General features: G+C 36.2%; 2 protein-coding genes across 4 annotated transcripts in view; both read right to left on the reverse strand.

The window, feature by feature from the left end:
- Positions 1 to 16,720: 16,720 nt before the first annotated feature.
- LOC135209621 (rho GDP-dissociation inhibitor 2-like) lies at positions 16,721 to 25,097 on the reverse strand. Of its 2 annotated transcripts, none has more exons than XM_064242326.1 (5): positions 24,962 to 25,097; positions 19,735 to 19,930; positions 19,112 to 19,233; positions 18,025 to 18,124; positions 16,721 to 17,302 (listed from the first exon to the last, which is right to left on the reverse strand). In XM_064242326.1, exons 2-5 carry the CDS (start codon positions 19,913 to 19,915, stop codon positions 17,106 to 17,108), a joined length of 600 nt encoding a protein of 199 aa, XP_064098396.1. In that variant the 5' UTR covers positions 19,916 to 19,930; positions 24,962 to 25,097; the 3' UTR covers positions 16,721 to 17,105. The 2 variants fall into 2 exon arrangements, with proteins under 2 accessions (XP_064098396.1, XP_064098395.1); XM_064242325.1 differs by having other exon boundaries at positions 16,906 to 17,302; positions 19,112 to 19,236.
- Positions 25,098 to 46,290: 21,193 nt separating this feature from the next.
- LOC135209622 (major facilitator superfamily domain-containing protein 8-like) overlaps positions 46,291 to 72,089 on the reverse strand; it is a 101,540-nt gene continuing 75,741 nt past the window's right edge. Inside the window, exons 7-12 of one of the 2 annotated variants that reach the window (XM_064242329.1) lie at positions 68,856 to 68,871; positions 66,129 to 66,223; positions 63,142 to 63,269; positions 62,483 to 62,596; positions 58,257 to 58,471; positions 46,291 to 51,257 (exon numbers count right to left, since the gene is read on the reverse strand). In XM_064242329.1, the coding sequence (XP_064098399.1) occupies positions 50,184 to 51,257; positions 58,257 to 58,471; positions 62,483 to 62,596; positions 63,142 to 63,269; positions 66,129 to 66,223; positions 68,856 to 68,871 (1,642 nt within the window). In that variant the 3' untranslated portion in view covers positions 46,291 to 50,183. Of the gene's footprint in view, positions 51,258 to 58,256; positions 58,472 to 60,449; positions 60,543 to 62,482; positions 62,597 to 63,141; positions 63,270 to 66,128; positions 66,243 to 68,855; positions 68,872 to 72,089 lie in introns of both variants that reach the window. The other variant, XM_064242328.1, reaches the window with a different exon arrangement.

Genomic DNA, 72,089 nt, shown 5'->3' on the forward strand with positions numbered 1-72,089 from the left:
GACTTACATAAGAAATATCCTGTCCCCGCAGATTCATGATAGCCATCCACTCGCTAAAAAAGTTAGATGTTATAATAAGTAGATCCGACAAAGACGGCAAAAATCGTAATAATGGACAAAGACTTCTACCTTGACAAAATCAACCAGCTCCTTAGCGACACAAACACATACGAAAAACTGACGAAAAATCCCTCCAAAACGTTCCCACAGAATTTTTTCGGAAAGTAAGCTTAATTGGCAAAGACAAAAAGAGTATTGAACTATTAGAGAAATTTAAAGTAATTAAATCCTAAATTACCCTATTTTATGGCCTTCCCAAAACTCACAAAGACAATCTTCCATTCAGACCCATCGTTTCATGTGCCGGTGCTTTCAATTACAAAATTTCTAAATGGTTAGCTGGCCTCCTTTCCCCTTTTTTAGGCACTTTTCTCCCTCCCAGTCACATTAAACATTCGGAAGATTTTTGTCACAATTCAGAGAAGCACATACCACTTCACAACATAAAACTTTTAAGCCTTGATGTAGATTCCTTGTTCACTAAAGTACCAGTACAGGACGTTCTTCAGTTTTTAAGGGTAAAATTATCCCCCTATTCAGATCATTTCCCATTGGCGCTTGACAAAATAATAAAAGCTAGTTGAATTATGTGCATCTAATAACGTATTTTCATTCGGGAATCATTCTACAAGCAAAAATTCGGGTGTAGTATGGGTAGTCCTTTAAGTCCTGTTCTGCCAATCTGTACATGGAATACTTTGAAACTACAGTAAATAAATGCAATAAAACCCAAAAACATGCTGTGGATGAGATACGTGGCATGATTATCCTAACATTTTTGGGATAATAGGTGGGGCAATTTCAATGAATTCCTCTTGAAATTAAACACATTAGTGCCCAGCATCAAATTTAAAGTTGAATGGGAACAGACAACAAAATTCCTTTTCTTGATGTTTTAATAATCAGAGATACGACAGAATACAAATTTACCATATACAGAAAACCAACGTTCTCACTTTCATACATTCACTACTTTAGCTATCATGACATTTCTATCAAAATAGGTGTAGCTAGTAACTTGTTCTTAAGAGCCTTACGAATTTGTTCCCCAGAATTCCTGGAAAAAGAATTTGAACTAATTCGCAAGCAACTTTCGTCTTTAAAATATCCTGACCATATAATTGAGAAAGCAATTCACAAAGCTAACGTAATTTTCTACCGACCCCTAAAAGACAAGACCAGAGATACACCCAACAATAAAATAATAATTCCCCACCTGGACACGATTAAGAGAATAACCAACCCCCCCTCGGAAAATCGAACCCTTTTGTATTTACTTACCCAAACACCTTAGCCAAATCCCTGATTAACGTCCAACAAAAGACATCTCCAAAGGACTCTGGGGTATACGAAATCCCATGCCAGGACTGTGACCAATCTTACATCGGATTTACAGGTAAATCCCTTCCCCAGAGATTAATACAACACAAACGGTCAGTTAGGTATGGACAACAGAACTCGGCTATTTTCAACCATATAAATGAACATAACCATAGAATAAACTGGAATTTGTCACGTGTAATTTATAGCAGCAACTGCCGGTACAAGAGTCAAATGATGGAATCGGCCTTAATAAAAGAGAGGCAGGTAATGAACACTCTCAAAAGGAGGATGGATTTCGGACACGATCGACAACGTCTTCATTCAACCAACCCTTAAGAAGATTAGAGGAAGATTATCAGCGGGGGTGACTTAAAATGGCTTGTTTGTGGATGGACCTCTTGGTATAAATACCACCTTTTCTGTGAACTTTTCTCATTCATCTACCTGAAGAGGAGACAGCATCTCTGAAATATAGTACTTTTTCTCTATTTTGGTGTTTTTATGGGCTCCTTTTATTAGATATATATATATATATATATATATATATATATATATATATATATATATATATATATATATATATATATAAGCAAATAAGCTATTTCATTTTAAGACTTACTATTTGGGAATTTTACCGCCTCCTGGAATACAAAATATATACATACATACATACATATATATGTATATATATATATTTATATTTATATGTGTGTGTATGTGTGTGCGTGTGTGTAAATATATTCTTCTGTTAAAACAGAATGCGTCTAATTCGTGGTCCCAAAATTCAGTTCTGGAACTAGTATATATAGAAATACTGACTCAATTGCTCCACACAGTTTTTGTGGAAAAGACCACTTATCCCTATTTGTTCCTATTCTAGTTTTATCATATATCTTTATTCTCTTTGTGTATCTGAACCTTAAATCTCTTATCCCCTTAGTAAGATGTGAGTGTTTGTTTCGATACCATATAAATATGAGTATTATATCATGTTAATAACTTGTCTGTCACTAATATATTGTTATGCGATATTTATAAAGCAGAAATGTTTCTATTTATACACCTGTGAAAAGGTGATTAGGAACTGCATTGCTTATAGAGTTTTCTATGTTGTGTTTTGGATAAAACAACCATATCATGGAGAGAAAAATCCCATTTCCTCCTAATTCAGATTCTACAGTTTAGGTTCCCTCCTTGGAAAAATAAACAGTTTAATTCCTCGTTTGGATAATATGCGTAATATCTTGCTTCTCTTCCACAACCCCAAATGGAGGTTGGGGTAATGATAATGATGTAAAGTAACTCCAATATACCCATACATTGAACAGTGTGAATAACGGTTCAGTTGAAATACTCGTAATTTAATAATGATTATGCGATTCCTGGCAACACCGTTATTTGAAATATCTGTGCCAGCATTTTTATGCCCATAAATCATTCAAATAAGGCGATGAATCAACTTGAATAGTTCTGTTAGGTGTGGAATATTCATAATGCGTCGTAATGGATGGAAATATGAATATTTCGTGGGAACAGTTGTGGTGTCTGTCTGGGATTAAGCGAATGTTTCCTGGAACGTGAGTTATAACCATCTGTCTGTCTGTCTCTCTCTCGCTCTCTCTCTCTCTCTCTCTCTCTCTCTCTCTATGATGGTTTTAAAATTGCTTAATTATGTAGGGTTTACATGGGACAGACAAAGTGCTGCTGAGACTGCTCTTTAGGGGCAAGACACTGCTAATGTTGTGAGCTTTTGAGTGAACCGGAAGATAATCTCTATTTCAATGAGCAGATACATAAAATCTAAGCAATTTGGAGCGCTACTGTCATCCGTAATTATTCTAATAAATGCTCTAGTTGATACATGAGGTAAGACTATTTCATGGGAAATTTACAACAGACACAAATAGTAGTAAATGGTAGTACAAATTTTGTAGCGAATGACAATTTAGTTCACAATGCTTAAGTTATTCCAGTGACTACACCTTTATATTTAATTGAGTGACAAATCAGCCTTGGATCATAAAACAAAAATCTTTATTACCCAAAGTAAACTATGGCTATTTTCATAACTTAGGAGATTTATATAAATAAAAAAAAAAAACACGAAGAAAGCAAGACCGGAAAGAGATAACAAAGTTTATATTTGCTGGAACATTTCCGTCATCAAACTAATTAAGATTAACGGGAAATTTTTAAAGGAACTTAAAGTAGAGACCCTGGGCATCTCTTTCTGTTAGTGAATTAAAATTATTAGGGTTTTCAAATAAAAGACTGGAAATCCATCCCATTTCGAGGGTTCGAAAGTTCATAAAAAAAGTTATTTACATAACCTTTCATTCCTCCATGAGGTCTATTTTGTGAACGGAACCTTCATTGCACAATATATAGTTATTTTGAAACCATGGTTTAAAGATAGTCTGATAATCCCATTATGTGCTCTATATCAAAATTATTTTGAGACTGGGTCCTTACTCATAGATTGATAATATAATCCTCTCAATTGCTTTGCATCAGAAAGGAAAACTCGTTTTCCTGGCATCGCAGCTTGGCGAATAATTGAACGGAATCTAGGAAACACCTGAACAGAGATGGATTTATTTGCCTTAGATATTGTGACATGTTCTTTCATTTCGGGCCTTCCTTCTTCCGGAATAAAAATTACAATTGGAGGCAAAAGACTGAAAGCGTTTCTGCAGTATAATTACAATGAGCGTATGCGTGTGTCTTTGTGGGTTTATGCCTAACAAAAGTGGCAAATAATTCCCCCTGGTATTGTCACTGTATTCTTAGAACTTTCACATATGCATTAGTATTTCTTGAACCAGGATTTTCTAAATCAGTGAGATTCTTTTCTGAATAGTTTTTTATACATATTTTTAATATTGTTATATTCAATGCAAATGAATAATTGTTATAATTAATATTTTAGTATGATTTATTAGTTATTAGATTTCTAATGATTGCTATATTCATTATCTTTATAGTTGATATATTCAATATTTTTTTATAATTATTAGTATTTAATGTTTTTTTTAATAACTGGTGTATTTATTATTTTTGATGATTGTTATATTTAATATTCTTTAACAATTAGTGTGCTTAATATTTCTGAATAATTATTATGGTTATTCTATAATAACTGTTGTATTTAATATTTTTTGTATATGTTATGATTAATATTTTTTTCTAATTTATCAATATTTAATTTTGAAAAATTATTCTAATTAATATTTTTCGAAGAATTGATAGAGTTATTATTTTTCAGCAAATGTTTGATTTATTTTTAATAATTGTTACATTCATTGTTGTATAGTAACATTTAATATTTTTTAACTCGTATGGTATTTATCTTTGAATAATTGTGACATTGAATATTTTTGAATAATTTTTATATTATATTTAATATGCTTGGATAAGTTCTATATGTGTTATTATTTAATATTGCCATATCTAATGTTTTATTAAAAAAATTTTATGCCTATTATTTTTAAAAAATAGAATCTAACAACTTTTAATCATTATTAGGTCCAATATTTTTCAATTATTGTTATTTTTATTATTTTCATTTAAATTGCAAAACTTGAATTCGACGTAATTACGTAAAACAGTCAAAAGTATATTTTTTCATGGCTATATATATATTATATGTATATATATATATATATATATATATATAATATATATTATATCTATATATATATATCCTATTGTATTAATAATTCATTTTTGCCCATTCTTTTTATAGTTTTCTGTATAGCAATAACAGCATTCATGTGATAAACCTCACTCTCGGATCTGAAAAATATTTTTTCTGTCGACCCTCTCCTATACTATCATTTCCTCAAGTGATTGTATTTCAATATGAAACTGTTCATCAAAGATTTTATGTTTATAATTGCTTATTGAAAGCATAAACGCCCATAATATGGCAACATCAAAGCAATTGAAAATCAATTATTCATCCCAGTGAATAGTTCATGTTTTCTTTAACTATTATTATTATTATTTTTTTTTTTATTTTTTTGCTATATCACAGTCCTCCAATCGACTGGGTGGTATTTATAGTGTGGGGTTCCGGGTTGCATCCTGCCTCCTTAGGAGTCCATCACTCTTCTTACTACGTGCGCCGTTTCTAGGATCCCACTCTTCTGCATGAGTCCTGGAGCTACTTCAGCCTCTAGTTTTTCTAGATTCCTTTTCAGGGATCTTGGGATCGTGCCTAGTGTTCATATGATTATGGGTACAATTTCCACTGGCATATCCCATATCCTTCTTATTTGTATTTTCAGATCTTGATACTTATCCATTTTTTCCCTCTCTTTCTCTTCAACTCTGGTGTCCCATGGTATTGCGACATCAATGAGTGATACTTTCTTCTTGATTTTTGTTCAATGACGTCACGTCTGGTCTATTTGCACGTATCACCCTATCTGTTCTGATACCATAGTCCCAGGGGATCTTTGCCTGATCGTTTTCTATCACTCCTTCAGGTTGGTGCTCGTACCACTTATTACTGCAAGGTAGCTGATGTTTCTTGCACAGGCTCCAGTGGAGGGCTTTTGCTACTGAATCATGCCTCTTCTTGTACTGGTTCTGTGCAAGTGCCGGACATTCGCTTGCTATGTGGTTTATGGTTTCATTTTTCGTATTGCACTTCCTACATATGGGAGAGATGTTATTTCCGTCTATCGTTCTTTGAACATATCTGGTTCTTAGAGCCTGATCTTGTGCCGCTGTTATCATTCCTTCAGTTTCCCTCTTTAGCTCTCCCCTCTGTAGCCATTGCCGCGTGTCATTGCTGGCTAGTTCTTTAATCTGTCTCATGTATTGTCCGTGCATTGGTTTGTTGTGCCAGTCCTCTGTTCTGTTTGTCATTCTCCTGTCTCTGTATATTTCTGGGTCTTCGTCTACTTTTATTAGTCCTTCTTCCCATGCACTCTTTAGTCACTCGTCTTCACTGGTTTTCAGAATTATGCCCTAGTGCTCTGTTCTCGATGTTGGAGCAGTCCTCTATACTTAGTAGTCCTCTCCCTCCTTCCTTTCGTGTTATGTATAGTCTGGGCCGTATTTGCTTGGGGTGTAGTGCTTTGTGTATTGTCATATGTTTCCTGGTTTTTCTGATCTATGCTGCGGAGTTATTACTGCTTCATCCATTTCCACTATTTCCTGCGCTGTATTTGATTGCTGGCACTGCCCATGTGTTTATGGCTTTTATCATATTTCCGGCATTGAGTTTTGACTTGAGTATCGCCTTGAGTCTCTGCATATATTCTTCCTTGATCATGTCCTTCATCTCTTGGTGTTTTATATCCCCTACTTCCATTATTCCCAGGTATTTGTATCCTGTCTCATCTATGTGTTTGATGTTGCTCCCATCTGGTAGCTTTATCCCTTCAGTTCTCGTTACTTTGCCTTTTTGTATGTTGACTAAGGCGCATTTTTCTATTCCAAACTCCATCCTGATGTCCCCAGATACAATCCTTACAGTCTGGATTAGGGTATCTATTTCCTTGATGCTCTTACCATACAGCTTGATGTTGTCCATGAACATCAGATGGTTGATTCTGTTACCTCTTTTCTTGAGTTGGTACCCGGCATCCATCTTCTGTAGTACTTTTGTCATGGGAATCATGGCTACCACGAAGAGTAGTGGGGACAGTGAGTCGCCCTGGAAGATCCCTCTCCTGATATTAACCTCTGCAAGTCTTATTCCAGAGCTTGTAAGTATTGTATTCCAGTTGCGCATTGTATTTTTGAGGAAACTGATGGTGTTTTCCTCTGCCCCATATATTTTCAGGCATTCTATTAGCCATGTGTGTGGTATCATGTCGAAGGCTTTCTTATAGTCTATCCATGCCATGTTTAAATTAATAAAAACTAAATAGGCCTAGTCTACTGAAGTACTTTTATACAGATAGCCTACTCTAGTGCTTTCTTATGAAATAGTTTAGTTTAACAGGCCTAGGCTTGCCTAAGCTTATTAGCAATCTTCGTCATGGCTGTTTCCAGTAGGCCTAATCTTGAAATGGGCCTATCACATTACCTTACCAATATAACAAGAAGCCTAAGGCATCTTGTAATGTCAAACTTACCATAGCCTAAGGATTTGTCACTTAGATCCTTAATATTAGCAACAAATGAACCTCACAAACTGTAACTGTCATTTTTAGTATCAGATTGAAGGTTTAATTATTAAGCTCGTCTTGCAAACTTATTTAAAAAGATCCAAGTATGTTTTACTCTCTTATGAGACTATTTCACGGGGCGACTTTTAACCAGTTGGAGGGCATCATGGCAGCCATTTTGAACAGACAGAACTACTCACAAATTTCACTGTGGCGGAATTGAGTGAACCCGAACGTACAAAAATGAACTTTTAGACAACGTATCTTAAATGCTAAAAATGAAAAAGTTATTAAAATAAACTTTACAATAAATTGACTGGTGGTATATAGGCTAAAGATCAACTTTTTTTTTATTAACATCGGACTAGGACTAGTAAGATTAAAACTAGGCCGAGTATCTGTTAAATTAAACTTCATCTTTAATAACATTTAGATAATTATTTACTCAATTAAATGCCTCTCCAAACACATTAATTCTATTTATCCTTAACTATTATCTACTGATAAATAGCAAAAGTCAATCTCAGTGCCTAACATTCTCAGGGTAACTACTGACAACCTTGTAGACTCGATAATTTACTATTTAAAAACATCAACATTACATCTTGGTCATTTACCTGGGCCCTGTCAAATATATTTTCGTCAGGTATATACTTTAAAAGTAAAATCCAAAATCCACCATGTACAAATACTACGTATATAATAAAACGAGATGAGCAATAATTGTATCCTACAGCTACGTTAAATGGGTTATAATGTGTTGTTATGATTCACCTTGATATAATGGGTGTTATATACGAATATATTTAGCTTTCAATTGGTTCAGCGTGCTTTGGTTGGGAAAGTCAGGCTGATAACGATGATATCACAATAATAAGGATAAAATAGACCCATTTTTGACGTATTAAATCTTGGTATAGGCCTAGTGTTAGAATCACAATATCATTAAACTTTACGAGGACCTAGCTGTCCTCAACGTTGGAAGGAATAATAAAACTATATCAAAATTACAATAGCATATTCTCTATATATCCAGGAAACTGCCGGAACTTCTAACTACTTAAACCATTATGGTTTGTAGTGGTTATATTGCCCATCTCACGTTCATTATGGGATTAATCCTGGGTCACCGAGGCAGTTACTCGGCATCCAAACGATGTAGGGAGTATTATTATTACTTTTTTTTAAATGAATAGTTGGTTTTTATCTTATCTAAATATCATTTGGTTTGTTCCCATTCATCTTGTTTATTTGTATGGTGTTTTTACGCTGCATGGAACCAGTGGTTATTCAGCAACGCGACCAACGGCTTTACGTGACTTCCGAACCACGTCGAGAGTGAACTTCTATCACCAGAAATACACATCTCTCACTCCTCAATGGAATGCTCGAGAATCGAACCCGCGACCACCGAGGTGACACTCAATCGCCATACCAACCACGCCACCGAGGCGCTCTGTTCCCATTCATCGTCGGTTAAGAGTTTTAAGCCAGTGGCGGTTTACAATTATATAGCTAGGTATAACTTGTATGCAAAAACGTACCAATTAAAAAAAATAATAGTTAGGGTAATTAAAAAAACTCTTGCTAATGGCACGTATAAAAGGTCTACGCGGTAAATAAAAAACCTCTTGGTATGGCAACGTTTCAAACTTTAGCAATTGATAATTAGAAGATTTATTGACCTGACCAAATGTCAAAATTAATGTCCTTAATGCACCGCCGGTACATGGAAATAAATGTAACATAAGGATTCACCTAAACTTTGGGCAAATGGTCTTCTCCCTAATAATTCTATAACGGTGTAAAAAAAAAATGATAACTCATTGTACACCAGTTCCGATATATTCATTACCATATATTACTCAGAATTTCCCTCAACATGGAATCACTTTCAATATCTGTACACAGTAGTACTTAGATGAAATCCTTACCTTCTTTGCATTCCTTGTAGCAGATTCCTATCAGCCGTTCTATAACACTGGTTAATCGCAAACCGTCATTTATGATATATATATATATATATATATATATATATATATTAATATATATATATATATATATATATATATATATATATATATATAAATATATTCATTTTTCCTTTGGGAAAACTGACGTAATCATCTTGGTAATTCACCGACAACCTTTCTGTAAAGATAACCCGTCAACATCGAGGTTCCTAGAGTTCCCTATGTAGAATACCCGAGTAACACCTCGTGACGTCATATGAAAACTAACCGGCTATAACAATTTTCAAGTGTATTTATAGTGTGGGGTTCCGGGTTGCATCCTGCCTCCTTAGGAGTCCATCACTCTTCTTACTACGTGCGCCGTTTCTAGGATCCCACTCTTCTGCATGAGTCCTGGAGCTACTTCAGCCTCTAGTTTTTCTAGATTCCTTTTCAGGGATCTTGGGATCGTGCCTAGTGTTCATATGATTATGGGTACAATTTCCACTGGCATATCCCATATCCTTCTTATTTGTATTTTCAGATCTTGATACTTATCCATTTTTTCCCTCTCTTTCTCTTCAACTCTGGTGTCCCATGGTATTGCGACATCAATGAGTGATACTTTCTTCTTGATTTTGTCAATGAACGTCACGTCTGGTCTATTTGCACGTATCACCCTATCTGTTCTGATACCATAGTCCCAGGGGATCTTTGCCTGATCGTTTTCTATCACTCCTTCAGGTTGGTGCTCGTACCACTTATTACTGCAAGGTAGCTGATGTTTCTTGCACAGGCTCCAGTGGAGGGCTTTTGCTACTGAATCATGCCTCTTCTTGTACTGGTTCTGTGCAAGTGCCGGACATTCGCTTGCTATGTGGTTTATGGTTTCATTTTTCGTATTGCACTTCCTACATATGGGAGAGATGTTATTTCCGTCTATCGTTCTTTGAACATATCTGGTTCTTAGAGCCTGATCTTGTGCCGCTGTTATCATTCCTTCAGTTTCCCTCTTTAGCTCTCCCCTCTGTAGCCATTGCCGCGTGTCATTGCTGGCTCGTTCTTTAATCTGTCTCATGTATTGTCCGTGCATTGGTTTGTTGTGCCAGTCCTCTGTTCTGTTTGTCATTCTCCTGTCTCTGTATATTTCTGGGTCTTCGTCTACTTTTATTAGTCCTTCTTCCCATGCACTCTTTAGTCACTCGTCTTCACTGGTTTTCAGATATTGCCCTAGTGCTCTGTTCTCGATGTTGACGCAGTCCTCTATACTTAGTAGTCCTCTCCCTCCTTCCTTTCGTGTTATGTATAGTCTGTCCGTATTTGCTCTTGGGTGTAGTGCTTTGTGTATTGTCATATGTTTCCTGGTTTTCTGATCTATGCTGCGGAGTACTGCCTTCATCCATTCCACTATTCCTGCGCTGTATTTGATTGCTGGCACTGCCCATGTGTTTATGGCTTTTATCATATTTCCGGCGTTGAGTTTTGACTTGAGTATCGCCTTGAGTCTCTGCATATATTCTTCCTTGATCATGTCCTTCATCTCTTGGTGTTTTATATCCCCTACTTCCATTATTCCCAGGTATTTGTATCCTGTCTCATCTATGTGTTTGATGTTGCTCCCATCTGGTAGCTTTATCCCTTCAGTTCTCGTTACTTTGCCTTTTTGTATGTTGACTAAGGCGCATTTTTCTATTCCAAACTCCATCCTGATGTCCCCAGATACAATCCTTACAGTCTGGATTAGGGTATCTATTTCCTTGATGCTCTTACCATACAGCTTGATGTTGTCCATGAACATCAGATGGTTGATTCTGTTACCTCTTTTCTTGAGTTGGTACCCGGCATCCATCTTCTGTAGTACTTTTGTCATGGGAATCATGGCTACCACGAAGAGTAGTGGGGACAGTGAGTCGCCCTGGAAGATCCCTCTCCTGATATTAACCTCTGCAAGTCTTATTCCAGAGCTTGTAAGTATTGTATTCCAGTTGCGCATTGTATTTTTGAGGAAACTGATGGTGTTTTCCTCTGCCCCATATATTTTCAGGCATTCTATTAGCCATGTGTGTGGTATCATGTCGAAGGCTTTCTTATAGTCTATCCATGCCATGTTTAAATTAATAAAAACTAAATAGGCCTAGTCTACTGAAGTACTTTTATACAGATAGCCTACTCTAGTGCTTTCTTATGAAATAGTTTAGTTTAACAGGCCTAGGCTTGCCTAAGCTTATTAGCAATCTTCGTCATGGCTGTTTCCAGTGAGCCTAATCTTGAAAAGGGCCTATTCACAATTACCTTACCAATATAACAAGAAGCCTAAGGCATCTTGTAATGTCAAACTTACCATAGCCTAAGGATTTGTCACTTAGATCCTTAATATTAGCAACAAATGAACCTCACAAACTGTAACTGTCATTTTTAGTATCAGATTGAAGGTTTAATTATTAAGCTCTTCTTGCAAACTTATTTAAAAAGATCCAAGTATGTTTTACTCTCTTATGAGACTATTTCACGGGGCGACTTTTAACCAGTTGGAGGGCATCATGGCAGCCATTTTGAACAGACAGAACTACTCACAAATTTCACTGTGGCGGAATTGAGTGAACCCGAACGTAAACAAAAATGAACTTTTTAGACAACGTATCTTAAATGCTAAAAATGAAAAAGTTATTAAAATAAACTTTACAATAAATTGACTGGTGGTATATAGGCTAAAGATCAACTTTTTTTTTTATTAACATCGGACTAGGACTAGTAAGATTAAAACTAGGCCGAGTATCTGTTAAATTAAACTTCATCTTTAATAACATTTAGATAATTATTTACTCAATTAAATGCCTCTCCAAACACATTAATTCTATTTATCCTTAACTATTATCTACTGATAAATAGCAAAAGTCAATCTCAGTGCCTAACATTCTCAGGGTAACTACTGACAACCTTGTAGACTCGATAATTTACTATTTAAAAACATCAACATTACATCTTGGTCATTTACCTGGGCCCTGTCAAATATATTTTCGTCAGGTATATACTTTAAAAGTAAAATCCAAAATCCACCATGTACAAATACGTATATAATAAACGAGATGAGCAATAATTGTATCCTACAGCTACGTTAAATGGGTTATAATGTGTTGTTATGATTCACCTTGATATAGTGGGTGTTATATACGAATATATTTAGCTTTCAATTGGTTCAGCGTGCTTTGGTTGGGAAAGTCAGGCTGATAACGATGATATCACAATAATAAGGATAAAATAGACCCATTTTTGACGTATTAAATCTTGGTATAGGCCTAGTGTTAGAATCACAATATCATTAAACTTTACGAGGACCTAGCTGTCCTCAACGTTGGAGGGAATAATAAAACTATATCAAAATTACAATAGCATATTCTCTATATATCCAGGAAACTGCCGGAACTTCTAACTACTTAAACCATTATGGTTTGTAGTGGTTATATTGCCCATCTCACGTTCATTATGGGATTAATCCTGGGTCACCGAGGCAGTTACTCGGCATCCAAACGATGTAGGGAGTATTATTATTACTTTTTTTTAAATGAATAGTTGGTTTTTATCTTATCTAAATATCATTTAGATATTGGTGTTTTTACGCTGCATGGAACCAGTGGTTATTCAGCAACGCGACCAACGGCTTTACGTGACTTCCGAACCACGTCGAGAGTGAACTTCTATCACCAGAAATACACATCTCTCACTCCTCAATGGAATGCTCGAGAATCGAACCCGCGACCACCGAGGTGACACTCAATCGCCATACCAACCACGCCACCGAGGCGCTCTGTTCCCATTCATCGTCGGTTAAGAGTTTTACGCCAGTGGCAGTTTACAATTATATAGGTCTAGGTATACCTCTTGTATGGCACGTTCAAACTTTAGCAATTGATAATTAGAAGATTTATTGACCTGACCAAATGTCAAAATTAATGTCCTTAATGCACCGCCGGTACATGGAAATAAATGTAACATAAGGATTCACCTAAACTTTGGGCAAATGGTCTTCTCCCTAATAATTCTATAACGGTGTAAAAAAAAAAAATGATAACTCATTGTACACCAGTTCCGATATATTCATTACCATATATTACTCAGAATTTCCCTCAACATGGAATCACTTTCAATATCTGTACACAGTAGTACTTAGATGAAATCCTTACCTTCTTTGCATTCCTTGTAGCAGATTCCTATCAGCCGTTCTATAACACTGGTTAATCGCAAACCGTCATATATATATATATATATATATATATATATATATATATATATATATATATATATATATATATATATATATATATATATATATATATATATATATATATATATATATATATATATATATATATATAATATATTCATTTTTCCTTTGGGAAAACTGACGTAATCATCTTGGTAATTCACCGACAACCTTTCTGTAAAGATAACCCGTCAACATCGAGGTTCCTAGAGTTCCCTGTGTAGAATACCCGAGTAACACCTCGTGACGTCATATGAAAACTAACCGGCTATAACAATTTTCAAGTGTATTTCAAATACAAAGTTCTTTGTATTGGAAGTTTAATCAATGAGTGGTTGTCAATTTTTTAAGAGACCCTAAGAATGCCGTCTAGAACTAGACAAGAGGGAAATTCTGTAAAAGGACTAGACCTAGGCCAACGTTATTAAAGCAAGACCAACAAAGATAGCACTGTACGAAACATGTGCTTTGATGCAAATCATCATTAAACGTCAAAAAGATGTTTTAATAAAACTAACTGTAATGCAATTAAGGCTGATAATAGCAGCAAGACATTTGTCAATAAAATTTAGTTTTGACCCAGTCAATGTATACTATCAGCTACTTGGCATGACGACATCTTTCAGCACAATTATGAGTAGGGATTACATTTGGAATATGCTAGTACTACACAACATTCGTACAAAGCATGTAATTCAAGCATTGATTACATCATTACCTTACTTTACATAGGCAGCCACAAATTTAAGCTGCAGCAACAGGTTTTTCACCAATTCAACAAGTGAACACCAACTTAACTGTCCAAATGCAATTATTCTAAAAATGGATTGATTTTGCAGAGCAAATTGCTTGGCCCTTGAAACACTGTAATGCTTCGATCACCACACCTAGATTCTGCTTCTAAATGCAAAGCCTACAGTGTTTATTTTTATAGTTAATTATGCTATTGCAAATTAATTAGCTTGTTTCTTAATCCACATTGACAAAAGAACATCTATATGAAATGAATGGCTCATCAGTGGTCAGAGTATTAGCTTTGATTATAAGCAGCTTAATTTGTTTTGAAAATTAAATCAAATTCTTAAAAACCAGAAACAATAGTATTACGTTATGCCGTGGGATCTTAATCGTAAGTTTTGCGAGTGACTTCTGAAGTCGCTCAATGTTATCCGACAACAGCGATTCCATACGACTCAGAGCCTAACCTATATTGCTGCATAATCCACTTGTCACTCAGTTCAGATGAACTAGCAAATTAAGTCTTTTTGAAAAAATTCAATTGAGAAAAACCCATCATGGGGCCATAATTTGACAAGTTACTTCATCACTTCAGTGTGTTCTTCATAGAAAAAAAAAATACCTCAGTCCAACTTTAATTTCTTTTGCTAGAAGATTCATCACATCACAAAGCCTGGCATCTTGTAATCACATCTGATTTTAAGAGCTATTAGGTAAATAATCACCAGGGGGAACATGTATAATTTGATCTAGTCATATATATCTCTGCAGCTTTAGCTGTTGTTGTATCAGCATCTTCATTCTTATTGCACCTCTATGATACTCATTTCATATAATTAACAGAATTAAAACATAAGTTTCTATTTTACATTGCTCCAACACATGCAAAAACAAAATGTTAAAAAAAGGTTAACCACAGAAAAAAAAAATTTCTGCTCACATGGCTGGAAGGCAGGGTTTGTTATTGTACAATAGTCAACTGGCTTTTAATCTAAAACTTTAAGAAAAGTCAACTGGCTTTTTATCTAAAACTTTAAGGAGCAAAGGTTAAATCATCTACAGCAACTTCAATTCAAGCAAGTGAAAACTCCAGTAAAAATTAGAAATGTTTATTGCCCCCAATAACATTCTTTTACATTAAGTTGGTGGTTTAAATATAGTATAATCATGCTTTTACCATGCTGACTGCCATATTGATCAGTTACATGAATACTACATGGGAATAATTTGATAGAACTTTATAAATACTTCTCATAAATTAGATTTCAACTTTTTATAGACTACTGAGTAAATTCATACGTCTGGCTAAAACTGTTTCTAGTGGTGGCTTCCACATGCCAAGAAAAGATTTACTAGAGTACTTTAGTCCTCACTACCTGGTATCACCTTGCACACAGCTACTGGTTACATGTGTCTAGAGTTCTATCACAGAACCACGAATGAAGTTTGTACAGTATCCTTGTCGTCGAAAGTACAAAATGTTGTACAAAGTTACAAAACCAAATAATTACATGTATAAAGTCATAGTGGTTGTTAGTGGCATGTCGAATGTTGCCAGTTCTCTCAGCACCAAGTTGGAAATGAAACCAATTAAGTACAAATACAATTCACCAACTTTCAATTATACAACAGACATAACATTCACTAAATATGATCTTCAATGACTAGTTTACACTAACTTATACACAATGGAAGATTTTCTTAACCCATGCAGCAACCGTTGAACCGCCACTTTCTTTGTGCGATATTCCCGGAGTTAGAAAACCATATGGATTCCTTACAGACTACCAATGGCACTAGTGAGTAAAATGGGAAACCAAAATTTTCATCTTTTTATAAGCAAAAATATATTTCAAAACCACGAAATTTACAAAATAAGATTCAAATTTCTCGCAATCAGTATGCCACTCCAATCCCTAGCAGTAAGGAATGCTAGAAGTAGAGAATACAATTCTACCTACCCTTCTACCTAAACAATACAAAAACCTGTTGAGCATTTTACAAAGTAATATGGGTAAAAAAACATCAAAGTTATTACTGACTCATACATGAAAAAGTTAAGGGAAAGGAAAGAGAGACCTTGCACAATGTAAAATGAAGGTGGCAGCTCTGTCATATCTGAGGACAAGTGAACAAAGAGAGGGCACACTACTCATATCAAATAAATCGCCAAAGAAAAAAAAAAGCATGTCTTACAGGAGAGGTCTCTAACACTATGGCAAAACCCTACATATAAATACAGAACATTTTTGTTAGAAGTGGTTATCAAACAGCATGGAGAGCGCAAAACCAGAAATACCATGCCTTGGAATGCCTACATGGACTAAATTAAAACTTGTAAACAAGCATTTTGACAGGCTAACATATGTAGATTGATGTTTTTTCCTATTGTCTGGCAATGCCCCATATCCTTCAACTCTGCCAGCTCTTAGAATCTTTAGAATCTTTAGAATCTTGCCTGCATACTGAGCCACTCTCTAAAAGAAAAGAGTACAACTGAACTGAAGGACCGACCTAGGGCACCAAATGTCTGTCATAATAAATTCACATCCACTCTGAATAGTGAAACCAATTTATGCACGGACATGAACTATTTACCAAAAGCTCTTCTTCCTGTACAATCTCCTTTACTTTTCAAACTTTCATTTAGTTCCAGTCCTTCTTTATCTGGAAGGACCACTCCCACTTCAGGTGTTCGTTTCCATCATCGTCAGTGAAGAGGGATTTGATGGTGTAATTTCCTCGAGCAAGTAACCCAGAAGGAGCATCTTCCATGGGGGTTGTATAGGACTGAATCTCTGTTTTGGGTGCATAAGAACCAACCATCTGTGTCATCTTGTCAACTGAAAAAATAAAACCACGGGTAAGGCAACTGATCAAGAAGGAGGAAAACAGATTTCAATTTACTTCTATTATTTTAAGTAATAAAGTCAAACTTGATTGCTGATAAAGATTATAAGTAAAATGTAGGAAAACGATGTGATCAGAATTGTCATGCCCTTTAAAACTGAAAAAAAAACTAAATGACATTTTCTATTCATCAATTGTTCATGACTACTTAAAATATACTCCACTCCTAAGCAGCATTTCTCCTTTCTTTTCATGGTCCAATTCATTTAATACCTCCATGAACAAGGTACAGACACAATCTCAAATACATCATCAGTGGCCTGGTTAACCACTAAACAGTGACCAAGGGCACAGTTACTTGCCACATTTTGCATTATACTAAATATATGCTCCTCTTAATTTCGAGTCACAGATATCAGAAGCATCATTCAATGTGTGATGTAAAGGATGCTGAGAAAAATGGAGGAAAGCAGTGGAGTGGAGCATAACCAAGAATGATTTTTACTTTAACAAAATTTTCTTGAATCACACAGAAAAAACAAGATCATTCTGCCACTGACTACAAGATTCTACTTGGAATAGCACAAAAAATAACTAAGATTTGCAGCCCCCTTCAAATACTTCAAAAGCTTCTATAAAATCTTTGTTTCTGTAAGCTTTAGGTTACAAGGATATTACAATATCAAACTCAATGCTTGCAGATGATGCAACATACCTAAGATACCCTTCCTGAAGGTGCGTTGGACGTACTTTAATCCGGTCACGATTTCCCTTTGAACGTGGAATTCAATTCGGATCTTGTAAGATATGCCTTCCTGAAAAGTGTAAATATCGAATCAGCAAAATGCTGTACAGTACATAAGAATATTTACATCACATCACATGCATACTACCAATCTAATCATTTCTATGGATAATGGTTCAGTTTGAAATGCATCAAATTCTTGCATTTATTCATACTCTCCAAACAACTGCAGTCCCCTCTCCCTGCTTGTAAGAATCCTTGATGTGACCATCTTAAACTAATTTGGCAAGCTCTCATGATATTTACAGTACACAATTTTCTCCACTCTTTTATGACAATTTTTTGGGCGCTACATAAAATTTGGGTTCTTATCTAGCATTGTATTTACTTTGTTCTTAGAGAAGCATTCAAGTTCCTGCCATGATGCCAAGCATAGTTCAAAACTGACCCTAATATTAGAAGTGATAATCACACCGTCACATCAACACACAGGCCAAGTCTAAGATTCAAACTGTACCGTTCTAATCGTAGCTTTGTCCACTAGCCCACATCCATCATTATACAAGTACTGCTTCCACTTTGCAAGTTACATTAATTTTTTGGGACTAATACATAAACCATTAAGCCACACAATTTCACCCAAAATGTAGCATTCAACTTCGTTTCCCCTTTACATTGCTGAAGTCCGTACATTAGCATGGCAATGATTGGTTTATTTGTGGACATATTAAGCTTACCATTAATTTCTAACACACTTTTACAAGCAATATTTTTGGGATATTCTACCCATTAATCAATGCAAATTTAGGGTACTCCTTGTATACTAGTGTAATCCAATCATTCAGTCCCATGATTTTACTTTATTTGGAAGGCAAAGCTTTCTTTACTTGAAGCATTAGTAGGAAATTGTTTTACCTAAGAGCACACAAAATGAATTAGTCTCCATCCTCCAGGTTCCCATGTGAACAAAGAATCAATATACTAAATTTTAAGAAGTAATTTTAGTCTACTGTCTGGACCCTTGAGATGGTCAATGGCCCTTTCAAAAACTACTCACTTTTATAGTGAATGCCTCATCCTTCAGTTTATCCAAGTCTCCCGTTAAATCCAGTTCCATCTCGGGGCGCTCTTCTGCAACCAGTACTAACTTCCGCACAAGAACTCTTTTAGGATTCGCGGCTTCTGTCAAAAGCATGCAAGACTGGTTTTAGCATAAGGGAGAAATTTTCCTCTAGTCTAGTCAAGCAAACTTTGGTACAATAATAGTGTATGATAGAAAACACTAGAAAAGATCTACCATTTTACGCCTTAAAAATTACAAAGCAGAGCTTTATTGCTTATACATAATAACTAAACATTTATTCTTACACAATGACAGGGAAACAACTTGTGCCTCTGATATCTTCAACACTTAGAATATTAAACCCTACACAATGCCAATGATAATGAATTTAAGCCAGATTTTCTTTCCCATGTTCTGTTGTGCACTTTCCACCAGATTCTACAAGTAAAAGAACTGATTATGAACAATATGGGCGTCTCTTACACAATCCTGAATTTTGAAATATATTTCACCATTCCAACTCATAAAATAACTAGCAAGAAAAGCTATCAGTATGGGGCAGCTGAATTCCATGATTTTCGACCACAGGAGGTCCAAAGTTGCGTAGTGCTACTCACCTAAGACGACAGCACCCGATGCAGAGTTGCCTAGCAGGGTTTCTTTGTATTTGATCAGACTCGGATCATCTGTGTCTTGCTGAATCATCTCCTCCAACGATTTCTGTGGCGGGGGTTTGTAAGCGGATTCTTCGTCAACATCAGGGACTGGCTCAATGTGGACTTCTTCCTCTTCGGCCATTGTGAATTAAGATTTCTGTGAATTCAATATTTTGCTTAGTTATATGTGCTTCAAAATTTCAGTACTATAAGGAAAACAAAAAGCAACTGAAAAATAAAGTAACTGTTTCAGCCATAATGGTAAAACGTGTACACTACTATTAGGTATATCACCGACTTGAAATTCAAGCTTCTGAAGAACATGGTGTTCATTAGGAGAAGTAAGAGGAAGAAAAGGGTAATAAATAAAAGATAATTATTGTACCACATTAAAAGCCAGCAATTTAAGCTAGTCCAGAACAAAGAGGTTAACTAATTTGGACTTACAGATAATGCTATATCGCATGATACAAGCTGCAGTAATTACTGTACCTGTTGATCTATTCTATATTCTGCCAGCACAGTTTTTAGGCATATGACAACTTCCTTGAGTATTATGTAGTCTGTGGTGGTCCCAACACTACTGTAAATAGCTACTGATTTTTCCTATGCACATTCCAAGTACCTTACTGTATACCATCCTAGGTTATTCTTTTTACTGAAAGTATATACGTACTATGTATTATATATATATATATATATATATATATATATATATATATATATATATATATATATATATATATATATATATATATATATATAATATATATATATATATATATATATATATATATATATATATATATATATATATATATATATATATATATATATATATATATATATATATATATATATATATATATATATATATATATATATATATATATATATATATATATATATATATATCTTATATATACGTATATATAAAAAATAAATATATATTACACACACAGCACACTTTCTCCAGAAGACTGTAGTCAAGACAGCATGTTTTCTTAACCACGACTGCTGGAGCCCCATTCACTTCAAAACCACTCATCAACGTCCTCATGCTCTCTAGGAACAACAAACATTTTTGTGGAGAAATCACCATCTCATGAGTTACATACTGAATGGCTTTGCCCAGCTGGGATATTTTCAGCCTTTTCCAGTTAAAAAGAACCTTTGAAGTCATTGACAATGCATCAAAGCAAAATGCCACTTTCAGAATCAAAACATTGGCAATAGTACTGGTTACAGGCCCAACTAAAAAAACAATGTCATTACTAGGTTATGTAATAATAGGAACCACTATCTTAGAGAGGAGGAACTAAAGGAGTCTTTAATTACTTGCAATATACTGTACTTAGGTCATAAATTACTGAAGAATACATTACAAAGCTTACAAAAAGGGCAAGAGGTAATCCCAAGGGACTGAGTTTTGTCTGTATTGTACAACAACGAACATAACACACAGCACTTTCATTAAGTCAACCAAATACAACCAAGGAAGACTTTCGAGAGAAAAAATAAGTTAATTTAATTTCCCAAATTGATAAGGAAAACATATTGTGAAGACATTCTTCTGTATTTCACACACTGCTGCTGGTTGAGAAAGAGTGAGAGAGAGAGAGAGGAGAGAGCCCTTAATAAAATTCATGTGTCGGTCAATCACTTTATTTAATGTACGTATTCTTGAATTGGCCAGTGGTGGTATTACCCAAGTCGGTAATGTAAATCCTAAAGGAGGCAATTTTTATATAAAGGCACTCCCTAAGTAGCTGGTGGGGAACCATTTTTTGTGTTATGTTATCCACCTGTTTGTTCTGGTTGGAAAAAATAGAAAAAAATAGAATAAACAATTTAGGCCAAAGGCTGGAACCTATGAGGCAATTCTGCGCCGAAAGGAAAATTGAGAGTAAAATGTTACAAAATGTAACAGGAAGAAAACCTCACAGTTGCGCTATGAAATAATTGTTAGAAGAGGGTGGAAAGTAAGATGGGAGAGAATATGAATGGAGGTACAGTTAAAAAAAAAAAAAAAAAAAAAACAGAGGTTGCAGTTAGGGGGGCCAAAGGATTCTACAGAGAACCTTGAGTAATAACTACAGTGCACACATGCCAGGTTCACCGATTGCTCCATTTTGGTTAGGTTGCCACTAGGTAAATGGATGCATGTAGACTTTGTTATTTACACATTTGAGTACGTATACCTTAAATATTTCTACAGATTAAGAGGGATGGAGGAGGCAAGATTGAGTTCAATGAAACTCCTGATCAATTTGAATATATATCAACCAAACTAGATACCCTATAGTGTATACAGATGTACAGAACAGAATCATGAGTAACCTTATTCATTTCTTCAGAAAATTAGGAGTACCAATACTGCCATACACTTATGAAAAAATAAGAATGCTATCAAATGGACAATTCTTTTCAGATTTTGACACATGCTGTACTACCAATACAAACATCAAGAAGGGACCATTTTGTCAGAAATGCAATCATTCAAAGCAGTGCGGGCTTTTTATAACTTCAAAAAAGTCTTTGAACTTTATGTTCAGAAGGATAATTCCCTATTTTCTTCAAAAAAAAAAGGAAGAAAAACAGGCCTACATGCCATAAGCCGTGTCGCTGATAAAACTAATGAAACCGAACATCACATAAAGCTTTTAAAGGAATAACATTATCCATTTTAGGAAATTCATATGATAAGAGTGCTGTATGATTGTCAACTATTCTTCCCATACATACCAAGACGCCAAAATTTGGATGCAACATGACCAATATATACAAAGAATTTGAGTCACTCTCACCATAAACTATGAATCTGTCATGTCGTGTTTACCAAGCTTGTGTTGTATTCCATTTAGACCATTATTTCTGTTTTAAACAACACTTTTGGAATGGTCACTTTACTAGTACATTTAATCAATGGATCAATTGTTCATTATTCAAGCGGACCCCAAAGGGCTGCACACGGTTTCAAATTCTCACCACCCTCTGCATGTTAAAGCAGTGTGTGACTCATGGCCATTTTATTTTCCCTTGGGAACACTGATGTATAAAAGGAAATTCCTTTTATACTCTATAGCTGTTTAACTGTGAACATGTGCACATACGTATACGTAAGCTATAGTACATTATTCACGCACTCATATATCTGTATATTTATGATAAACGCATGTGGCGAAAACATGTTGATGAATTTATCCAGCAATTAAATCCCATGGGAATTAAGGAATAAACACAAGACAAATTATCAAAAGACAAAACCAAATACATACTCGAGTCAAAAGGAACCTTTTACATCATGATAAAACAATATATGTAAACAAGTTGATATATTCTGGAGCAAAGAATATATGTAGAATACTGTATATTGAATAATATAAATATCTTTTTTATTTTCCTACAGTATATTGAATTAATGCATCTCAGCCCACCCACAAGCCCTTACACCAAATATACTTATACATGGAATATACTGCATTTTCTACACCTTGTAAATCCACCCTACACTTTTCAAGAATTTACAGCCTGTAATTCATGATCTGCTTTGCAATGTACTACAAGCAATGCAAGTCATTACTTTACTAAATTTAACATCCTTAGAGTGCAATTTCTTGTACAAATGGCAAACACTGAATATATAAAATATGATCACATTTTTGCTAAGTCAACTTCACTATCCGGACACTCTTTGACTGGGAGTTAAGTACTTGTATACTAAGTATTCTTCATTTCTATAAGTAAAATTTAAAAACAAAATGAAGAATGGAAGGCATAAAAACTGAAGATGATGAAAAAAAATTTAACAGCAAATGCCTAGCATGATGAGATAATGCAGGACAGGTGCACACTTGAGAAGTTGTATAGTGGAAAAGGGAGTTAGACAGCAGGTAAAAAAAAGCTTGCAGGACCTATTCAACCTAGTAAAAAAAAAAAAAAAAAAAAAAAAAAAAAAGTAAGTAGCCTAAATTTGGCCAAGGTCTAACACACCACAGGCCACAATCGCAAAATGTGCATTTAACAAACTAGTAGAAAAATGACTCGTCAAAAGCTAGAACAAGTTATCTGTATGAATTAAATAAATATAATCAGTAAGAACTTTTGATATGAAAATTCTGACATATATCTTACAACATACAAGACCTTTAAAATGAGTTAACACCAAGAATAGGCCTATTCAGGAAAATTATAAAAACTGACAAATTAGCAGAGACAACCTGACTAACCAAATGGAGGTTTTTTTTAAGGCCCACCCTATGTAAGGATGATGATGAAAGAGGAGGACATGGTACAGAATGATAAAAATTAATATGAGAATGTACAGTTACAGCAGACATTTTTAGGTTTAGTCGACAGAATACAAAAAATATAGGAGAGAGAGAGAGAGAGAGAGAGAGAGAGAGAGAGAGAGACCACATACCGGTAGCTTGAATGGCCTGGCTTGCAGCTCAACGAGAAACCGCACGCTTTTATACACGTCAATTTATATTTTGCAAAAAAAATGCCTCCGGTAACCTGTGCAAAACGTCTTTAGATATTTAAAAACGTTAAATTATTTTTTAAAAAGTGTTTCGTAGGAATAAGTCTGCTAAATTAAAAAGTTATTTAGTAAAATAACTTTATAAACGATCGCTGTTACCGGGTTGAAAAAAAAATAAATACTCCCTGGGGGTCTATGCGAATTATATAAGCAATATAGAAGCAAGAGAGAAAAATGCTTGTTTTTTTTAAATGAATAAAACACGGTTAAAACGACTTCCCACGTCATTATTATAGAGAAATAGAGCTCACGCTACTTTGAACCAACCAAGTTACCTTAAAACAACGCGAGTGCGAGAAACGTCGAAGTTACACTTTCCCATTAAATCTTTAATTTAAATCTACCTCAGGGGTCAAGCGGCGACCGTCGTAAAGGTCAAGTCGAAAGCGACCCCAAAACTGGGAATTTATCGCCAGGAGAAAGAAGCGTTCGAAAATATGGCTTCGAAATTCATCGTTATCAGCTGACACTATAACCAAATCCATCCCCCCATTAGCTGCCGGGGGAGGAGGAGAACCCAATAATGGGTGGGGCCCACTTTATTTCGCTCGTCGCGGGCTTATCTCGCCTCGTAGAATACGTCTAACAGTTTATAAAGATCCTCTAGGCATTGAAGAATCTTATGACGGAGGGAAGGGGGCTTACCTAATACACTAATCCGCTGAGAAATAAGGGCAAAATCCGACCACTTCGCCGTACACACTCTCCTGAGCTTTTTACCTTTAGGGATGAGTAGCGCCTCTCGCGGCAACTTTCGGAACTATGGGCTGCTGCTGCTGACGTTCCGGAGAGAGGTAGGAAGCCAAACATGTAGCCGTTGGTTGCGTTTTTTTGTTCAAAATACCTTCTCTGGCTACAATATTTGAAAGAAAATCGAGTTTGTAAATAAATTACATATCAAATATTTTTATTTTTATTTTATAAAATTATATTCATTCTGAAAATTGATCTTGAAGATGATTTTATTAGGATTTTCTTGCCATAATACAAATCAGTTTTGACTGAACGAGTTCGCAAGCCTTACACACCTCTTAACATCTATTCGCTAAGCCGCAGGTCATTAAACGCACGTTTAAAACTAATGACGATATACCAGTTTTGATTTGGCATTGATCAGCGTTTACGTGCATACAATATAGAGCTCAGCGATGCCATATTCAATTCCCATGACGTCTGATCTGGTCGCTACACGGCGTAATCTTCGCGCTCTAGCGATTCTGACCCTTATGTAACCTTAGCATATAGATCACACAGGCATCTAATTTTACTCGACACTTCAACCACTATATCGCCGTCAGTCAGCATATTAGCCGTGGCAAAGACGCTTTTTTTAGGACGTGTGGCGTTAAGATGTCCGTGCACGGAATTCATTCCGCTATGACGTATCATTTGAAAGTTTTTTTTAATTTAATCTCGTATTTAAAAACGTCGGCTGGAGTAGTATTACTACTACTACTACAACCGTCGCCATAAACGTAACGTTGGTGGGACAAGCTTTATATGAACAAACAAGGGTTTCCCAATGAATCATCATAACCTCGGCTTGATTGTCACTGTAGCAGACTGAGTAAAGGGTTTGGCGCTGAACACGTGAACCGCTTCCCTTTTCTATTATCGTCAATGTTATTTTTTAGCTTTTTATTCTATTTTACTCCGATTTCTATTACCTCCAAGACTTTCAAAAGCAGAAAACTGGCATTGTTCCAGACACGACCCAGAGAGGTTGTTCACGAAAAAGTTTCAACTTGAAATACATTTTGATTATTAAAGAAAGCTTGATTTAACGACGAATTTCAATATATTTTACTCGACAGTCGCTTCTAACCTCTGATTTGTGTTGATTATGAGTGACGGTGAGTAATTGCGTAGGTAATAGGCCTACCTTGTACTGAATAATTAAACGTTTAAAAGAATACGTTATTCGTTTATTCAGAACTTGCATAAAAAGCAAAGCCATTATGCCGTTATTATCTGCAATTAGATAGTAGACTGAGATGTTACATCGAATTTTCGCCTTTTTTTTATTAAAAAACAATAAAAATGTCTGTGCAGGCATAGACCTGACACGACGTCAAACCATTTACCTAATGTTCCACGGCAGACGAGGAGAGAATAAATTGTGAAACGGTTTTTTTTTTCTTTTTTCTAAAAATAAACACCGATAAAAAAAAATCTTCCTTTTGAATTTCTCATAACTTTTACACATTGCTAGGGTGATCTCCATAACACTCTTTCTTTTAGAAAGCGGCATGCTTTCATTCTTTGTGGTTAGACCGCACACTTTCTGATATTTTTTCTTTTCCTTATATAACTCACGCAAGCTGTCTCCCCAGTCTAGATAAATTTTGCAAAAGTTTTTTATTTATCTATCTTGAGAGAGAGAGAGAGAGAGAGAGAGAGAGAGCCTTACCTTACCTTACAGACCTTACATCTTGTTCGGGTTGCCCCAGGTCCCTCAGTGTGAGGCACCTCTAATGTCTACCAGAGAGTTGCTAGTGCATCTTCCGGTATATTTGGCATCTTCCAATCTTCGATGGTCTGAGATGAAGCTTAGATATTTGTCGAGGTTATTCTTAAACACCTCTACGTTCACTCCTGATATATTCCTCAGATGGGCTGGCAACGCACTGAATAGACGCTGCATTGTCGATGCTGGTGCGTAGTGGATTAATGTCCTGTATGCTTTCCTCATTTTTCCTGGTATAGTTTTAGGCACTATTAATCTACCTCTGCTTGCTCTTTCTGATATTTTTAGGTCCATGATGTTTTCGGCATTGCCTTCTATCTGTTTCCATGCCTGAATTATAGGTCCATGATGTTTTCGGCATAGCCTTCTATCTGTTTCCATGCCTGAATTATCATGTAGCGTTCTCTTCTCCTTTCTAGACTATATAATTTTAAAGATTGTAGTCTTTCCCAGTAGTCAGGATCCTTAATTTCCTCTATTCTAGCTGTAAAGGACCTTTGTACACTCTCTATTTGTGCAATATCCTTTTAATAGTGTGGGTACCATACCATATTGCAATATTCAAGTGGACTACGAACATACGTTCTATAAAGCATAATCATGTGTTCAGCTTTTCTTGTTTTGAAGTGCCGTAACAGTATTCCCATTTTTGCTTTACATTTTGCCAATAGAATTGCTATTTGATCATTGCATAACATGTTCCTATTCATCATCACACCAAGGTCTTTTAACTGCTTCCTTATTTGTGATTGTCTCATTATTAGGTCCCCTATATGCATATAGCTTTCCTTCTCTATCTCCATAATTTATTGATTCAGATTTATTAGAGTTAAATACCATCCTATTTACCTCTGAGAGAGAGAGAGAGAGAGAGAGAGAGAGAGAGAGAGAGAGAGAGAGAGAGAGTCTCCATTTACACATCATATCCGTGCCGTGTTAAGCTTCAGTTTTCCGTCAAAATTGTGAAATCCTCACCATTGCCATTACCATATTTGCAGTCTGTGTGTTCTGCGCCCTAGAATTATTCTTCTTTTTAAACTTCTACAATATTTTTTTTTTCTCAAAGATGACGTCTATTAATTTTAAGGATAAATCCAATGACACAGACTCTTTCTTAGAAAGTACGACAGACGGCACAAGGATTTAAAGGAGATGAACAGAAGGAATTTAGACCAGGAGAGAGTATTAAGATTTGTTTGAAAATGAGAACGTTGTAGGCCTATGTGGCATATATTTTACACCATTAGAAGGCTAATGGTAAAATTGATAGCGGAAATGTGGAGGGTGGTGGATTAGAAGTTTGTCTGATGGAAAAGTATCTTCATAGAATTGCTGCGAAAAAAAAAAAACAAAGAAAGTATGCTAGACGCATATTCAAAATTATAGGATACGAAAGTGAATAACGTAGAGAAACTGCGAAAACTATCGACGATAAAGATGAAAATATATGAGGCAAGTTTTTTTATAATGAGAAATATGTATAAAAAGACTGACTGCATGGCAGAGCATTCCTGAACACCCACCTTTATTCAGCCCCTTCTCGGGCCAAGCCAAGGTTAATGTACATTGACTGCGCTCACAAAACTGGTTTTTTTCTTTTATTTTGTTAAATCCTTGGTGTAGTCAAAACAGTACATTCATTTGTATGCTAGAGTCATGTTGTTATAGATCTATAAGCCTACACGTGGCTGGTGTTCAAATTTATCTTACTCACCTCTTCATCAGAGAGCAAAACTGCAAGTCACTCGGAAAAGAAACTCATGTTTTGGCAACGCATTATTCTTTACTATTAAAGATTATCATAATGGTCAAAGTCATCCATGAACGGAATATTAAATACGTTATTCTTGATGGCGAACATTTAGACGTCATGACAGAAAATCAGCAGTTTTCTTTGTTTTCTAGGTTTGCGATGTGTGAATAGGCCTAGTCTAGGATATTAAAGTGCTTAGGTCATCTTTTTCCATACACGTAGAATATCAAAGTGCTTAAGTTATCTTTTTGCATATGTCTATGATATCAACGCCCTTGAGATATCTTTTTGGATAGGCCTAGGATATCAAAGCGCTTAGATCATCTCTTAGCATAGGCCTAGGATATCAAAGTCCTTGAGCTATCTCTTTGCATTAACCTAGGATATCAAAGTGCTTAGATTATCTCTTTGCAAGGCTTAGGATACCAAAGTCCTTGAGAATTATTAATATGTGTCTGCATAGGCCTAGGGTATCAAACTGTTATCATCTTTTTGCATAGGACTAGAATATGAAAGTGCTCATATTATCTTTCTCCACAGAACTTTTAAAATAAAATGAAGTCTTGTACGTACGTCGGTACTACGTACATGCTGTAATTAAGATTGGACTGTCGTGTGTAAACACGGAATTCACGTGTTGGGTGTGTCAGCAAATAGATAAAAAAAATAAAGAAAAAAGTCTAGTGAAAGGCAAGGCGAGGGAGACAGTGTGCTGGAGAGAGAGAGAGAGAGAGAGAGAGAGAGAGAGAGAGAGAGAGAGAGAGAGAGAAGAAGAAGAAGGCGCGGGAGCAGACGAGAGGAAAGTGAGGAACGTGAGGAAAAGGGAAGAAGGAAGGAAGGAGGCCGTGAGGATGAGAAGCAACTGTCATTATGAGAGAGTACACTAGCTTTAATATGAACCGATTCCCAGGGCAGGGAGGTGAAAAAAAGGAAAAAAAAAAAAAGAGAGAAATAAAAAAAGTCCGAGCCTCGGTTCGTCGATATTAAAATGTGCGCATTCGACCGTTTCCCCTGAAGTCCACCACCACCTTTAATTTCAAAACCGAAAAAAGACGTATAATAACAAATATGAAAATAACACCCATTATTTCGATCCCGGGAGAGCGAGCCGTTCTAATTTTATCGCTTTGTTTTTAGAAATAAACTAACTTACATTAAAGAGAACGCGATTTCGTTGTCCATTTTTAACACACTAGACCGATTCATTGTATAAAGTATATACAACAGACTTGTTATTCGTGACGGCGAAGAGATATGACATTTGAAACACAATGGTATGCAACAGTGCTTTTAGATGTTGCCGTCATGTGTGTTTTTTTTCTTTAGGAGCATTAATAATAATAAAAAAAAACCCTGCTTGTTTGTAATCTATCGAGACGGATGTTTACTTCCGTCAAGAGAGACGAAGTATATAATATATTACTCTGTCTGGGAAAAGGTCTTGTCCGTCTCGATTACCACTTCGAATTCGATTTATGGAAGCTTTTCAACGATTTTAATTAACCTGCCACCTCACAAGCGAGAGAGAGAGAGAGAGAGAGAGAGAGAGGAGAGAGTCTGTTATCAGCGTGCCGTTGAGAGAGAGAGAGAGAGAGAGAGAGAGAGAGAGAGAGAGAGTAAGCTCACATACGTCATACAGCCTGCCTGGTGACGTGACATTCCTATCGTGGACGAAGTAAATGAACAAATCGAATCGAGTGTTTTCAATTCTCGAGCGACCGGGCTCCATTTTTTTTATTGTTTTTTTTTTCGTCCTCTTCATTTGCTATCCAGCGAAGTGGTTCGAAATATAGGGTTAAAAATATAAATAGAGAGAGAATGGTTGATTCGCACTTTATAGAAGAACGTAAATATTTTTTCCTTTTTTCACGGGGTAAGCGGAGGTCGGCGGATACGGCAAAGGTATTTTCGTATCAGACTCGAGTCCCTAGCCCCGCCACCCGCCCCCCCCCCCCCGAGCCCTAGCAACTTTAAAAAAAAATAAGAAGAGGATAAAGGTGCTGGAGTAGGGGTTATAGAAAGGCTCTCCCAGCTGCGAAGAAATCGATAGACCTATGATGAATCTCTCTCTCTCTCTCTCTCTCTCTCTCTCTTCTCTCTCTCTCTATAGTAATCCATTTCAAGCAGTGTTAGTCATTTTTCTTAATAGTAACTAACACATCTTGCAGGTAACGATATCGCCGCTCTGATCAACAGAGGCACAAAGAATTTTTTTTTTTTCAGACAAAGACTTCATCACTATATCAGCTTAAAACTACTTATCCATATACGTCTATATGCTTGGACGTGACGTACATGAAAAAGACGGGCTTATACTCCAAATGCTCGCATACGATTCGAGACGAGACAGTAACAGCAGTATTTTAAAAAGAACGGGGAAAAAACTTCTTAGCCATCGGCTGTTTAAGCTTCCAAACAAATAGGTGACGAGCGATCTGGAGGTCTAGGCCGAGCGAGCGAAATTTATTTATTACGAAACGGCCAAAGATCAAACGCGGTTTTGGACATTTGCCTTTGAAAACAACGCCAACGGCCACTCTCAAAGGATATATCTCCTGAAATGACATTTAAACGTGGCGGTACCCAACGCGGGATGTTGTGTTTCAGGGTAGATTAGGCGATTGTTTATATAGTCCACTCGTGTGCGTGTGTGTGTGAAGCTAATAAGGCATATATAGCGAGATTATTCTAGTACTGCTTTTTCGATCTGCTTCGCCATGTTTGTGTATAGTACAGGAAGCTGATACACAACTCATATTTTACTGTTTGATAGACTTGCTTCACTATATGTTTCGTCTCTCTCTCTCTCTCTCTCTCTCTCTCTCTCTCTCTCTCTCTCTCTCTCTCTCTCTCTCTCTCTCTCGGTGTGTGTGTTGTGAGTAGCACAGGAAGCTGATACACAACTCATATTCTATTGTGTTGATAGACTTGTTTCACTATTATGTTTGGTCATATGCTCTCTCTCTCTCTCTCTCTCTCTCTCTCTCTTGTTGTGTGTGTGGTTCCTCACAGAAGTCTTGATAGGCTGAAACAAAACTCATGTCGTATGGTTTGATCGACGTTGTTTCACTCTGCCTGTGGTCAAATGATGTCTCTCTCTCTCTCTCTCTCTCTCTCTCTCTCTCTCTCTCTCTCTCTCAGAAGTCTTCACAAGGCAGACCTGCAGGTGAAGCCTACACGATGGCGAGGGGAACCTCGTACTAATGCATTGTGACGCGCTCTCAGTTATTTCAGACCATCTGGGTCAACCTAAAGATCCGGTTTCCTTTTAAAACTTGCGCCTCAATCTTGAAAACACACTCAGATAAAATGTGAATAAAAATTCGTTTGACTTTGATTCTTCAGCGTGTACACAGAGCGTGTGGGAGGCCAGGAGATTGATGCTATGTGTGGGGGGAAATGGTATTCTAATTAGACTTATGTTCCTCTTGGGAGTTTGGATATCAATTCCTAAGAGCATGTTGGACTCCAAACAACATATTGACGGATTTGTGTCTATCAAAACTTTAAAGGGAATTAATTCAGCTGATTTTGGTTAGCAGTTAATGGTAAACGCTGTTAAAACTTCGCATGCAAGCACTCAAAAAACATCTACTTCTTGTAGGGATGTAGATTAAAACAAGTACTATGTGTAAAGCTTATAAATGCAAGAACTTATAAACTGGCAGGATTCTTTATGGTCTAGATTGTCAAGTAAACTTTATAGACGGATGAGCAAACAAAATCAAGTGCTGTGGCCATCTCAATCGCCGGCCTCTTATCAACAAGCAAACACCACCACGCAGTACTACGCCGCCGAACCTGAGAATGGTGAATTGCTTGAAAACCATTAATTCAGAGAGAGACGGCACTTTCCCATATCTCGAAACGCATTCGTAACTAAATAATGAATGGGTAAATCATAAGATATTCATATAAATAAAAACAAATAAAAGGGCCACTTATCTACCCACTAGATTTCATTGACAATTTGCAGGTCTGAGCTGTGAAATGGAAACACGAATTTCGTCTACCAACTGATACGCCCAGTGTAATTATTAGTATCTGAATACCTTTGAAGAATTTATGCCAAATACTTTATAGATCACACATAAAGGAATTAATCTTTCGAAGTGTGGGCGTTATGAAGGCTCGAAGAACTGTGAAATTATGATGAACGGTTCACGCGGGAATATTCAAGTTCATGACCTAAATGTCAAGCGGGTGGGGGGGAAAAATGCGTTAAAGCAATTTCCCCATGAGTTGCAAAGCGCGACAATTTCGCATTTGGGGAAAAGCAACCCCAGTTTAAAGTCAATATCATTTCGCGTCGTCTCCCATCTCATATAGAAGTAGGAGGAGGAGGAGGAGGAGGAGGAGAAGAAGGTGCAGAAACCGACCAGTCTCTCCCAATCAGACGCGAGTAGTCAGTCTCTTTCATAAATGCCACCTCTCTCTCTCTCGCGAGTAGGAGGAGGAAGAGGAGAAGAGGAGGAGGAGGAGGAGGCTCTCGCAAAGAGGTTATGAGGTTGCAGGACTTAAAGAGGATGTGGAGACTTATGTTGTTTGCTGGCTAAAAGGCGAGTGAACCCCTCCCTCCCCTCCTCCTTTTTTGAAAAGCTCGAAATAAACTTGCCCTGTTAGCGTGCTGACTGAATGGTGCATCCGTTACGCGTGCATTTTTAGACCTATAACCGAATGGAAAAAAAAAATCCCCTAAAAAAAAGGAAAGAATTTAACTCTGGGTTCTTCCATGACTCTGCAGTCTGAAGTCGTTACGCTTTTCATTAAATGGCGAATGTTGGATTAGATGAAGATGGCTCTGGGGAGACTAAAAAGAAGGATCCTGGTATAGACAAGCCAGCCATTCTCTCCAGAGTTTAAACGAGTTATTGCGTATTGTGGGAAAGACCTACAAAAGTGTTCTACCTAAACACGTTTAATAGACACAAGATACAGCTAAGATACCGGGGAAAAAATGCCTAAATACACAGTGCACAGGTTCCAGTAAGTTGTCCCAAAACTGCAAATATGTCAAAACTTACAGAGCCACAGGGGTTGTAACTTGAGACACGGCTCTTCAACAACATTTATGAACCAGTAGCTCTTCCAAAAATAAACAAGAGTAATGATAATGATGATGAATAGACGAAGGAAACTATATACTCATCAGTGTATATAACTTAGAGTAAATATGCGAAATCCAGGGGTTTCCCGAAATCCCTAGGGAATATGTGAAATGACCAATTCGCTTAGGAATATTTGATCCCCAGGGCCTAGTACTAAACACGGCGAAACTGATTTATCTACAATGCTTCGCTGTGTTTAGTACTAAACCCTACTGGGGGGCGTGAGTGTTTAGTGCTAACCCCTGGGGGGCGTGAGGGTTAAGTACTAACCCCTGGGGGAATCAAATGCACTTAGGGATATTTGATCTTCAGGGGCTAGTACTAAACACGGGGAAACAGTGATTCATCTACACTGTTTCGCCGTGCTTAGAACTTTTTTTTTATCTTTATGAAAATATAAAAAAAAATGTCTACATTATTTACATTGTAATTATCTCATCATAAATACAGAAGAATAAAATAAAATAAAAAATTAAAGTACAATGTTAAATATACCTTTGTTACAAAATGATATTGCGTGTAATCTATATTTTCTAAAAATTCTCAGTAATTCAAGTGTTCCTAAGCGAATTGATAATTTCACATAATTCCCTAGGGATCTCGTGAAATCCCTGATTTCACATATGTAACATACTCGAAACAAATTCTTAACCTAGACCTACCACCCCGAGGCAGCGAAATCAGAAACAAGCAAACGCTATACCGCTGCGGTGACTCATATAACGAAGCGCAAGTGCGCTATTATTTAGAGTCATCTTTCGATGGAGATTTCAAGAGTCACTTTGTGCTGAATAGCTGTCTCGGAGATTCTGTCTTCGGGAGGCCATTACCTTTCGCGTGATTATCTCTCGAACGGTTACACGTACTCAAATGGCGCTAGACCGATGTTGTTTTTGTTCTCCTTTCTGTGTCGTCATGTTAAGTATTTTGCTGTTGCATCCTACTATATATTCAGTGCATTATGTTGCTCGGCATCTTATATATAGATTTTTAAAGCCGTCAATATTATATATATAGATTTTAATGCCGTCAATCTTCTCCAAAAGGGAAATGCTTCGAAAAGCCTAGTCCTATAGTTTCACTTCTTGAGACGGGATTGTCCTTACCTAAACAATACCGTCATTAATAACATCTAAACAATAGCTGAAACGTTATAATTATCATTAATCTTTAACGAAACTGACAAAACAGCGTCGGATAACAGGTGTCATGAGCAGTAACGCACAAGTGTGCGATGCATCGACTACGTCTATTTGCAGCACATGACGTAAACGATTGTGAGTTTGTGACGTCACGGATGAGCCATTTCAAAGGAAAGGTCCGAAAAACAGGTCACTCATTTTAACCAGGGGGCGATTTCTGCCCCAATTGGCCGATGATGATAACCATTTGTTCGGCTTCATTTGGCGTCTGTAATGATATTTCCCCACGACTCAAATGCGGAGGCCGCTGGAATGGGCAACTCATTGGTCTAATGTAACACTGTGTTACGGGAGTTAATCAATAGAGTTATAACAATAGGTGTTTGCTTTCATATGCAAACTACACCCATTTACTATTACTGCCTCACTATGATAAACTTCGGTAAACAATTATGACAGTAACACAATCTCAAAGAGAGAGAGAGAGAGAGAGAGAGAGAGAGAGAGAGAGAGAGAGAGAGAGGAGGGGTAGAGGTTTAAGCCTTTTTTTTATTAAGGGTAAAATAATCTCTATAAACTTGAGTAGACCTCAGAATTCTCTCTCTCTCTCTCTCTCTCTCTCTCTCTCTCTCTCTCTCTCTCTCTCTCTATATATATATATATATATATATATATATATATATATATATATATATATAGTAAACCGCTTTGAAAATACGTAGTCACATGGTACTAATTATTCTGCCGTATCATACCTGTTCAGTGCCTACCGAGTCCAACTAAAACGAATTTCATATTAACATACAAGTATTAGACGCTTTCCAGCGGTGGGGAGAGGGGGGGTGGTTTAGACCGACGCAAAGGTCACGATAAGGTCAACCAAAGGGCAGAGACGCAAATTTAGGCTGAAATAAAAAAAAAATATTTACTGGAACTAGTTTGTCAAGGAGATAATGAATGATTTATGAAGGCTTTATGTCAAAGCTGTGTTTTTTATTTTTTTTATAAACAAGTGAATAATAAAATTATTAGCGTAGCTTATTTATCAAAAAGTAATTTTTAAAATGGTGATTAAAATAGAATGTTAAACTTCCATAATATCTGAGATGTGGACACAGTTACGGCATGAATTAACAAAAAATGTTTAATATATATATATAATATATTTGTGTGTGTAACGGAATAATTGAGAGTGCTTCTTCCTTACAAAACACCATTTTTTCAAAACTAATTTCATATTCACGGACAATACGTATGACAAAAACTCATGAGATGAAAAGCAGCGTGGAAGCAATAGAGCTATTTCATATGAAAAAGGTGAAGCAATATCATATTGAAATCAAGCAACGATGATATTAATGAGGCGAAAAATTTCGGGAACTGATAACTCCATGAATGGTTGCTCTCATATTTAGACCGACGGTGATCAAGACATCATCTATGAGCCAGTCTCTCTCCTCTCTCTCTCCTCTCTCTCTCTCTCTCTCTCTCTCTCTCTCTCTCATAGTTTTCAATAACTTTTTAATACTGAAATCGTAAATTTCCATCTGCCTATACATAGTACTACAGTTCCGCCAATACAATGTATATTATTATTACAAAACCTGCTATTTTTGCCAGTACATAATACTATTATTATTATTGGTACTGCTATTTTTCCAATAGATAGCACTATTATTATTGGCACTACGATCATGCCAATACATAGCACTATTATTATTAGTACTATACTACTTTGCCAATACAAAGTAACAATACATCAGTTACTACCACTATTTTGCCAAAAAAAATTATGTCGGTGCTAATATTTCTCCAAAACTAGTACTACGGTTTTACCAATACACAGTATTATTATTATTATTATTATTATTATTATTGTTATTATTATTAATTCATCTTCCTGCCCACATTCCCTGTGGATCCTGGGCTCTCCCATATCAACAGGAGGGTGCCCCAACCGCCCCCCCCCCCCCCAACCCCCAGCAGCTCTCAGCCTCGGGCGAGGCAAGCAGGTTTTGCCGCCCTTGTCATATATTCGCCACCCATCTTGCTTGTATATCGACCCGCTTATTAAAGACGGAATCCTCTGGCCTTGTCCAAGTGTGAGAAGAAGATGCTCTCTCTCTCTCTCTCTCTCTCTCTCTCTCTCTCTCTCTCTCTTGTTTGGGAGGATGGCGATAGTGTATTGACTGAAATTTTTTGCTAAATTGATGCATTTGCGTCATGAATAATAGTCTCCTATTACCATAAAAATAATATATATTACCATGAAAATAATATATCATGAAGTCATGATACATAAAATTATATCTTCATGCTAAGAGATTTGCAGAAGAACATAAACATGACGTACATTCGTAGCAACGAAATATCGTAGGCCTAATCACAAGGAAATGGGTATCAAACTACACCTTTGGTTGCAGTTGAACTTGTAGACAGTTCAGAGGTCCACGCCAGGCCCTATACTCCAATTTACACTTCACTACACCTACAGTCCTTCGGCCAGGGGCCCTTTGTTGGCCAAGGGCAGGTTTCACGAAGGGAAATCACCAGAGAGTTTCGGTTAAGCCTTTTTGGATGCAGTTACTAGACCCAAGGTCTAGACCTGTGTCCGTCTTCACCTTGTCTACGACCCAATGCAGTCAACTGCTAACACGGCACGTTATTCTAACAATGGCAAAGAATGGATAACAAAGCATAGGTCTACAAAGCTCCCTCGGACAATAGACAACAAGGCAAAGGCCTACAAAGTTCCCTCAAATAATGGACAACAAAGCCTAGACCTACAAAACGCCTCAGTTCAGAACCACACAATATCACTATCATCAGCTCAGCACACAACTCTTACCCTTAGATTTACAATGCCCCAAAGCAATGAAATATTGATACGAAGCTTCAAAAGAAAAGATAAAAAGAGGTATAATAAAAACGGATAAGCGTAAATATATCAGAGGGAAACGAAAAGATAAAGGAGAAATGATAAAAAAGCTGCCTGCCACGATACAAGAAAAGCCGATAAGCAAATGAAATGATAAGAGTAACTTGAAGCAATATATTCAAATATGTCTTGACGGCAGTTTACAAATGCAAATCAAGCCATCTTTCGATGAGAGAGAGAGAGAGAGAGAGAGAGAGAGAGAGAGAGAGCAACGCCCAGGATATGACTTAGATTATGTTATCTTCGTAATACACCCCCTTATGAGATACACTCTCAAAGCATACAAATTTATACTTATTTCCCAAGTCAAAAGTGTAAGATTAGGGGCTGAATGTGTTGTATGTATATCGAAAAGGTGAACATATTATTTTGTTTACTGGTATTTACGTTTTATATATATAATATATATATTATATATATATATATATATATGTATATATATATATATAATATTATATTAAATGTACGTTTACGGTAAGAACTAGTCTTTAATAGATTAATGACCAATCTCCCTGAAGTGAACAAACCAATCGCACATTTCTCTCACCAAAACGGACAGTTTATCTGCCAGAAGAGAGAGAGAGAGAGAGAGAGAGAGAGAGCCTTTCTTACAGACAACCAGTGCATGAAGGCATGCCTAGGCGCAGGTGGATGCAGATTTTGTGGGAGGAACCATTCGGATATGTAGAGATGTAGCCAGGGACCATAACATAATTCGCCATTGTTCTTAACAACATGGCTCTGTTTACTTATTACATTTATATAATCTATCACGTATGTCAATTTACCCAAAGAATCTTCAATTGCACGAGGATAAGACTATAGAAATAACACTGACAAGCAAATGGGCAATGTTATAGGCCTATGGTTACAGATTATCCTTCACGTAAGGGGCAAATCTGTTGGCCTAGGATTTGCAGATCGTATTCATGTCATTTGAAACGTAACGTTACCTCTTCTCTCTCTCTCTCTCTCTCTCTCTCTCTCTCTCTCTCTCTCACACACACACACACACACACACACACACACACTTTTAGCAGAGTACTCGTTCAAGGTCACCAGATCCAGATTTCTGCAACTTGTGGCAGAGGGATCCTACGAACATTCCTCCCCACTGTTTCAGGTAGTCTCTCTCTCTCTCTCTCTCTCTCTCTCTCTCTCTCTCTCTCTCTCTCTCACACACACACACAGAGGCTGTCTTCGTTGTATCCTTTATATCTTCTTTCGGTCATGAGTCGCAGTTTAGAAGCGCTAATAAATACATAATTATAGACGTACAAAATTGGTATAGATGAGGAACAACGCACAACTATGATAAGGTGTACATAGCTCCAATTATGGAGCCTCCCACTACTATACATATTCATGCGAAGCTATGCCCCGTGCCTCTCTCTCTCTCTCTCTCTCTCTCTCTCTCTCTCTCTCTCTCTCTCTCTCTCTCAGTTGTCTGCAGACATATTCCACGCTATAAGTTATTAACGAAATCAAAAGCTCCTTATTATTCATAATGTGAACTTCATTCGGCATTAGAATGATCGAGTCAATGCTACAACACTTGAATTAAACTATCTATTTATACCTATTTTCAAGGTCAACATTCCTGAGCCCAAAATAAGCAAAGGGTTCAGGATGCTACCTTGTGGTATACACCAGGCAACTCTACTTCTTTGTTGTTGCTGTTCTTGTTGTTGGGGGTTAGGAAAGGTGTATGAAAGAGCTTAAAAAAGTCTGAAAGAGATGTTTTGCGTTGAGTTAAAGATACAGGAATTTTAGGGTAGGTTGTTTGTGATTTATTCATTAGAATGAAAATGTAAAAAAAAGAAAATAAAATAAAGTAAAACAATGTGCATTGTTTAAATAGTGCCCAGAAAACAATTAATTTTCTAATAAAATAGAGCGAATTAATTCTAATCTTCGTTGGTGAAACAAGGCTCTATCTCATTGTAGATTTTAGCACTTTCTAACTCACGTTAACAGTTACAAATATAATGTTCACAACTCATGTGTGTGAGGGGAAAATCTTGGAGGTGTACCGAGTAAGCTGGAGGTAGGATCACGCCGTGTTATTCAATTGAAAACTGCGAAGGAAGTCAAAGAACATAATTCGGAAGGACTTTATCTTGAGGCATCAACGAAATACGTTGTAGGAGAATATAACAAAGCGGAGAAAAAAAAAAGAATTCATTGCACAACGTGAGAGATAAATAAAGAAACATAGGAATACTAATAAAAAAAAGAAGACAATAATTGACAATCATAATGAACAAAAAAGACAGTAATTGACAATCAATTTAACAAATAGGTCTAAAAGTGCATCGCCAAAACTTGAATGTTCTATAGACATATTGACGTATAGGTCTAAAAGGCTTATAAAATAAAACGTTCCAACAAATTAAATCCTCATCATTCTTTTAAAAACAAAGAATGGCGTATAGGTCTAAATGGCTTACAAAATAAAAAGTTCCAACAAATTAAATCCTCATCATTCCTTAAAAAAATCAAAGAATGGCGTATAGGTCTAAATGGCTTATAAAATAAAGCGTTCCAACAAATTAAATTCTCATCATTTTTTTTAACAAAGAATGGCGTATAGGTCTAAATGGCTTACAAAATAAAAAGTTCCAACAAATTAAATCCTTCATCATTCCTTTAAAAATCAAAGAATGGTGCATAGGTCTAAACGGCTTATAAAATAAAGCGTTCCAACAAATTAAATTCTCATCAATCTTTAAAAAACAAAGATTAAAGAACGTTTTATCAACCTTTGGATACGCAGTTTTGAATGCACTGTCTTGAAACACCACCAGAAAAGTTGATCGATTTTGGCAAATTTCTAGTGTTGCAATCAGAAGGTAACAACAAACATCGTTATATAAAATTTACACAAAAGAGAAGTTTGCCTTGAAATATAAAGTAAACAAAACGTGAAACACACCGAGGAATAGGACAGGAAGCACGCACCAATTCTTAATGCTTTAAAAAGATCAGCGGAAGACAGACATTTATCTGCTCTGGTGGTTGGCTCTCCCTAGTCCCATATACGTTCATGCGGTTCGTTGCTATGCTTTTTTGTATATTTATAAATAAAGCTCTTATACCCTAAAGGTTACAGGTCGGGAAACTTCATACATATGCCTAGCTTAAAGGTGTCTTGAAAAAGAAATGCTGAATTGTAACCAGAAAAATAAAATAAATAAAAAAACGGCAGAACTATCTGTTAAAAGGACTTGGTAGACACTCAAATTGAATCACATTACAATAAATAATATAACTCCGCCTGGGAGTAAAGGATATTGAATTCGATATTAAATGATATTGGTTTATATATGTGAATATTAAAAAATAATCAAGCGAGTATATAAATGATAAAATTTCTTTCTTTCACACACGCATACACATATAATAATAATATAATAATAATAATAATAATAATAATAATAATAATAATAATAATAATAATAATAACAACAACACTGGTAGGAAAGAAAGAAAGAAAGAAAAAAAAGAAAGAGACATGGTATTCAAACGCATATGACCGTCAGCACACATAGGCCTAGTTATCTATACTTACATGCACAACGGAGCTTGCCAACCTGTAAATATAGTAAGTAACCCTTTCGCATATCGTACCCCTCTCACCCCACCCCTCTCCCCTCTCCCAGCCCTTTCGTATCCCCCTCTTTCCCCTCCCCCCCCCACCGACAGCACCCGACTCCAAATACGATCTATCTTTTTTCAGCAAAGTCCTCCATACCCCTTCACCACGGGCAAAATAAAGCTCCCCAGTCCCTTTCAGACTGCCCGTCAGTTTATTTTCGAATAAATTCGTCTAACCAAAGTTCATTGCCGTTCGAGGGGACGAGAATAAAAGACGACAAAGGCAAATCCCTTTTTAAAAATCGCCGGATAAAAACTAAACTCCGCCATGGCTGACGCTCGGCGCCTCCCGGATCTTCATATGTTTCATTTCTGCGCTGGCCCTGATTTTATTTATTTATTTATCTATTTTATAGAGCCTTGATCTAGTTCTTCTTGTATATCCCACCCATTTTTTTTTCTTTGAGTTTTAAATAAACAATATTTACCCGTGTACGTAACAATGCAGGCAGACTCGTGAACATTGGTGTTGATTGTAGAAAATGGAAAAATACAGAGATATTAAGAGAAATAAGTTTGACAAAGACTCGGTTATTGTGTTCGTTAATGATTAAAACAAGGTTTAACGGTTTTTCAAAATACGCAAATCCCCACAAATATGAGGTTATATATATATATATATATATATATATATATATATATATACATATATATGTATATATACTATGTATATATATGTATATGTATATACTATATATATATAATATATATATATATATTATATATATATATTATATATATATATATAACCTCATATTTGTGGGATATATAAAACTGGAGTACTAACATTATTTATTTTTAAAGAAATGAGTTTTTGTTTTGTTTGTTTGTGTGGTGTTTTTACGTGAATGAGAGAAAATTCCCCCTTTTTTTTGAGATAAACAACAAGGGATCCCTGTTACTGCCGATATAATAGGCTCCAGTAACCTCCCAACGAGAATTGTGAGTGATACTTATGTATACTATAATTCGCTGGGCGTAAGTACTATTTCCAGCAAACCACCCATTTGCCATCCTCACGGGATGTGACGCAACACAGAAAAAAAGTCCTCTCATAGTATTCTGGCCATAGACAGAAAAGAAATAAACTTAATTTGATCCCTCTACCATTTATTGTTTTGTTTGTATGGTATTTTTACGTTGCATGGAACCATTGGTTATTCAGCAACGGGACCAACGGCTTTATGTGACTTCCGAACCACGTCAGAGTGAACTTCTATCACCAGAGATACACATATCTAACTCCTCAATGGAATGACCGAGAATCGAACTCGCGACCACCGAGGTTGCTGGCCAAGACCATACCGATCACGCCAATGAGGCGTCCTCTACCATGTAGACCTATGATTGACGTCCTATTTCTAGACCTACTGGTTACACGAAGGGAACTCCAGGTGGATAAATATTTAAATGTACAATTTCGGCGTCAGAAACACAATGAGATTCTTTGCCTTTAATTGGGAGTAGACCACCAAACAAAAATATCTCTTGGCATTGGCTTAGGGCGATGTAATGTAGTACCAAGGATACGAAAGCGGGAGTTACTGAATTCTTGAATGTTTTTGCTTGTATTGATTCACCTTTGCCATTTTTTAAAATTAAAATTGTCGACATATTCTGCACCGACAGAAAATGGCCGCAGTGCTGGTAAACGCATTTAAGATAGAATTATGCTGGATAGACCACACAGGAAACAAAAAAGAAAGAAAGATAAAAAAAACATGGGTCTAGTTTGGTTTAATCTAGGCTCATCCACTCCCCGAGGTGCTCGTACTAAACACCTATGGTCCTTAAAATGTAAAGTAGATGGCCGCACGAAGCTCTCGTTTTTATTTGGGTCGTTTTCTCTAAGTTTTGGAATAGAATATAGGATTTAGGCCTAAGGCCAAGCTATGGGACCTAAGAGGTCAATCAGCGCTGAAAGGGGAAATTGATAGTAAGAAGTTTTGAAAGGTGTAACAGGAGGAAAACCTCTCAGTTGCACCATAGAACTATTGTTAGGGTGGAAAGTCAGATGGAAGAGAATATGAATGGAGGTACAGTAAAAATGAATGAAAGAGGTTGCAGCTAGGGACCGAAGGGACGCTGCAAAGACCCTTAAGTATTGCCTACAGTATACCACTTGAAAATCTCTGAACTGATGATTACGCTCTACATGGGAACTTTTCCAAACTATTAATAAAAAAAGGGTTTGTGTATCCATACCCACTGCGGGTATGAGAACCACATGGTGGGGTGTATGGGACTTGATCTCTGGATATTTGTATATATTTGATTTTAATGTGTCAATGTTTACATGGGTACATAGATAAATAACTATATAAAACTATAAATGCTTTTGATTTTCTTGTACGTACGTTCTAATCCTAGCTGTTCATACCTGAAGTATGTATTAAACTAAGTATATTATGTCAACAAATAGGACTTAAGTGGACTTAAGTATGGGACCATATTGGGCAAATTCATTCGGCGTCTGGAGTCATCATTAAAGTTATAAGGACCCCTGGCATAGACCGTCGGCCTAGGGACGATCGCTAGCCAGCGTTCGATTTTCGTATTTCTCACCATACCTCTGCACCTCTGTGAGTTGGGGGGGGGGGGGGGGAAGAAGGGGGTGACAATGGCCACTGCTCAATAAAAGGTTATCAACATCAATTTGGTATGATTTGGCTAAATTGGCCCTCCTCCTCCACCCCTCTCTTTCTCTCTCTCGCTCATCACTTTTACCTGACAAAAAGGATATATACGATGTCACGATTCCACGGCGGTGAAATGTGTTGCATTTTAGTTGCAGGAGAGAGAGAGAGAGAATTGAATGTAAAACTTAAGCCAAAGGCCAAGAGCAGGGACCTATGAGGTCACAGCGTTGAAAAGAAAATTTACAGTGGAAAGGTTTGAAAGGTGTAACAGGAGGAAAGCCTCACAGTTTTTTAAACCACTATAAAACACAATGTTAGTGAGAATATGAATGGAGGTACGTAAAAGGAATGAAAGGGGTTCACTAGCAGCTAGGGCCCGCCAGGAAACTGCAATGAAGCTTAAGTAATGCCAATACGGTACCAACCCCCTACTGGAGTTATTACATATTAAAAACTTATTTCCAAAATCAGCTGAAAGTTCATGATATTGTGCAGCAAAATAAACACTGAGGCTAAGTCTAACACTGTAGTAGAAAACAACTGTAAATAAGCTGAACTTTGGAACCAACATAAATTTTTTTCAACATAAGCTATTTCCCCCTAACATTCATACTTGAACAGCTGAATTATGAATAAAACTGGTGCAGATAACTTCTATATCAGCCACTTCAGTCATTTAACACAGATGGCTCATCACCTGAAGACCAAACCTACATACACATCACCACTCATGTCTCATCTTGCACACACTCGTGAGGCTCCTAGATATTAACGCCCTTCCTTTTCAATACCTTTCTCAAAACAATTATTTGCAGAGATAAATGAACACAATATAATTCTCTGCTAAACAGCCTTCCCTGACTTTAATTTTCCTGTGAGAGCATTTTTAAACAGGTATTACTGTAATAACAATACATTTCACATTGTCAATTTATTAATACAAAAATAGTGTGTGTGATCACGCTTCATCTTCCACTGTATCACAAAACAGGATGTCTTATTTACACAACTGCAGTGGATGGTTACTTTTTTGGTAAATAGTAAAGTGTTTACTATGCAATGATCAAGAATAAGACAAAATGTATTCTGTTTTCACATTACTGTAAACATTAATTAATAGAACATTTAATTACCATATTGATTCAAAATGCTAAGAAAACACAGTACCTCACGATATAAGGCTTCAGTTCCATCAAATTAATGAAACTGCAGAAGTACCTTGCTACTAAAGCATTCATAAACAAAAAACATTAATTACTGGAAAAACTCTCAATTAAATTTAAGATTAAAAAAATCAAGATTAGTACAAAGCTACTAGGAGAGATCACTGAATCATGAGATTGTATGTTAATACTGCAATATATGTTACACATAATAAACCAATCAAGAACCTTATAACATTAATTTGAAAAAGTGAGGTAGCCTTATAAATAATCAACAATAATAGGAACAAAAACGTTTCGAAAATAAATGTGGATTCTCATGACAAGCTGATACAAATCGTTTCTAGCCTATTTCTGATTGTTTTATTCATTTACTACTCCAACTTATAAGTCACTTGTGTCTCACAGACAAGTAAAAAACTGCCACAGAAAGCACTATGAATGCTCCTTCAAATAACCGTTTTAATTAAGTATAAAAAGTTTTGCATAGTGTATATTGCACTAAAATATGTGACAGGAAAACACAAAACTATAGTAAGTCTACCACTAGTTTTATGCTGTGGACTGCTTAAGAATTTGCCCTTAAGTATATGGATGCTCCTCTAATTAAGTATTTCGCCTTAAGTATATGGATGCTCCTCTACTTAAGTATATCGACTTAAGTATATGGATGCTCCTCTACTTGTGAACAGCTGTTCATATCTTGATTTGTTCATGTCTAATTTGATATACTCAAGACCAATAGTCAATATGTACAGTACTATTTATGTTTTTTTTTATACGAAAACACAATACTAGCAATGTACTGTATTTTACAGAGTATTCTATTAATATGAATGTTATTTAAAACCTAAATACATTAAGCAAATGATGATAATAATACAGTAAAATACAATTTTGATTTACGATCACGGTTGTTCGAGTCTCTGAAAGTTTGTAAGTAAAGGAGCGTCTATATTTCATAATGGAATGTACTATCTTAACATAAATTAAGCTTCAGCACAACTTATTATTCCTTTTGCATGAGGACGATCTTTTGTTAATGGTCTCATATTCCAGCATTAGTTTAACCAACAAGCTCCTTACCTTGCTATGTACTTTAGGAAATACATATAAGGAACTTCCACTTCTGTTTTTTTTTTACATATAAGAAACTTCCACTTCTGTTTTTTTTACATATAAGGAACTTCCACTTCTGTTTTTTTTACATATAAGGAACTTCCACTTCTGTTTTGTTTAAGGTACTGTATATATAAAATGTGTATATATTTACCATAATCTTCTACAGACATCAGTCCATGAACAACAATTAAGAACATTAAAATTGCTACTAAAGTTGGTGTATATGTACGTGCCACTCAAAATAAGGCTGTACTGCAACACAGTTTGTGATGTGTAAAATTAAGTAAAGGGCCTAACTGACACAGTCATAAACACGTGACTTTAATTTCTGAAGCATAATGTTTATGTCTCCCAGTTTCCCTAAAAGGCAACGGGCTCTTCACAGAAACCAAGTACTAATTCGTACCAGTCACCGACTTACGGCGGATTTGATCTTACAGCGCCAAAAACTTGACGTTGCATCGAGTTACGACGCCGTAAGTGCCGTTGATGGCACTAACGGCAATAATAGGTATCGAGTTAACGGCGCTTATGAAACCATAACTTGATGCAACGTCCAGTTATGGCACCAAGCATCAAGTCAGCGCCGACAATGGTGAAACACCGCCTTGCAGTCAGAAATCAACTTACGGAGTGGTGCTGGAATGGATCCCCTGCCGTGAGTCAAGGACCTACTATGTACTAGTTTCCAGCTTTTTCATACGAAATTATCATCATGAGTTTATCACTTTTATAGCAGACGGCTAAAAAATTACATATATGATTAATTTTTTAGCTCTTGTTATTAACACAGAAATAAAGGAAAGCTTAGTAAAAGCAAACCTATATCTAGCAGTGCCACATGAGATGAAAAATATAATTCTGAATAAATTAATGTTTTAACTAATCTACTGTCATACATACATTTAGTAAGAATAGATATTCTTAACTTAGATATGCCATAAACAGAAAAACATGGAAAATCATTTCAACAACTAAAGGACTTATGTAAACAATATTTCTTACATTATTGTAAATCACATGCTATCTTTAACATTACATAGAAACTCAGATTTTAGTTTATCGGCTTATAAAACACATTTTTTATCTTTGCTTTGGATTCTCACTTATTCATGGACGTAACCTTAACTGGAAATGAGGCTACTGGGCTGGAATACACTTTCACACATCAAATACAAGTTTCAGTTTTAATATTTTCTTTGGACATGTGCCCTACAGCACAAACCATCCTTTAAGAAAATTTTCACCATCTAACAGTTACAAGCACTGATTAAAGTAAAGCCATAACCATGACTAAAGATTTCTAAGGAAATTATGTCTGCATCAAGCATTTGGAAGTACAAATAGCATTAACCAGTACAAGCCACTTTCTAGCCGAAGGGCATTTCAAAGTAAGGAATTTGAGAAAACACTTTCTTAAAATATAAGGCAGAAGTTATCACATGACAGCCTTCACTTCAGTGATTTTTGTCATGAATATATACACTCTGAAAACAAAACATAATGTGAGGACGTATATCATTGATGCGCAGCACCAAAATAAATTCATTATAAAAATATTTGCATAATTCACAAAAAAAAGCTGTCTAGTACCTAAATGACAAGCTCCCTTTTAACCTGCCTATTGAATTCCTTTCTACCTACCTGTTGAATGACTTTAATCTACAAATTTCCATTAGATATTACGATCTCTTAACCACGAATACACAATAAATACGTAAGTGAAACAATGTGAACTACTAAAATGAAATAAATGTTTTGTAGAGCATCAGAGAAATAAAAGATGTGAAGTAAAAATTAAAATAAAATTTTTACGATTAACATCTTGACCTTAAATTTTTTTACTTCATTAGTTGGATGTCTGCAAACTTCCATGATTGACTCGCCTACCAAAAGAAATAATCACATTTATGAGCATAGATCTACTTGCATATTAGCAGAAGGCTGACCACGCATATATAGCGTTCAATTGAAGCACTAACGAATCTAAGCTCCTAGAGATAAGTGAGCACGCGATGCCTCCTCGGATCGACTAACAAGTCTTTGAGACAACCTTATCCTTGTAACTCCTTGTAACTACAAACTAATATGGAAAATCAAAAGATAAAGTACATATTCCTCTTTTAAAGCTGTCGGTTAAAAGCATTTCTCAGTTGCCTTCAAAAGTACAGTTGTTCAAGGGTCACCAAAGCTTTGACAGTAAAATGAATGGACAGCACAGATCTACTCCTTATGAAATTTCTAGGGTAAAATTAAACCCACAACTACCACAAAAATATTATGACAAAATCTTGTTTGAGGCAAATGAGATCAGCACACAGAGAGGATTGGGGTCTGAAGTACACAACAGTGTTTACTATACAAATCAGAGGAGTTAAAACCACAGTTTATGTGAAAGATTCAAAGAACCATAGTCTATGTGCAAGATCCATAAATCTTCATGATTTTTGTTGTTAATGAATCATACATGATAAATAAAGAAAAGACAAATTATTTCATATATTGTACATGATTGTGCCAGATAAAACAAATAATCTTACCATCCAGAATTATGCTGTCATTAACATTTGGAAAATGCACATTGAATCTGTAACCAGCAAAACATGGTACGCATAAATGGCTGTCTAACATTTGGCCTGAGAGAGGATTTCCATCTGTGACTACAGATGATGTTCAATTGAACCAAAGACAGCACTGCACACAATGAAGGTTTCATTTCAGACAAATGAATAATCTAGGTTTATCACATGACAAGCTATGACAGCTAATTTTACAAATATGGGAACTGAGAAAGTGTTTCAGGCTGTTGCTGGAAACCAAAGTAAGACAGTCCCCGGCTTACGACGGGTTCGGCTTCCGACACTGCAAGGTTACAACAACGCTTATGCTGCGGATCTGGCGGAAGAAATAAGACTCCAAAACGAAAATAATAAATATTTGGTTTTTTGATGAAAAATGCAATAAAGATGCAGTTTACATAGTTTTTAATGCAGCCCAAAGCATTAAAAGTATGCAAGGTTTTCTTAGGAATTTTGACTATTTTCTGGCTTACAATGTGTCTCAAGAATGGAACCCCCGTCGTAAGCCGGGGACTGCCTGAAGTATCAGAACTGTAGTGAATTAAACCGCAGATTCGACATGTTCTCATGTTCTTGTGCATGGTCAAAATCAAGTGTTAGGTGTCTTACACTGACCTAAGTACAATATGATCACAGGTGCTTCACCCCTCTGCATCACTTTCTTTGTTAAACTATTGTATTCAAATGGGAAAGAAGTATATATACAAAACAACAGTGCAATGCATTACAGAGTAAAGTTCTAAAATATATAATATTCTCAATTTACTGTACAGTTATGTAAATTTCATAACATAGGTTTACAATTTTATACAGATAACATCTATTAAATTACAAAACTATACACCAACAAAATCTGTTATTTTAATATATAAATCTTTAAGATCTGCAAGTGAAAACAACCCAAAGGGATATTAAATCCAGTCATTTTCCCAATGATTCTCTTGTACGTACAGTATGTACGTACTATAATGTAAGTCCATACTGACAACTGTATTAGACATAGATTATAAAGGTGCAGTGTTTAAGAAGACTTTGTGTGGATTTTCAGAGGAACAAGACACTGCAATTCTTGAAGGACATTTTGACACAGATGACTCACTTTCCTTCAAACAAATAAGATTAAAAGTAAGTGAACATCTCCAATACTACACAAAAAAGTGTATTTGGCTGATGAAATGTTTTTAAATATGGCAACATTTGTACCTTATATACTGTACATAAAAAATAATCCTTAACAAGGTCTTTCCGTGGATTCAACAGATTTTTACAATTTCTCAGTCTATGCGTTGTTAAGATCAACTATGAATTTGAGTCTGAAACTCCTGTAACTTTCATAGGTACAAGTCTACGGTAAAATATTGATGCTAAAACCACCGAGGTTGCTAAGATACTGAATAATATACCAAATGTCCACCTTGTGCCTAGCATTGTGTAGACATAAGAAACTCCAATGGGACCTATCACACGCGAACAACTTCCTGTGCTGGTCAGAATCCCCATCCAGACTCCCTGAGGTTTTGGACCTAATAATTTTGAGAACAACGAACTTAGAATTGTAAAAGATATCGGGTAACCCATCACAGCAATAACACTCGCTACGCCTAACTGGGAACGCTCTATGATGGGAGTATAAAGACACCATGTCTGTTCTTGGGGACAACCCAAGTCATGACAAGAGCCCCTCACAGTGGCATGCCTGCGTCTACGTGAGAGTGTGTCATGGCTTGAGAGATTCTCAGCAGTGAAATGAGAAGGCATAAGACTAGTTATGTGGTCCACATCTTCATTCATCATTTTAACAGATAATTCAGTGGTATGAAAGACATCACCGGTAACATTTCCCAAGACACCAAAAGTCAAATGTTCCAACTTAATAGTTTGATTATCAAACGACTCCTTTCCCTCAATAATGAAATCAGGGAGTAACGTAGTTTCATCAGAGTAGTTGTCTGGGATAGGAGCAGCAAACAAAGAGTCCAAAGTACAGTTCTGCATTTTGGGGTATGTACTGCCCATAGGGAAAAAGCAAAACGCTGACAGTGTCATGGGCACCAGGCCCATTAGAATCACAACCTTACGTTCATCAAGTTTCTTAGACACAACCCCAACAATGCTGAACATCACAATGGTTAGAACGCCACCAATACTCAGACCAATACCAACAACTGTTATGGCCAGCTTATCAGACCAAGCGTACATATCCATGGTCATAGGGACCATGATTGTCTCAAGAAGGACATACATAGCTAGGATGATGAAAACGATAATCAACACAACAACCAGCATAAGATAATCCGGCTTTGGAAGTGACAGATCACTTCCATTGGTCTCACGTCTATGGTACTGAGCTTCTTTAGCTGCGATTGGATATTCCTGAAACGAAAAAAAAAGATATATAACAAAAATCTGCTGTACATATACACTTCAACCAAAATATTGTGCTGGACAAAAAGTACTGTACAGAATACAGTCTTCAGACACTCCCAATGACCTCTTAAGTATAACAGATTTTAATTACTGTTTTGGCCATACTTTGTGGGTTTCATCTGATTGAAACATAGGTACACCCCCTCAAAAATAAAACTTGGAGAGTATTATAGTATTAAATGATCTGAAGTAAATACAGAAAAGAGAATTATTTATATTATTTTTCACCATCAGCTATGTCATTGTTTGCCTGCAACATTTTTTTAAACAAATTATCAAAACTTGAAAGCGATATATGTACAACTATTTGAATAGTCAAAACCGAAACAAAAAAATGTCTGATAGCTTACTACAAAAGATGTAACAAAGCTCTAGTACTATTTGTTCCCAACTCACTCACTCTACTATTGTAAGTATAATTTAGTTTATTCTAGCTTCAATAGGGTTCTCAGAAATATTCATTTTATGCAATATGCAAAATTGGAGCTGGAGAGATCTGAAGAAGTTGGACAGCCAAATGTGAAGACAAAAAGTGGAATGGATGATGCATGAACCCATTAGTGTTGCCAAAAGGAACTTGTTGGCAATGGTTCTTTATACTACTAGTGACCATTACTACCTATGAACTGAGGTCATATTTATCCCCTGATGATGAAAAGTTGGTCTAAGACCTTTCAAGTTCCAGCTATCAAAAACTAAAACATACAAGATGATGATTTGACAGATAGGATCAATTTTGTAGTGAGAGTCTCCCAACTTGAAGAGTCTCTTTTAAAGTAGGCAGTCTTCTACTGTAGTTAATGAGAGCTATGCAATGTTTTGTTTTTATATTCCCCAGCTTATTCATCAACAGTTTTTAAGTACCCTATTCAGTATGCCATGTACCTAAAGTCTTAAATGTAATATCTTGACAAAGGAATATTATAGATTTCATACTGGAAGGACTTTCCAGTTCTAGAAGACACCAATGACTCTCCAACACTTATTAGTTGCTTGTCCAATTTGGAACCATCAAAGAAACTTATATTTTCATAACTCAACATTAAAAGGGCATTCTTGCTGAAGGCAAATATTGTGTATTTAATAGGATCGTCATGTTCCTAAGTAAAACCGATTTCCTAAATACAGTCAATTTTTTTTTTTAAAGAGCCGTTGTTAGATTCAGAGGTCTGGATAAACTAATCCTTTATTTATATATATATATATATATATATCTATATATATATATGATATATATATATATATATATTATATATATTATATATATATATATATATATATATATATATATATATATATATATATAAATATATATATATGAATAACTTTATCACGAAGTATATAAAACGTGATGCTATGTATAAATAAAGGTTTTTTTTGCCACGAAGGAAAAAAATGAAAAAGGCGAGATAGCCAAGTACTTTCGGTCCTGTTTCGGACCCTTTACTGAGGAAAACTGATTTTACAAAGAAACAACATAGTCAAAAGAAGGCATAATATACAAACTGGACACTACAATATTAGCCATAAGGGCGATTTTCACTCTACAGAAGGGAAGAGCCGCCATGAGGCTAGCCACACCTTGAAGGATACACGCAGTAAACAAATGATTCTTCCAGAAAAAACAGTACATTTTGAAAAGACACGGAAGCATATACAATTTAATATCATGAATTTTACACAAATTTTCCCCAAAAAAATTATTATTAATGAAAACAAAAGACGAAAGAAAATATAAATATATATATATATATATATATATATATATATATATATATATATATATATATATATTATCGAGCAAGAGAAAGAGGGAGAGAGAATATCGAACCAGAGAGAGAGAGAGAGAGAGAGAGAGAGATAGAGAGAGAGAGAGAGAGAGAGAGAGAGAGAGAGAGAGAGAGAGAGAGAGAGAGAGAATGAAATAACTATATACATGTGGGACTAATTTATTAGTTGTTCATTTATTTTAAGGTCCTTCATAAACATCTTACAAATATATGGGTCCAAATGGTACATTCCCAGACTAAGATTTAGGTTGTTTTTATAGTGATTTGTATAATTGCCGATTCCAGTAAATTTCTTTCTTGAAAACATAATCATTAGATCTAGCAATTACCGAGGTATCACCCCAATTAATACAATGAGATTTTTCACTCAGATGGATAAACAGTGCATTTGAAGTCTGGGCTGTTCTAACTGAATACATATGTTGCTTTACACGTACACATAAATTTTTACTTGACTGACCAACGTAAAACGAAGGGCAATCCTTACAAGGAATTTTGTAAATGATGATGTTATTTGTTACGGGACTATTCTTAATTAGCATATCTTTAATGGTATTGTTATAAGAGGACACTACATTAACATTAAACGTTTTAAATATTGATTTTATGGTTTCAAATCCACAAATGAAAATAAGGTAAGCTAAGTACATTTTTAGGCATTTCTTTTTCATTAATAGCAACACTATAAAACTTTTTGTGAGCTTTTTGATAACATAAATCAATTACATGAGGTGGGTAGCAGAGATCGTTTCCTATCTTTTTTATGTATTCTATTTCATGGTCCAGATATTGTGGACTAGTGATACGCAAAGCGCGTAGGAACATAGAAGAAAAAAATTAAATTTTAATATTAAGATGGTGGCCAGAATAAAAATGTACATATGTTAAATTATTTGTGGGTTTTCTATAAATAATGAATTTGCATTGGAAAGATTCTCTATGTATAATACATCTAGGAAAGGGATGACATTGTTATTTTCAATTTTCAACAGTGGAATTTTATGGATAGCACTAAATTATTCAATTTAGACAGTAAATCATTTACATCGATACCACCAGGTAAGACTACTAAGATATCATCGACATATCGGTACCATTTTTAAGGGGATAAGTGTGATATTTGGGGAGGTGTCTCTCTCAAAAAATTCCATATATAAGTTTTGAAAGGAGAGGTGATAAAGGGTTACCCATGGGCCATACCAAATATTTGTTGGTAATATTCTCCATTAAAAATAAATCTGCAATCACAAATACATATCTTAATTAAGGAAATTATGTGACTAACGGACAGAGGCAATTCAATGCAGCATCAACAAGTTCATTACCTAAAAGTTATTCCTAGCACAGAGTTCAATAGGGACTTTTTTGTACAAACGAAAGAACATACATCAAAACTGTCAAAAATATCGCTATAGAGTTTAGTACAATGTTATTTAATTTTTCCACAAGATCAAGAGAATTCCGGATGTGTGAATTAGATACAGTTTTCTAGTAGCGGGGATAACAGTTTTAGTAAGATATTTAGATAGTTTATAAGCAACATTGATCCTACAGTACTAAATAATTGGGTGCCAAGCATAGGCGTTTGTTTTCCTTATGAGTTTTGACTAGGCCAATAAATAATAAGGTAATGAGGGACACTTTACAGTTAACTTACACAAGAACGTCTTTTTTTATCTTTTAAGAATTTGTTTGTGATATTGATATTAAGAGAAAGCTTTTTTTATTATATTGGTGCCAACGGGATTTTTTGCAAGGTTTTTTATTGGTAAAAAAAAAAAAAAAAAGTTATTTCATCCTTCTAAGTAAAGTATGCATGCGTGATATGTTAGTCAGTTTTGTCTAAGACCACTAACTAAACATTGGCATTTCATCAAGCCTTGGTAATGCTGTAAGCTATTTATCATTCTTCAACTCTTTTAAACTTTTTTTGCTAGCTCTGAGCGGGAAGTTATTTGTTCATGATAACGCATTGCGTTAGCAACTGATATGTCATGCCACTTTGATAATGGTCTACAATGAATTTTGGTGGCTAGGTACAGTATTTTTCAAAATTAACGTTCAATAAAGATGTCGCTATTCGATAAATCTGAGGGTTTGTTACAAATATGGAAGAAGGACAACCCAAAGCCATAATGCCGCGCACTGCATTTATCACTTGTTTGTTTGTTTGCTCGATAAATTCAAAAAACCACACAATCACTTTACTTCTAGCATTATTGGTCCAATCACTGTCCCGTTGATCAAGGTTGTTTAATTTTCATGTCCAGTTTTCTAATCAAAAGTGTCATAAGGAAAAAAAACCACCTATTATTAGTTACTTGTAGGATCAATTTGCTTATAAAACTATCTAAATATCTTTAAAAAATTGTTCTAACCCCTGTTATCCCCGCTACTAGGAACTATATTCTAATTTCACACATCCGGTAATTCTCTTGATTGTTGGTCAAAAATTAAATAACATTGTAACTAAACCTAGCGATATTTTTGTCCAGTTTGATGTATGGGTTCTTTGTTTACCAAAACGTTCCCGCTATTGACTTCCTCCTATAGAATCTTGTAAGTAATGAACTTGTACTGCATGAATTGCCTATGTCCTTCTCCGTTAGTCACATCAATTCCTTAATTAAGTTATGTTATTTGTGATTGCAGATTTATTTTTAATGGAGAACTATTACCAACAAATATTTGGGTATGGCCGATGGGTAAACCCATTTATCAACCTCTACCTTTCAAAACTTATATATGGAAATTTTTTGTTTTGAAGACTAACAGCCTCCCAAATATCAACACCTTATCCCCTTAAAATGGTAACCGCGATATTGTCGATGATATCTTAGTAGTCTTAACCTGGTGGTTCATCCCGATGTAAATGATTTGACTGTCTAAAATTGAATAATTTGGGAGCCATCCATAAAATTCACTGTTTGAAATTGAAAATAACAATGTCATCCCCTTTCCTAGTGATTTGTAATTAAGACATTTAGAGAAATCTTGTTCCAATGCAAATTCAGTATTTATTAGAAAACCCGCCACAAAATAATTTTTGTTACCAAATATGTACACTTTTATTTCTGGCCCACCATCTTAATATTAAAATTTCATTTTTTTCTTCTCTGTTCCTACGCGCTTTGCGTATCAACCGAGGTCCCCACAAATTATCTGGCGACCAAGAAATAGAACTACGATAAAAAAGAATAGGAAAACGATCTCTTGCTACCCACCTCATGTAATTGATTTATTGTTATCAAAAAGCTCACAAAAAGTTTTATAAATGGTTGCTATTAATGAAAAACAAAGAAACTGCCTAAAAATGTACTTAAGCTTACCTTATTTTCGGGTGGATTTGGAAAACCAAAATAAATCAACTATTTAAAAATCGTTTAATGTTAATGTAGTGTTCTTTCTTATAAACATACCATTAAAGATATGGCCTAATTAAGAATAGTCCCGTAACAAATAAAAAACAAATATCATTTACAAAATTCCTTGGTAAGGATTGCCCTTCGTTTTACGTTGGGTCAGTAACAAGTAAAAAATTTTTTATGTGTAACGTATTAAGCAACATATTGTATTCAGTTAGAACAGCCCAGACTTGTCAAATGCACTGTTTATCCATCCTACGTGGAAAAATCTCATTGTATTAATTTGGGGGTGTGATACCTCGGTAATTGCTTTTTTTTTACTAGATCTAAATGATTATGTTTCAAGAAATTTACTGGAATCGGCAATTATACAAAATCACTAATAAAAACAAACCTAAATCTTCCGTAGTCTGGGAATGTACCATTTGGAACCCATATATTTGTAATGATGGTTTATGAAGGACCGTTAAACAATAAAATGAACAACTAAAAAAATTTTAGTCCCCACATTTGTATATAGGTTATTATTTATTATTCCTCTATTCTCTTGCTATCTATCTCCTCTCTCTGTCTCTCTCTCTCTGGTTTCGAAATTCTCTCCCTCCCTCTTTCTCTTGCTCGATATATATATATTTTATATTCTTTCGTCTTTTCATTAATAATAATTTTTTTTTGGGAAAATTTTGTGTAATATTTCATGATATTAAATTGTATATGCTCCTGTGTCTTTTTCAAAAAATGTACTGTTTTCTGGTAAGAATCATTTGTTTACTGCGTGTATCCTCAAGGTGTGGCTAGCCTCAGGCGGCTCCTCCCTTCTGTAGAGTGAAAATCGCCCTTATGGCTAATATTGTAGTGTCAGTTTGTATATTAAGCCTTCTTTTGACTATGCTGTTCTTTGAAAAATCAGTTTGCCTCAGTAAAGGGTCCGAACAGGACCGAAAACCAAAAGTACTTGGCTATCTCACTTTTTCATTTTTTTTCCTTCGTGGCAAAAAAAACCTTTATATATATATATATATATATATATATATATATATATATATATATATATATATATATATATATCTATATCATATAATATATATATACTATATATATACATACATATATCATTCGAGCTACAAATGTCCTTTAATATCTAATTCGCTCTACCTCGGAATTGATATATTTTCATATATGTACCAAAGGGGAATTTTTAGTTGATAATAATTTCGTCCCCCTCAATGGGATCGAACCATCGTCCAGTGGAGGGGAACGAAATCAGGACAGACAGTGATGTTTGTCAAGTTGGCTGACTTGAAAACGTCACTGTCCGTCCTAATTTCGTTCCCGTCCACTGGACGATGGTTCAATCCCATGAGGGGACGAAATTATTATCAACTGAAAATTCCCCTTCGGTACATATATGAAAAATATATCAATTCCGAGGTAGAGCGAATTAGATATTAAAGGACATCTGTAGCTCGAATGATATATATGAATCACGGTGATGTGATAATTATTCATGTGTGTGTGTGTATATATATATATATATATATATATATATATATATATATATATATATATATATATATATATATATATATATATATATATATATATATATATATATCTATATATATATATATAAATACAAGAGCAGACAACCAAAGGCTACCTCACACCAACCTGAGAGATGGGAAAAGATTGGCAATAAGTTGGTTATGTTAGCTTATTGGTTATGTTAGCCGGAAAAAAAAATCAAACATCAACCGCAATAAAAACTGCCAACTATATTAGTCACTAACCTGATAGATACACGGAAGGAACAGGAAAATATTCACAAATCCTAGAAGGGCAGCAAACCAGCCAGTTGCAGTATACATATTCCAGACTACAGACATATCTCTTTCCTCGACTTCAGGTGGAAGAACTTCGGAAAATGTAGAGTTTGTGCCCAGCGTCAGGTTTGTCTCGTCGACGTCGAAAGTATCAAATGCTGCTGCTATCGCTGACTGGATGGCTGAAATAATGAGGTCAAAATTAGGAGCAAAATGGGTTGGTGCTGTTTTACTCTGAGACATTACGTGATGCTCGTACAAAGTAAACCATTGTGAAATGCCGGTGTACACAACATTAAATAAAGACCGTTTAGTGTATGTTGAATAAAATACTGCTTTGTATATATACTTTTAAATAAGGAACAGACTTCTTCATAATCTGTAAGTTGCAACTAAATAACTGGGGATTTTGGTTTGTTGGTTCAGTGATTTTATTATCTTTAACAAGCACAGATATTTTTTTTTATTAAAGTAATGAAAATATATTTAATATTACAGTATAACATCTCTAGGTAAGAAAAGTAGGTCTAAAGATTTGCAAAGGTGATGTGAAAATAATAACAATAATAATAATAATAATGTAGATAGTATAATCATTATTATTAATTAATAATATGAAAACATACTGTACAAGTAATGACAATACCACAATAAAAACAACTAAGAATACCATATAAGATTTGTATGTACAATAAACAAGTAAATTCATGCAGTATGATCTACTGTTATTTCCCCTAAATAATAACCACAATACGTACTTTTATTGATGCATAATCTACACCAGCATGAATCATATACTACATTAAATTTTGTTTCATATATGTACAATAAAAAAAATCCATCTACTTGTTGCTACGCTTTAAAAAGGGATGATAAAAGTTGGTAATGTTCATATTATACTAAACACCATTGAAAAATTATATATATAGGTATACAATGATACAGTACAGGACTAGAACAAGTACAGTACAGCACTCTCATTCAAAGGGGTAGCATGGTAACACAGTACAGTAAAAGTAAAATACTTCATAAAAAGCAAAAGTTTACATCTGCAAGACAAGCTGCACAATAATGAAAGTCTAACAAGGATTAACATAAAATCCCAATATCAGGATTTATAAATGAAAGAACTTTTACTGCTTGTCCAACAGAAGGAGTATTCTCCTGTGCTCCCTTCTGAAATACTTGATCTGGTGCAAATAAATTTCAAGTTCAAGCTTAGCTGGATATGTTTGACAACTGGAAAAACTATTTCTAGTTGTCTGCAGGTGTGACATGATCTCCATAGACAAACTGGATAACCCATAAACAAGCTAATATATATGTATATGTATGTATATAGATATATATATAATATATATATATATATATATTATATATATATATATATATATATATATATATATATATATATATATATATATATATTATATTATTATATAATATATACATGTATAACTGAATTACGAAAGTTAGGAACGTGATAAATCCATAAATAAAGTTATATGCCACGAAGGGAAAATAAACAACGGAGTATCTGGGAGATCTTTTCGACGTTCAAAACGTCCTTTACTTAGCTAAGTAAAGGACGTTTGAACGTTGAAAGATCTCGCGGATACTCCGTTGTTTATTTTTTCCTTATATGTGTGTTGTGTGTGTATTATATATATTATATATATATATATATCATATATATATATATATATATATAGATATATATATATATATATATATTATATAATATATAATACAGATTATATATATATATATATATATAATATATATATATAATATACTTATATAGATAATATATATCTATATATATATATATTATATATTATAATATATATATATATATACTATATATATATATATAATATATATACAAGTAAAGGACAACTTACACACTGTATAAAGGTATATATATGTCTAACAAAAAAGTCAAATAAAAAGGGAGAATGTGATATATACAGGCTGAAAGTTCTCTAAAAAAAATATTGAGAACTTTGTGATGGTATTTTACAATCAGAAGAAAAAAAAAAATCCATAATCATCATTCCAGTTACTAGTAGCATTATCATTACAGTGTGGTGGTTCACTAGTTCATGCAAGAAGAAACTCAACTTCGGAAACTGCAATACTTAATGACGCAACAAATACCTGATGAGTTTTGCATAGTTGCAGTGGAGTTATCCACCTGATACTCTGAATGGTCAGACCTTGAGAACAAGGCCACAAGCCCCGTCTGAAGCGCTGCATGCGTGTACAAGAACTGGCGTTATCAACATCATCGAAATAGATTTTACAGGTCACAATATAGTGGTCCCCCCGTATTCGCGGGGATGTGTACCAGGCCCCGTGAATAGTTAGAATTCCTAAAAAATGCTTAAAACCTCCTATTTCGTTAGTTAAAACTCAAGAAAAACCCACTAAAATTGTTTATACCTTGTTTTTTTAATAGTTTTATCACAAAAAGTGCATTTTATGATGAAACTGATAAAAAAACAGGAATTTGTGCTTATTTCTCATAGAAAAATACCGCGAATAGGCTAACTTTCCGCGAATAATGCGGGGGAATGTTCCTGAGGGAAATCAGCAAATGTGTGAGTCCGCGAATCCAGAGAACGCGAATACAGGGGTCCACTGTAATAGGGATAGTCAGTGTTATACAATTTATTTCCAGGTATGTCTATCAATGCTACAAGAACTCTGGTTTCACAAAGCAACGGAAGTGAGATGTGTGTACATCCCCTCCACAATGCTTGGAAGAATAATATGAGGCCTTCACTAGTACAACAGTGGACAATATCTGCATTCAACATAAGAGAAAATACAATTGGAAATTGCTAACTTTCTTATCACATCACCTCCATTAATATGTAAGCCAGGACATCAATATTTTCTTAAATAATGCTCAATGTGTCTACTTTCCATCTATCTATATTAGAATGAACCTGATCTTACCTCACCTAACACAAATTTCCAATGGTGTGCATAACCCATAGTTGTAAAAAAAAAAAAAAATAAAAAAAAAAAAAATGCAGATATGTTGTGGCTCTCATGAAGATAATTTTCTGAAATAATTTTGAGATCTTTAACACTCCTAATTTTAAAATGAGGAAACCAAAACTGTCCAAGGCTGCCTCTCATAAATAAATCATACATCAAAGGTACTATAGTATTTGACTGATGGTAATGTAATAACCAGCAGACAGTATATCACTGGCTATTCAATAAAAAATCCAGATGAGACAAATTACTGTACTCAACACCCTAATCAACTCAGACCTGATAGAAACTTGAAAATTAGGGCATTTCACAAAAATAAGCTTTTTTTTTTTTTTTTTTTGAAAGATGGGGGAATGTATAAATCAGGAAAAACACAAATTTCAAGATTAGGCAGTAGACGGGTTGAAACAATCAGGGGCTAAGAAATAAAGAGGACTGGTGATTATAACCCCAGTAAATGTGGTAGGAGATGGCCCACCAAGTGTTGCTAGGCTAAGAGGAAGAAAGACAACCTCATTTGATTCACTGGAACAGAGGCCCATAATGGTTGGTAAAGTGTATGGGTACATTGTAGAGGACAACCTCATCTGATTCACTGAAACAGGAGTTGGTAAAGTGTATGGGCACATTGCAGAGGAGATAGAATACCCTGTACAGCAGGATAAAAAGTACACTGACCACACTTTTCAGCCCATCTCAGGAACAACACGTGGAAACACCCTGTCATTACCCTATTCTTCAGACTTGGGTCTGATAGCTGAACACATTTCTTTTTATAAAAGTTATATCTCCTACACAGTACATTTCCACTGGAATACTAAACTTAGGACAAAGACCAAATGTTGGGACCTATGGGGGTCAGTCAGTGCTGAAAGGGAAATTGCAAGTAAAAATGTTTTAAAAGTATAACAGGAGGAAAAACTCGCAGTTGCAATACGCAACAATTGTGAGGAGACGTTGGAGAGTAAGATGGGAAAAAGAGAATATGAGCAGAGGTCCTGTTAAAGGAATGAAAGTTGTTGCAGCAACGGGCCTAATGGATGCTGCAGAGAACCTTACATAAAGCTTGCAGGACACTGCATGAGGTGCACTGACAACACCATCCACCTAGACGGATGAAATTATTAAAAACATGACACTTATTTCCAGAAATCCACAGTAGTACTGTAGTTGTCTATTCTTACCTGGGCCAATTATAAAACCCATTGCTTGTGAAGCCGAGATGAATGAAACAGCAGTCGTTCTTTCACTTAAGGTTGTAGACGCTGCTACGTAAGACCTGATGACAGCAATATTGGCTGAAAGATAAAAGCTACAATGAGGTATACAGTATTAGTTATTCTTGCTCTTCCTCAGAAAAGCAATAGAAAGATATATTATAAAAAGGTGCATCATGATCTATAATCAGTATTCCTAGTCACATTCTCCTGCAATTAGAAACTGCTTTCGTCGGAAGGAGTAACTTAATACAAAAATTATTTTTGTTATATTTGTGACTACAGTGTATTGTTTCTTCTCAATACGGTGAAGCTGCTGGGTGCCTCTCAACTTTTAAGGAAGGCTCAGACATGACCTAAGAGTGTAGCACTCATATAAAGGTTCTTTTTATAAAGATGTACATGCAGCTGGTAAAAGTCGTAAATGTAGGTCTATTAAATGGCCAATACTGAGGAAGTATTATGCAACAGTAAAAAAATTCATTGTGCGTATAGTAATTTCCTTATTATTTATCATTTAATCAGAATTAAGCAACTATTATGCTCTTATTTCAATCTTCGTGCCTGAGAAGAAGTAGTAGTAGGGATATGCCTTTGAAACGGCTCTCTACTCTATATGCACTCACCGGAACTAACTCCTACAACAAAACGAGAGAAGATCATCACAGATTTGGACGAGGCTCCAAAGGTACCCAAGATGGCGTAAAATATATTACCCGCTATAAAGCAACTGATGGTCAAAATGAAGGCACCGCTGGAAGAGAAAAATATAATTAAAAAATCTGGATTTAAGAATGAATAACAATCATAAAATCAATTGCAAAGAAATGGCATTCAACCCTTTTACGGCATTATCAATAAAACGAATTTACCGATCGTATCCTTATCACAATTTCTTTTGCTTTATATGTATGATGATAAAATCTGTTATACAAGGGACTATATACCCGAATATACCATGTTTTTATTCTGGTGATTTATATTTATCATACCTCACGAAGACCTAGACTCACAACCGGGCTAGTAACAGCACTTTCTTTCCTCAAAGTAATATTATGTCTATTATATCTGCATTATATCAGTGATAAAATTCCTGTGTAATACACCCTTGGTCCTCAGCTTCCAGTACAATTCAGCAGGATATTTACGCTATCTGATAGATTACATAGGCCTACTCGCTGCGTAACGGGCAGCTACCATTTCATTATGATCACGGATTTATGTGCTCTGTCTTTCTTTCTATTGCTAATGATATTGAAGAATGCTATTCAACATTGTTCCCAATAAAGATACCTCACGGGGAAGGAACTGATATATTAGACAAGCGAAATAACAAGGGAAAACAAATGAGTAACAGAGCATTTCCATCATGTTTGGATTTCTGACGCTCCACCGATCCAGCTATACACGATTGGCTAGATTTAATTTTAGCGTATTTATGGAAGTACCTTCGCAATGTCTCGTGCATTTTACATTATATCACTCATTTAAATATCTGAAATAATGCTTTTATATAACTGATATATTTGAAGGCACTGTCGATCTGGCCTTTTCACATGAAATATTGTTTATGTGGTTGAATTTCTTAATACGGTGACAATATTATATTCGTTTACGTTCCAAAAGTGGAAATATTTTTAATATCTTATCGAGTCAAGGAAACATTGCACGTTTAATAATTGCAATTATTTTCTAAACAACTAACTGAAAAAGGAGTTTTACAGTTTGTTACAATACTATATTATAGGCCTAATCATATAAACCACTGAAATAAAAATAAAAAATAAAACTTTTAATTTCTGCTGCGATACTATAGGCCTAGTCATCTTTATTTTTTGATAATAGACATTTCACTGAATTTAGTCAGCTAGCAAATTATACTCTGACGACCATCTGCTTCCTTTGATATCTGTCACCGGTGCGCCTGGCTATATAGTTTTATTGCCGTGGGTGACAGCAGATATAATCGCTTAAGCTATTTGCCGCAACGCTGCTTGACTTATCAAATTGCCTTTGAGTTACGGTTATACATTTTCTCTCTCTCTCTCGTAAATAACAGCGACCTTGAACTGCTCGCACGAATGAGATACACTAGTCTTAACCCCCACAATTCCCCTAACAACAAATAATAAGCGTGCCAGACCTCAATTGGAAAATGACTCTGTCTCTCTCTCTCTCAAATTATATCCTAAACCTCAATTGAAAAAGACGCCGGTTAGATCTACTACAGCGAAAGAGAAGAGAACAATCGTACACCACAAGCGCCGTGCCATTAGGAACAATTTCAAACTGTCCCTTTTTTCGGTTAGACACATGCAATGCCGGTTGAACATAAAGCTCTGTTTTTTTTTTTTTTTTTTTTTTTTTTTTTTTTTTTTTTAATCCTCCCAGGTGTTTATAATTAAATAGAATATGTGATTTAGGCCAAAGGCCAAGCGTTGGGCCCTATGAGGGAATTCAGCGCTGAAATGGTAACACAGTAAAAGATTTGAAAGGTGTAACAGAAAGAAAATCTCGCAGTTGCACTACCAAATAATTGTTGGAGGAGGTGGAAAGTCTGACGGAAGAAAGAAAATATGAATGGAGGTACAGTAAAAGGAATGAAAGAGGTTGCAGTTAGAGGCCGAATGGAGGCTGCAAAGACCCCTTAAAACATGTCTACTGCGCGCTAATTGAGGAGCACTGACGGCACTTAGTCTAGCCCCCTACGGGATCTTTCAATTTTATGCAGGATTATATTATTATTATTTATTATTATTATTATTATTATTATTAAGCCACTCAGTCGCACACAAACGTCAATGAGAAACAATACATCATACAAAAACGTTACACTTACTATCTCCGTTCTAGTACCGGAAAAACAAGTGAGTCAGCTCGGCGTATAATTATTATATTTTCGAAATGCATTTTCTTTTGGGCCATTATCTATGCAAACGCTGATATTAACGATAACGCCGTATCAGTCGACGTAAATATGTGACTAATTTGTCCTAAATTTTGATGTTGTCTGGATAATTTACACAAACACACACACACACACACACACAGAGAGAGAGAGAGAGAGAGAGAGAGAGAGAGAGAGAGAGAGAGAGAGAGAGAGAGAGAGAGAGAGAGTTACAAGCAGATTAGGCCGACAACCAAAGTTTTGACTCATCTCCATCTAAGCACGTTTTTCCATAATACGATAAAATCAGTTTCATTTAGTTTACAAATGTAAAAAAAAATTATATATGTAATAAAGCCTGAATTAGCTTTTGGCTTAAATTTATATTAATTTGCAAATTTCCTTATCGGTATTATCTATAGGCCTTAAAGCACAGAAAGAGTATCTTTGACTACCGATAAGTTACAAGGAATAAAGGCTTATTTCTGTAAAGCTATTAAAAAACGGTATTAAAATTCAAATATTCAAATAATAACGGTATAGAAGTGTAATGAGATGGGATGTAGATAAGTTTATCAAAATGCGGAGAGAACAACCCCGCCACCCCCTCTCTCTATATCTCTCTCTCCATCAAGCACGAAGCCTATTATATCTTAGTAAGAAATACCAGTGGAGTAAGAAATAAAACTTCAAAATATCAATCATTTTCTGCTCTGCACTACTCACCGATTCGACTCGGCCTTGTTAGCCCATAGACCGAAGGCTGGAGACGCCAACATCTGTCCGAGTGGATTGGCCGCGACTACCCATCCCAAGAACTCCTTCGACAGATGGATCGAGCTGGAAAAAGGAAAGAAAGTGAGCGGCAGAAATGAGAGACTATGAAGAATATTTAAAAGGTTTATAGGAAAGTATTAATTTAAAAAAATCTCCATTTGCGAAGCAATAACTAGAAGATTAATCATAAGAATTCGAATCGAATTTGATTTTAGGCAGAAATTAAAAGACTACGAAGCATATTCGGATGGTTTGGGGGTGGGAATAGTTTATGAAAAAGCTCCTTTAGTAAAGCAATAACTTAAAATGGCATTTCGAACTAACATGACACTCTGAAATAGTCTTGAAATGTAAACGTATTTTTGGCGCGAAAGGATTCAACAACATAGGTCTAATGATATGAAGGTATTTATACATTTTCATACATTCTCCCAACCAGACGAAAATGTTATCAATTCCCCGACAAAAGTCTAATCAGCTCAATTTAAACATAACCGTTATCTTATCATATGTCAACAATGGAATTTATTATATTCATAAATCCGTGGATTTATTTGAGTCAAGGAGTCAGAGAGAAAGCAAAGCGGAGTACAAGAAATCAGTGCAAGTAACTCGCAACAATTACGGAGAGTAGAGACAAAACACATAAACGTACCTACCACATTCTTGTTCATTTTTCGTCATTTTTATTGTAAATTCAAAATATCTTAAGAATTATTTTCATTATAATTATTACAATGATATTTTGCTTTAAAAATGCAGAAGTCCATAGTTGTTATTGTTTAAATATACCAAATTTGTAACTAATTTGTATTTTTCATAACTAACAAACCTTCGGTCTTAACATTAGGATTTACTAGCGCCAAGCTGGAAACCGGTAGAATTAAAATTACACTTGTGAGATCCAGGGACTATTGGCATCTATACCAGGTCACGGGGCATGTATACCCAGAATGCCCACGGCTACCTGTGACCCACCAGTTATATTCCTAACCCAGTTTAGACTGTTAGAGGGGTGGTTCGAGGTGGGCCTTTACCTGTTAAGACCTCAGGTTTGTTAGTTATGAAAAATACAAATTAGTTACAAATTTGGTATTTGTTCATATACGGAACAAACCTTCGGTCTTAACATTAGGATAGACTTACTTATTGGAGGGAGGTAAGTCTCTACAACTGACTGGGAGTTTGCCACCTTATCCATTTCCGAATATATAGGGAAATTCTAAGAGAATGGACAATGAACCTAGAACCAAAGATATAAGCGAATCTATTGGTTTCCCTCACTGGGTGTTGATACCATTCTATGGTTTACTCTTGTCCCTTGCAACTGGATCCACCCTCACCCCTCTCTTCCCTATTATCTAGAGGGGTGTGTTGCTACTGAAAAGTATATCATAACCTAAGATAGCTTCACAGTATGGCTGACCACCTCACCTGCATCTAGTCCGTTCCAGCACATGACGGTACTCTCCTTCATATTGCCCGTAGTTAAAGGAGTAGGAAGAAAGTAGTAAAGAAAAAAGACCAGTCATCCCATTCATTCTACTTTCATACCTTCATCTTAGACTAGACGCAAAATGACCCGCCAGGGGTACTGATGAGCTATATCACTTGTTGGGCCGCCACCACTGGACCCAAGGAAAAAGTGTCCAAGGATCTATGGGCAACATCTTTAAATAAAATAAAATGAGGTGAAAGTTGTTTGGCGTTTCCACACACCAGCTTTCAGAATTCTATCCACAGATATGTTCTTCTTAAATGCCAGAGAAGCACTCAAGCCCCTGATGTCATGAGCTCTAGCTCCCACCTGGCTATCTGACCCTCTGTCTTCTGTCATATAAGCATTTCTGATCGTCTCCCTTAGACCAAAAACCAAAACGATATTGTCGTTCATGGTGACACTTCCTTCTTGTTACCGTTCCTTGCTACTTACGAACAACCTCCGGCACCCCGCCCTGGGGTGCCTTGTTCTTCTTAAGTACTCCCTTAGTGCCCTGACGGGGCACAGAAGCATCTCATCTTTGTCATTGTCTACAAAGTCTGCCAAGGAAGGTATGGTAAAGGAGTCGAATCTGCCATCCACTATCGTTGGGTTTTGGGTCTTGGCCACGAATTCTGGAACAAACTCAAATACCATTGACCTCCAACCTTTTGAGTGCTTTATGAGATATGACAGGCCATGTACTCCCCCACCCTTTTGGTTGAAGCCAGGGCCAATAAGAAGACTGTCTTCAGGGTCAGGCTCCTATCCGTGGACTGCCTTATGGTTCGTAGGGGGGTTTTGTCAGACTACTCAGTACCATGGTCAGATCCCAATCTTGGGGCTTTTAGTTCCTTTGGTGGACATTACTGTTCAAAGCTCCTCATCAGCATGGCCAACTCCCATGAAGACGAAATGTCCACTCCTTTCATTCGTAAGACTGAGGCTAGAGCCGACCTGTACCCCTTCACTGCAGATACAGACATATGTTTTCTGTTCTGAGATATATCAGAAAGTCTGCTAACTGCTGAATAGTGGTACCGAGTGGAGACAAGTTTCCCTCTACGACACCAATCACAGTATGCTGACCACTTTCCTTGGTATACTGTCGCAGATGATTTTCTATTTCCTGCCATCTGAGTTGCTGCTTTCTGCGAAAACCCTCTCGCTCGGAGGAGATACTTGACAGTCTCCACCCGTGAAGCGATGGGACTTCACCGACTGGTGGTACCTCTCCATGTGCGGCTGACACAGTAGGTTGCTACATGGGGGTAAACTCTCTCCGCACATCTATTAGGAGTTCCAGTAGGTCTGGAAACCACTCTGCCTTCGGCCATAACGGAGCTACCAGGGTCATCTTGAGGTACTGAGACCCGCACTACCCCTGTTCAAAACCTGACGTATTAGACAAATGGAGGAAATGCGTACACGGTCCAGATTGTCCCAAGGGTGTTGTAGCGCATCTTCTGCTACTGCCTCTGCGTCTGGGACTACCGAACAATACACTTCCAACTTTTTGTTGTACCTGGTTGCGAATAGGTCTATGATCGGTCCTTCCCACAACATGAGCATCCTGTCCCCTACCTGTTGGTGCAAGGACCACTCCGTTCCCAGAATCTGATCCCTGCGGCTCAACTTGTCGGCCACTATGTTTCTTTTTCCCGGAATATACCTGGCCCTGATGTCTACCAGGTTCTCTACAGCCCACTGATGAAGTTGAACTGTCATCACATGTAACTGCCGAGAAACTAGGCCTCCTTGTTTGTTTATATAAGCTACTACTGTGGTGTTGTCTGACATCAATACCACTGAGTGTCCCTTTACTCTCTCCCTGAATTCCTGTAGAGCTAGAAACGCTGCTTTTAACTCCAGCACGTTTATATGGAGTTCTCTGTCCTTGCAACTCCATTTTGCTGACACCATCAACTCCTCCATATGGGCTCCCAGCCTTCTAGTGAGCATCTGAGAACAGCAAGAGGTCTGGAGAGGATTGTTGAAGGGGGACACCCACTGTCAGATTGTCGTCGTTCACCCACCACAGCAAGTCTTTCCTCACTTCTGCCGACAAGGGAATTTGCTTGTACGGGTGATCTACTATGGTGACCAAAACTCCTTCATCCTCCCCCATTGTAGGGACCGAAGGTGAGCCTTCCTTGTGGTACTAGCTTCTCCAGGAGGTTAGGATTCCCAGTACCACCTGCCACTGTCTTGCTGGCTGTGTTTGTTTTCCCAGAAAGGCATTCACCACTTGTTTGCATTTCTCTATTCTTTGGTCTGTCGGGAATACTTTGGCTTCTGTTGTGTCTATAACCATTCCCAGATACTCCAAATGTTGACTGTAATCCAACTGCGACTTCTCCCGATTTATCATAATACCTAGGCTGTGACAAAGCTGCAGGAGGGTCGCCCTGTCCCTGAGTAATTTCTCCCTGGACTTTGCTCTCACCAGCCAATTTGTCCAGATATCTTATTAGCCTGATCACCTGAGCATGCGCCCACGTCGACACGAGAGTGAACACTCTTGTAAAAAACTTGAGGAGACGCTGTCAATCCGAAGCACAGGACCTTGAATTCGAAAGCTTTCCCTGCAAGACTGAAGCGGAGAAATTTCCTTGAAGACTGATGGACTGGTATCTGAAAGTATGTGTCCTTCAGATCGACTGTCAGCATAAAGTCCCCGATCCTGACTGCTTGTAGAACCGTTTTTGGAGTTTCCATTTGAAACTGGTTTTCCTTATAAACAGATTCAGAATTGACAGGTCTATTACTGTCCTCCCCTCCTCGTTGGCTTTGGGTATCAGGAAAATCCTGCTGTAGAAGCCTTTTGACGGACTGCATACTTGTTCCACAGTTCCTTTTCCCATCATCTTCTTCACTTTGTCCTGCAGAATAATGGCCTTCTGAGATTCGTGGGCCTAAGCGAAGTGGGGTAATGGCTGATCTGTCAGGGGCGGGGTTACCTCGAACGGGATCAATACCCGATCCTGAGAACATCCACCACCCACTGCTCTGCCCCTAGTTCCTGCCACACCTTCCAGTGATTTGCCAGGCAACCCCCCGCTGGTGTCCTGGCCGGGTGATGAGAGGCGCCCATCCTATCTTCTTGAGCCTCTCCCTCTTCCCCTACTTGCCCTCCCTCTGTTGTTTCTATTGTGAAAGGGCCGATGAGTTAGCCTCTTTGGGGAAGAGGGTCTTGTGGCTCTATTAGGGATGTTATGTCTCACTGTCTTCTTCTGAGATATTTGCTGCTGTCTCCCCTCCAAAGGAGTAGCTTGACTGTTAGAGCGTTTTCCTAACTGCCTGCTGCACCAACCTATCGTTAGTGTCCATCCTTCTTCTATCTATCGCCTCTTCCAGTATGATCTCTGGCAACAGCAGTTGCGACTCCAAGATATCCCCATTCCTCATCGCTAACAGGGAATCCAAATCCACAGTGCGGCTTAGTCTAGCCACACTGCATCTCTCCTCATTAGCAGGATATTTGCCCAAACATTGGCACTTGCTTTGTCAGGTACGCATCGCCTTGGAACCTGATTGTAGTAATCTAATGAACAATGATTCATCCACTACTTTTCTTGTCACTTCAGAGGATGCAATCTTCGCCACTGCTGTTGACCAAAGATCTAACCAAGAAGCAGCCTGAAAGACAGAAGAAGCTGTTGCTTCTAACGTAGCAGCCTCTTGGTACGTCATCGAAGGGCACTCCATTTTAACCTGATATCCAAGGTTAATCCAGGCCTTAATCTTACAACATTAGGGTTCACTTGTCTAGACAGCAAAGGGACCTTCGGTGTCGTATAATATTTCCTTTGCTTCATCATTGGAGGGGGAATAAATTTAAATGATCTATTAGATCTTAAGGAATTATCCCTTCCTGCAATCTTTGCGTTTACGTGTTGTAAGACAGAATCCGCATGAACTCGAACAAGGCAATTCATACAACACCTTGGTATCCCTTTTTTTTTTAATCCAAATGCCAGGTCAATTCCTGGAGGAAGCATACTGGCCGGAGTTTCTGTCTTCTCCGAAAGGTTATTGAATTGACGATTCAAATCAATCACCTCTGCATACAAGGCCAGAAACTCTTGGTTTTCTCCTTCCTCCAGCTCTAATGTACTGTTCTCCAGTCATCAAGGGATGTTTGTCATCGCCCCACCTATCTTCTGGACCAAACGGAGCCCGGAAAAAAAACTTTTTTTTTTTCCACGGCCGCCTGCCCCTACGGACCGCGATCTCTTTGATCTTTGCTGGCCGCCGTTGGCTCGATCCCAAATAGTCAGCAGGGGAGGGGAACGAGAACGCCTCACTCTTTCTCTGCTCACGGAATTAGAGCGAGAATCTCGTCTAGATCTCCAAGATGAAGGCTCCCTTGAAACAGATATAACTTCGTCTCTATTATATTGGTATCGTTTACGAGCGTCGGAGAACTC

The sequence above is a fragment of the Macrobrachium nipponense genome, chromosome 38 (assembly GCF_015104395.2).
Source record: "Macrobrachium nipponense isolate FS-2020 chromosome 38, ASM1510439v2, whole genome shotgun sequence".
Lineage (NCBI taxonomy): Eukaryota > Metazoa > Arthropoda > Malacostraca > Decapoda > Palaemonidae > Macrobrachium > Macrobrachium nipponense.

Coding starts and splice junctions, on each gene's coding strand:
- LOC135209621 (XM_064242325.1), bottom strand. CDS start 19,915: ATGGCCGAAGAGGAAGAAGTCCACATTGAGCCAGTCCCTGATGTTGAC. Junction 18,125..19,111: donor ATGAGGCATTCACTATAAAA/GTGAGTAGTTTT, acceptor TACACTTTTCAG/GAAGGCATATCTTACAAGAT. Junction 17,303..18,024: donor CTTCAGGAAGGGTATCTTAG/GTATGTTGCATC, acceptor TTATTTTTTCAG/TTGACAAGATGACACAGATG.